We start from the raw sequence: 60,948 nt of genomic DNA on the forward strand, positions 1-60,948 counted from the left end.
TTAATTAATTTTTATATATATTTTAATTTGGTAAACATTTATCAGGTGATATAACTGTATATGGTCATGTTGACCTGCCCCGCCCCATTCCCAAATTGACCAATGATGGGCCTGGAGGGGGTGGGAAGGGGAGGGGCTCTGGGTGGGCATGGACACAGCTATGCTTCCCAACCATATTCTGCACCATCTCACCACTTCTAGGGTTCCTCAAAGCCTGAAGAATGTTTCAGGGGGTTCTCAATGGCAGAACAGTTGAGAAAGGCTGATCTACTGACCCAGCATGACAGCCAAGGTGGTGCAGAAGTTAGAGTGTGGAGTTGGAAGCTGGGAGACCCAGGTTCAGACCTCTCTCTGCCATGGAAGCTTGCTGGGTAACATAAGACCAGCCATACGCACTTAGCTTATCTACATTACAGGATGGTTGTGAAGATGAAATGAAGAACACTGTGAGTCACTTCGGGTCCCCATTGTAGAGAATAGTTTTTTTTAATTTATATTTATAAAACAGCCTGGTTCTTTATCGATCCACTGGTGGTTGGGTGAGGGATGCAAGTCTCACGTGCCTCTGACACTTAATGCTTTGCTGCTGGCAAGTATTTAGTCTCCCTGGGCATGGTCTCCTGGTGAGCCCAGGTTGAAACCTTGACTGGCATTCCCTGAGGACTTGCAGACTCTGTGGTTTTAGCTCTCAATTAATTAGGGCTGCCAACCTCCAGATGGGGTGTGGAGAACTCTCAGAATTTAAATAGGCAGAGTTTAAATAGGCAAATGAGGCTGCTTAAAGACTAAATAGCTTGATTGAGAAGAGACACAACAGTGCAAAGCCAAGCATTAGGGATTCTCTGCTGTGTTACCGGCCACTGTGAAAAATGGGAAAGAGTCACATGATCTCGTAACATGGGGTAATGTGTTGAGAGTGCACAATGCATGGTAGAACCCACAGTTGGCTGCAACTCCACCATGCTCTGGAGAGCTTTTCCAGTCTTGTATCACTAAGTTGGGGGGGGGGGAGATGGGTGTGTATTTTTGCCGATGTCCTAGCACAACTGCATAGAGCAGCCACAAGTCAATGGGAGGCCGCAGTTGATGCAGTGAATGGGTGGGGCCAGGCGAGATGCGGCTGCGTCAGCCCATGCAAGTTTGGGCACGCCTGGAGGCATGCACAGGTGGCGGCATAAGGGATGGGCCCTAGGGTGCCTATATAAGGCGCCACATGTGGGAGCCCAGCTGCTTTGCTGCTGCAAGCCACCAAGACAGCTTCCCTCCCAACCACCCTGTGTATTATGGTGTTGGTTCAGTTGTGTTAATAGTCCCAACTGCGGAATAAGGGGGGGGGCATGGTGTAGAGTTTTGGTCCGGGACCAGTTTGCATGCTGGGACCCTGGGGATGGTGGTTTCAGTAAGGGACCAACTAACACCAAGCGTGACCTTACACAGCTGGGAAGGCCAGCTTGGAGCCAGCAGGAAGGGATGGTTGGATGAGGTGGATGGCTGGCAACCATTTAACCTTCCTCTTCCCTGTGGAAGGATCAAGGGGCAAGGGACCCACCCTCCTGGCTGGGAGGGAGGGGGACCCAGGGCACCCCTTGTATCCATGTCAGCAGCTGGACAGCTGTGCGGAGATGACTCTCAACTTGTGCCAGGCCAACCCGCAGTTATGTTGGTTAATAAAGCTGTGGCCATTATAATGCCAAAAGAAATTGACTCGCATTTTGATTGGCCCCAATACCACCCTGCCGGTCAACACCAATTTCCTGCCCTTCCTTGCCGATTTGCATGGTTCCTCTTTGCGATTCTCTCATCTGATCCTGCACACTGGCAGTTTTTAAAAGGCAGTCCTGTATGGATGGCACTTTGTCCTCCCAATGGATCGATGCCAAGCAATTCTTAAGTTCTGTGGTTTGCAGAAGGTCTACATCAGAGGTAGTCAACCTGTGGTCCTCCAGATGTTCATGGACTACAATTCCGATGAGCCCCTGCCAGCAGGTCTGGCATTTGCTGGCAGGGGCTCATCGGAATTGTAGTCCATGAACATCTGGAGGACCACAGGTTGACTACCCCTGGTCTACATGACTCAGCCACCATTTTAATGTAGGGATTCCGGAGATTGACAAAATTGCTCTCCCCACACCCAAAAAATCTTTATTCACTAGATTGTTCCCTCCTTGCTTTGTTAGCATGTAGTACTGAAATCCTTTTCTTTTGACCAGAGGATCCTGTCATTTGCTTCCTTTATGATCTCCCTTTCAAGTTAATACCAGCAAGGACTAAACCTTCTGCAGCTCCTTTTAAACTTTCCCCTCGTTGATTTGATTCTTATTGAGTGATCTCAGACTAGCCATCGTCTCCTATCACTAGACTCCTGTCACTTGTGAAAAATAATATTTTAAAACAAAAAGAAAATTGAGCTTGTACACTGATGAAGGGGGGAGGCTGGCAGAAGGTGCAGAGTGGACAAAACAACCTGAATGCAGTGGGAGAGTGACTTTCAAGAGGTGACAAAAAAGTGGGGGGAAATCCGGGGGAATCTGTACACTTTTGAATTACCTTCCACTTGGAAGTGAAACAAAGGGGAAATCAGCACAAAAGCACTCTCAGAAAACCTGGGGCAACAGTGACCAGAAAGCGAACTGAGGACTAAAGTGATGAAAACCAATGAAGAATGACAGAAAGAAACCTGACAGACATGCACAACAAGCAAGGGGAAACACACATGCATAAAAGGCCACAGATATAAACAGCTTTAATCCCTATTTCTTTGCACTTTTGACCCCCTGCTTGGGTTTATTATTCTCCCTTTAGCCACATCAAGGTACAACACTCCAACAAAATCATTCAAGCACTTTGTTCATTTAACAGGATTTTTTTCATGTTTTCTTTGTTCTGCTCTCTGCAGTTTTGTTTTTTAGTCCATAGTGTTATTTTTAAAGGGGAAAGAATCCATACAGGATTGCTAGCAAGGGCAAGTCTGTGTGTATTTTTTCCCCTAGTTTGCATTCCTAGATCAATAAGCCTTACTGTATTAATCATAGAAACATAGAGTTGGAAGGGGCCATGCAGGCCATCTAGTCCAACCCCCTGCTCAACGCAGGATCAGCCCTAAGCATCCTCAAGCATCCAAGAAAAGGTGTGTATCCAACCTTTGCTTGAAGACTGCCAGTGAAGGGGAGCTCACCACCTCCTTAGGCAGCCTATTCCTATTAAGGCATGCTGTAGTAAGGGATACTGTAGTAAGGCATCAGTAAGGCTGCATGCCTTCTTCATGGAAATGATAAATATACTCGGGTTCTATGTATCACTTGGTATTCTGTGTTTTCTGTTTATTTATCTGGTTAAAAAGGAATTCCAGGTTCCTGCATAGCCTCCATGAACAGTTAACACTTGACTGCTAGCCCTGAGCTGGCAACTCCCGGGAGGTTTTAGGGACAGGGCTAGGTGTTGCACAGTGTCACATGGCGCAGTGATGTCATTTCCTGTCACATAACCAGAAGTGACACCACATGTCATCACAATGCTATGGTTTTGCCAAAGAAGAAGAAGAAGAGTTGGTTCTTATATGCTGCTTTTCTCTGCCTAAAGGAGTCTCAAAGCAGCTTAGATTCGCCTTCCCTTCCTCTCCCCACAGAATTGAGATTGGCTTGACTTTCACAGACTGCTGCAAAGGGGCAGCCATCTTAGTCTGTCGCAGCAGAAGAAAACAAACATCTAGAAGCGCCTTGATGTTTTTAGACTGCCTCCAGAACAGCCTGGCTGAGCAAATTTGGGACTGACTAGCAAAAGCCAGAAATGCAATTCTTTCCAGTCGGCACATGAACGCCAGAGCTCAGAGCAAAAGGCTTTTTCTGGATTTGTCTGTCTTTCCAGAGGGGCACATAACATAATCGTGCGTTTTTGTATTACACCTTTCCCTGGTTATGAAAGAAACGTTTTCCTTCCAGGGTCAAAGCACAAGCGCTGCAGCTTAAGGCAGGAGCATACTTGCAAAAGCTCATTGTTCGGGTTTAATCTGTTAAATGCTAGAGTGCTTGATCAGGAGATTATTAAGCATTCTGAAGAGGTGCTGGAGCTCAACACTGAACCGGTGTTTTTGTTGCCTGAACTGCAAGTGAAACCCACAAGGGCATTAAGCATTTAATACCTAAACAATGTACAATGTTATTAGAGTAATCCAGCGGGAGGGGACAAATGTGAGGATCTTGGCATTTTCCAGAGTGCCCTTAAAGAGTCTTCCAGGCTGTCGACTTTGCAGCTAAGCAGCCTAGAAACTATTTCATCGACACAAAAGGACCTGCCACAAGTCTCTGGAAAAGTGGGTCAATTAATACGTACATTCCAGCCAGCACTATTGATTTTAACTCTCATTCATTATTAGTATACTATATTTTTTGTACTGTGCTAGAGGTTGGGCTGCATAGCCTGTAAGACCCTTCAACGCCTGTGATCTATCATTGATGCGATCTATCATTTTAATGTTTTGATTGACTAATATCCAGATCTGCACTCACCACTGCATACCCTACTGAAAACGTTTGAACTGCACACAACCAGGCGGGGAAATACCTGGAGATTTGGGGCCGGGGTTGGGGAAGGGGGTCTTCGAGGAATGGGGCTTGTGGAAGGGGGTCTTCGAGGAGTGGGGCTTGGGGAAGAACACAGACTGGTTATGAAGCCTTTTCAAAAATATGTTCTTCAGTGGCAAACTACAAGAGGGACACAATAAACAACAATTTTTCAAAAGCCAGTGATTTCAAAAATCCACAGGGCAAATAAAGTAAAAGAAAAAATATAACAAGTATTTATTTAATTGTTACAAATATTTTTTTTAAGTTTTCATACAGGACCGGTATTAATAACCATCTTCTATAATAAATATAAAAGAGTCGCTAGCTAACAGGCATAGGAAGACTGAAAAATCACTACCAACAAGTCTGACATTCCACAGGGAGCTGGACTAGCTGACCCTGGAGGTCCCTTCCAACTCTATGATTCTGTCATTTTCTCAGTTAGCACCTGGAGGTTAGCAACCCTAACATGGCCTTGCCCTGACTCTGCAATCATCTATTGTATAACTTTATGTCTCTTTGCCCTGGCCATTATTTCAAAACGATACAGATGGATGGATGTACTGAAACGATATCTTCATCAGGAACTTGATCGCAAATGAATTCTAGGGTCATCAGCTCTTCAGAAGAAACCATTCCACGCCTTCTGAAAACTTCAGTGTGCTTGCTTAGAAAGGGAACGGAGAGACCTTTAAAATGATCACAGTCAATTCGCGCTTGGGGGAGAGAGGAAGTTCTTTGGGCACCATTGTCCTCTTGAGGCCCTGTCATCACTTGGTCGTCTTGTTAATGGCAGATAATTTCATTTGATTGTCGTAGCCGAGGATCAATCCCTGTAAGGTTTTTGATGTAAAATATTCTGGGCAGACCGCACTGTTATTAAATGGAAAGGGGGATGCACAAAGCCAAGAGGACTTCATCACTGACAGATGCACCATTTTGGGGGGGGAGGGGAATATAGGCCCCCTCCCTGATGTCTCGGAAAAGCAGGGCATAAAAACCCAACTTTTCTTCTTCTCCTATCTAGTTATTTATGTCACGGAATTTATATCCTGCCTTTCAGCCCACATGAGCTGTTTAACACACTAAAACATACATACTGGCATCACTTTTTGGACACTGAAAGCTGCCCGTGAAGTCCAACATGGTGATTCCATCGCCTCTGATGGGAGTTCAGAAAAAGAGCTGATCCACAGAGATATGCTTTCATCGGCCATATTCTGCTCTCAGGGAGACGAGGGAAGCCATCACCTCACAGAAGAGAATATTGCTCACATTTTTATCCCGATGAAAAGGGTGAGGAAGAACAGCCAGAATTCAGCCAGTAAAATCGAGGGACTGTCACTCCAAATATGTTGCCCAAAGAGCCCTACGACTAGCAAATTCTAACTTGCTTGAGATCCCAGGCCCCAAAGCAGCATGCTCAGCCTCAACCGGAGCCTGGGCTTCCTTGGCCTGGTAGAATGAGCTGTCAACAGAGATCAGGGGCCTTTCGGAGCTGTCAAGGTTCCAAAAGGCCTGAAAACAGCACTTTTCCACCAGGCCTTTGGTTGATGCCAATATAGCACACACAGAAACATTAACGGGGCCCTCCCTCCCCACCTGATCACTTCCCCCCTCCCCCCACCCCTGTAAGCACCATCACGCATATTTGAGACTTTAGTTTAGTGGGAATAAGCAAAAGCATTTTGAATAGAAATCAATTTTTAGATATTTATGGTTTTATGGTTTTAGCTAGGGACAAAGCCCGTTGCATTCAGGAATACAACAGGCGCTAGATTGTGGGGGTGGGGTGGAAGAACTCTGCGGATGACCTCTCCCTACCCCAGGACCAGGAAAGGTTGCAGGATGGAGGCCCCCGGGAAGGGAACTCACCAGCAAGGGCAGCTCTCACACAGCAGAGATCTGCAGCCTCTGAGCCTCGGAGAGAAGTGGAAGGAGGAGGGGGTGGTCAGGAGTGGGGGTGGAAGGTGATTGGCTGGCCGCTGGACAGGCAGGCAAGCCGGTTGGAGGAGGAGGCACTTAGAGGCGGGACAGCCCCCTGAGTGGGTGTTAAGCGCCGAGTGGCACTTAAGCCATGAGACATACTCCTCCTCCAATCCTTTAGCAGAAATATATAGTGGAACAGATATTTATATATTTATTGGATTGTCTGACTGTTGTTAGCCGCCCCGCAACTTTGCAACAGAGGGATGGCCTATAACCCAATAAATAAGTAACAAGTAAATAACGCCCACATCTACAGATGGATTCCCCAAATCCAGGATCTGTCTGGTTCCAAATGGATGAACATATACGAACTGCCTGATCACGGAGAGGGTCAAGAGGATTTCCAGTGATCAAGGCTGTGGGGAAAAGTGAGACTTGCTGCTAGCTGCACCCACATACCCCTTACCTGGGGAGAATAGAGAGTATTCTGTTATGAATGAATTCAGATGTCAGCCATGCTTATGTACTGCATGTTAAAGCTGCTTTTCTCCCCTTTATTCATGAATGAGGAAAAGACGTACAGAGTGTTTCCAGCTAGACAGCAGACTAACATCTGGTGAATGCATGCATGCACATCAGTTGCTACCAGTCACATGATGACAGAACTTGCACATCATGTCAAAGCACAATGCTTGTCCAAGGGGGGGCGGTTTACTCGTGCCTCCAGCAGTCAGCCACCGAGAGGTCAGGTGTGAAGAAGTCAAGCCTCGTTCATGTCTGTCTGAACCAGCCTCTGCAAGAAACTTAGGAAAGCTTAAATCCATGTCTTTCTTTTCTGAAAATGCAATGGGAAAAACAGCCGTGCTGAAGTTATGCATTTGATTTTAAAATGGCTTTCTTCCATTTTTTGTTCCCGATATAAAAACATTCCTAATGGACTTATTGTGGACTCAAAGGCATGCTTAAGATTGCTTATGAAAAAGCCATAGGAGGAAATTTCATCTTAGCTTGCTTCCTGAATCTTAATGCAGGAGCAGTCCCCAAAACAGTGATTATGGCTCCCTGGTTTATTTCAAAAACTTTGGAAGTGTTACTACTCACGCTAATTTCTGTGAAGACGTTTTCCAGTGTCCAAGAGTTTTGTTAGTGAATGATGGATCTCAATTGTCATCTTTTTTCCTCAAGGCATCACCACCTCTGTGGATTATTTATATTTATATTTATATTTATATTTATATTTATATTTATATTTATATTTATATTTATATTTATATTTATATTTATATTTATATTTATATTTATATTTATATTTATATTTATATTTATATTTTGAAGAGCCTCTTGTGGCGCAGGGTGGTAAGGCAGCCGACATGCTGTCTGAAGCTCTGACCATGAGTCTGGGAGTTTGATCCCAGCAGCCGGCTCAAGGTTGACTCAGCCTTCCATCCTTCCGAGGTCGGTAAAATGAGTACCCAGCTTGCTGGGGGGTAAACGGCAATGACTGGGGAAGGCACTGGCAAACCACCCCGTATTGAGTCTGCCATGAAAACGCTAGAGGGCGTCACCACAAGGGTCAGACATGACCCGTTGCTTGCACAGGGGATACCTTTACCTTTACCTTTACCTTTACCTATACCTATACCTATACCTATACCTATACCTATACCTATACCTATACCTATACCTATACCTATACCTATACCTATACCTATACCTATACCTATACACTGCCCTCCCCGAAGGCTCAGGACGGTTCACATAGAACAGAAACAGTACAGATAACTTAGATTAACAAGAATGAATGAAATGAAACAACAAGCAACATGGAACAGTAGAAAGTTAATGAAGGGAGTTGTTTTTGCCTCCTTATCTCAAACTTCACTGGAAATCACTGCCTTTAGACGCCACTGTTGTTCAGTATATCAGGGGAAGGGGGAGGTAGAGACCACACTGCTCACAGTTCACATCGCTCTGGCTCTATTCAAAGGCCATTCCAATGACCCAACCTTCACAGCAACTATAGCCAAATTTACCAGTATACAGGTATGCATGTGTGTGTGTGTGTGTGTGTGTGTGTGTATCAAGTATGCAAAAAGGAAATTATTTCTTGAAAAATGGCTTTCTTTCATCAGTTTCTGCAATAGCAAAGCGGCAGTCACAAAAGACACACTATGGGCTGAGGCCAGGGCAAAGAAGATCTAGGGCCCTTCCCCGAGGTAGCTGGTAGAGCAGGCTGCTCCTCACTGGAGAGCCAGTTTGGTGTAGTGGTTAGGAGTGCGGACTTCTATTCTGGCACGCTGGGTTCGATTCTGCGCTCTCCCACATGCAGCCAGCTGGGTGACCTTGGGCTCGCCACTGTTCTGACCGGGCAGGAATATCAGGGCTCTCTCAGTCTCACCCACTCCACAGGGTGTCTGTTGTGGGGAGAGGAATGGGAAGGCGACTGTAAGCCGCTTTGAGCCTCCTTCGGGTAGGGAAAAGCGGCATATAAGAACCAACTCTTCTTCTTCTTCTTCTAATCTCCGAGTGGATTGTGGCCTGTCGAGCTGGAAGGGGAGGAGGAATAAGTCCACTGCCGGGAGGGGTTAAGGCAATTGGTTTTACTGTTTTTATTGTTTAATGCAGGGGTAGTCAACCTGTGGTCCTCCAGATGTTCATGGCCTACAATTCCCATGAGCCTCTGCCAGCAAACACTGGCAAGGGCTCATGGGAATTGTAGGCCATGAACATCTGGAGGACCACAGGTTGACTAATGTTTAACGTTTACTGATATTTATTTTGGGGTTTATGTTTGTCACCTGTACGGGAGTAGCGGGCTGCAAATCAAATTATGAATGAATGAATGAATGAATGAATGAATGAATGAATGAATGAATGAATGAATGAATGAATTTGAGATAATATTTTCAATTTGAGATAATATCTTCAATTTAATTTTCCTGTTTAACTTCCAGCAGCATTTGCTGTTAAACATCCGGAAGCACTATCATCAGTAAATCTGGTACTGCTTTTAGAGTCAAGGTTTCATATATATTTATATATTTGGGGGGGAGAAATGGGCATAAATGTTTTCCATGTGTTACGTTGTTCCAGTTAGTATTTTACTATGCTGTACTGCTTATCCCAGCATGTAAGGAGACCATAAGCAGCTGACCGAGAGAGACGGAGAGGTGTCATTTGATAAGATGCATCACCAGTATGGAGACATATCCCAGGCTTCTTCCCCCCACTCTTGGTCTCCATTTGTCCTTTCCAAGCAGATGGTTCTTAGCTATTTATTCAGAATGCTTTATCCAGAAGGAGGGGGAAAAGCAACCCTGGAATTCGAGCACTAGAAAAAATAATAAGGGGCACAAAAAAAAGAAGCGATAATTTCTCAATTGATTTTATTGAGGCTATGGTAAAAGTTTCTAGCTTGATTAAACACTGGTACTATATTTTTAAAATTGTGTCCCATCCTGTCTAGGCTTATATTCATTTCCCTTGTGTTGACCTTTTAAGGTTCCCAGCCAAGCATTTTATGGTGGTGGAGAGTGTCATCCGATCACAGCTGACTTGTGGCAAGAGACCTTCAGAGTATTTTGTCATTGCCTGCCTCCCCATCAAGACCCTGTCATTCCTTGGAGGTCTTCCATCCAAATACTACGTAAGCCAGTTGACCCTGCTTAGCTACTGAGATCTGATGAGGTTAGGCTAGGCCTGAGTTATCCGGAACAGGGCATTAGTTTATAAACAGCCAGAATAACACTAACTGTACTATTTCTAATAAGCTCACGGGTCTCTAATGAAAATATTTTGCAAATTCCCCCTTTGCTCAAGCACAGAAAGATTGTATCTCATAAAAATCTAGCATTCTACCCCTCTTTTTGCTCTCTCTCTCTCTCTCTCTCTCTCTCTCTCTCTCTTCATCTTCTGTTCCTCCTGTCGCTTCCCCGCTGTCTTGCTTGTCAGTAGTTATACTTCCCTCTTAAGTTCCAGGTCCTCTTTTTATTTTCCTCCTCTTCGTGTTCAGTGTCTGGGAAGGCTGCAGGCAGACGGCCAGTTCTGCCTCTGGTATATATTTGTGGAGCCAGCAGCATGAAATGCAAATGGGCTTGTAAGAAGAAAAGGAGGTTTCATTGACCATCCCGACTGTCTGGACTCCAAAATATGCCCCCAGACAGCTCCTTCGTTCCAGTAGATGGGATGCATTTTGTTCATTTGAAACAGCAACGTGGTGAATTTGATAATCCGTTTTAAATTCTTTGCCCTCTATATCTTGGAAAAGGGCCCCAAAATAACCTTTCCTTCAAAGCTGCTGGCAAGAAAGCTTGGAGTCCAAACCAGCCATTTTGGTAAGGGCTCTAAAAAGACCAGGCCAGATGTTACGCGAGTGATGTGGCTGCTGCTTCCCCACCCCCTCCCATGGCTCACTTCCATGTCAAGAAGATAATTATGAAAATGTCATCTCATGCATCACACATTTTCTTCTCACGCCAGTGCTGAGCTTCCAAAGGTGTTTCAGCAGACATAGGCTGGGGTCATGGCCAACGGTTATCTACAGCAGGGGTAGTCAGCCTGTGGTCCCCCAGATGTCAGTGGACTACAATTCCCATGAACCCCTGCCAGCAAATGCTGGCAGAGGCTCATGGGAATTGTAGTCCACGGACATCTGAAGGACCACAGGCTGACTACCCCTGATCTACAGGAATACAAAACATGCCTTAGTCAGTTACTTGGATTTCTTGCTGGAGCTGTGACCACTGAGCCTTAGAGAAATGGTATGACTGGTGGTTAGGGTCACCCATGCTGTCATAAACACTCTGGTTGATTTTGGGCCTATCATTCTCAGTCTAACCTAGCTCATAGAGACGCCGTGAGAATCACAGAATCATAGAATTATAGAATCATAGAATCATAGAGTTGGAAGGCACCTCATGGGTCATCTAGTCCGACCCACTGCACTATGCAGGACACTCACATCTCAATCGCTCATCTACTGTAACCTGCCACCCCTTTGCCTTCACAGAATCAGCCTCTCCGTCAGATGGCTATCTAGTCTCTGTTAAAAAATTTCCAAAGATGGAGAACCCACCACCTCCCAAGGAAGCCTGTTCCACTGAGGAACCCCTCTAACTGTCAGGAACTTCTTCCAGATCTTTAGATGGAATTTCTTTCGAATTAATTTCATCCCATTGGTTCTGGTCTGTCCCTCTGGGGCAAGAGAGAACAACTCTGCTCCATCCTCTATATGGCACCCTTTTAAATACTTGAAGATGGTTATCAGATCCCCTTTCAGCCGTCTCCTCTCCAGGCTAAACAGACCAAGCTCCCCCAACCTTTCATCATATGTCTTGGTCTCCAAACCCCTCACCATCTTTGTGAGGAATAAGGGAAGAGAGGAGAACTGCGTATGTATCCCTGAGGTTCTTGGAGGAAAAGTGGGATGAAATAATATATTAGATATTGTTAGGTCCTTACTTTTTAATGTAAACTGTCCATGGCATAAAACTGGGCTCGCCTCGTACTGCAGACAAAGCCGGTTCTCTTTCAGAAGGAGCTCCTACGGCCGGCTGAGTGCAAAACATACCCACATAAAAGATGCATGAGAAGGGGTCATTAGGAAGCTGCCCTCTCCCTCCAGGGCCTGGGCTCAATCTGGGCTTGAGTGGAGCATTAGGAGATCCTCCTCTCCGAAGCAGAAGAACCTTTCAAGACGCCATAGATTAATAATGGCTGCCCTTTGCTTAAACTGGAGAGGCAGACAAAGTGTCTCCGGGAGGACCGTGTTTGTGAGTGACAGGCCCTCCTGAGTCCAAGCCAAGTCGGTTCTCACTGTCATTTGTGTTCCTGGGTGGAGTCAAGGCCCGCATGTCAGCTTGAGTGAGAGACCCAGCCTGGCTGGAGCTTGTGTTGCCTGTCCCTGGAGCCGAGGCAAGGCTATGATTTGCATCTGGTCTGCTGATGCTTTTATATTTGAGGGGCAAACATATTCAAAGCACTCTCTCTCTCGTCCACAAACAGATGGGAGGACGGCATGGGATGGATTGCGCCTTTTGAGCAATCGCTGGCATCGAGGGGCAGCCCCTTCTCTGTTGCTGTGTGGCTTAAGTGCTGCAACAGCAACAACCACCACAGGGCTGGCCTCAGTTAACTAGGGCCTGGCAGCATGTAGCACAGCCCACTTGCACAACCTAAAAAGCAAGTCAGTGCCTGGATGGGAGATCCCTTGGGAAATCTAGGGAAGCCAACTTGATGGAAGAAAGATTGAGGCAAAATGAAATCAACATTCAAATGATGTTCCTCTATCCACCAGTAAGGGCATGAGTGCTTGGCCTTTCCCTCAAAGGAGCCATGGAAGCATTATTTGTGTGTCACCGTGGCAACATGGCAAATTGGCTAATCTGCAGGCAGTTGGAGATAATGGAAGAAGAGTTGGTTCTTCTGTGCTGCTTTTCTCTACCCAAAGGAGTCTCAAAGTGGCTTAAAGTCGCCTTCCCTTTCCTCTCCCCACAACAGACACCCTGTGAGGCAGGTGAGGCTGAGAGAGCCCTGAGATTACTGCTCGGTCAGAACAGCTGTGGCGAGCCCAAGGTCACCCAGCTGGCTGCACTGACTGGAGACCTAGACGAAAACCTTGCCCTAGTTTCTCTTGGATGAAAGAGATTTGTAAAGAGGTGAGAGAACTGAAACTGAAACAGCAAGTAGAAGGTGATGAGAGCCAGACAGGCGTCGTGGTTGGATCAAGGTCTGGGAAACCCCAGAATCAAATCTTCTCTCTACCATCATATTCATTGGGCCATTCATTCTTCCTTTCAGTCTAAACTACCTCAAGGAGCTCTTGTGAGGATGAAGTGGACAATGGGAAAGCAATGTACTCTGTCCTGGGTTTGTTGGAGGATGGGTGGGATTATGGCTCAATGATACAGCATCTGCTTGGTCATGCAGAAGGTACCTGGGTTCAATCCCTGGCATCTCCAGTTGGGGAAAGATCTGGCCATAAGTGACATGAAATCCTTTGCCTGAGACCCTGGAGAGCTGCTGCCAGTCTGAGTAGGAAATTCTGATCTTGATGGACCAAGGGTTGGATTCAGTAGAAGGTGGCTTTATGGGTGAGAGAGGGAAATATAATAGACAGAGAATTTGCAAAGGGCTAAATAAGTGGCCAGGAAGAATTAGGATTAGCAGATGCCTGGAAACTTTGGGGATGGAGCTGGGAGTGGCTGAGATTTGGGGGCAGGGAGGGACCTCAGTGGAGTTGAACACCATGGATCCCACCCTCCAGAACAGCCGTTTCCTCCAGGGGAACTGATCTCTTTAGTCTGGAGACCAGCAATATTTCCAGAGGATCCCCAGGTGATTCCTAGGAAGAATTGCCCCATAGTAGTCTGGCTGCAGATGGACACCACTTTCCTAGATTAGCAGTTGGTGTTAGGAAACATGATGAATAGTAAACATGAGATTCCAAAGCTCATGCTTCCAATGTGCTGGGAAAGAAAGTACCAGCGACAGATGGAGGAGGATATTCATCCCCAAGTCACTTTCTCCTGACCCTAATCTTGCATGCCGCTGGAATTCCCAAGGCTACAGATATGGCTGATGCTACAGATGCATCATTCTTATATTACATTACGCCTGCCCTTCGAGTTTAGGGAGGAATATTTTACTTGCGAATGATATGAATATGAATATTTATGAATAGGAATATTTGATTTCTATACTGTCCTTCCCCCTATGGGCTCGGTGTGGTTCATGATCCAGGGGTAGTCAAACTGTGGCCCTCCAGAAGTCCATGGACTACAATTCCCATGAGCCTCTGCCAGCGTTCGCTGAATTGTAATCCATGGACCTCTGGAGGGCTGCAGTTTGACTACCCCTGGTCTACTCCTCCAGAGAACCTCTAGAGCTTCAGGTTGGGACTTTATGATTCCCCATGACCTGATCTTTCCAACTGAGAAGCTAGGGATTGAACCTGAGATCCTCTGTGTGCAAAGATATATTCTGTCTCTGGGCCCTGGCCCAATTCCTAGAAGAATGCTGGGTAGGAGACACCCCAATCTCTATGTAGAATCAGTAGCTGATTCTTCTTTGAAGCTTTTGTTGGAAGAGATGTGATTATCAGTGATCCTGATAGAAAACATTTCAGGAGACACACACACAGGCATTGAGTGTCTGGCCACACAAGTTTGCCTTTAGTAACCTCAGTAACACAAGCGGAACAGAATTACAGAAGGTGCATAAACAAGGAGGTCACAAGGTTAATGTCTACTTAGCCATTTCTTAACTACTCACGGAGCAGGAGAGCTGACACTTCCATATTAGCACAATCAAGACAAACACTCCAAGGATTTGGTCCTCTTTTTTTAGAACAGTGGTTCTCAACCTTCCTAATGCTGCGACCCTTTAATAGTTCCTCATGTTGTGGTGACCCCCAGCCATAAAATTATACAAGTGTTCTTTTGCAGAAATTAAACCAAAACTGACCAATGGCATGAAGATCCATTGTTCACGATTGTATATAAATTGGGTTTTTTTTCCAGGGTTTCTCAATTCAGTTCTGCCTCTTGCCCCACCATGCCGATCTCGGTCTCGATCTACCGTGTAAGGCTGTTGTGTGGATGGTGCGCTTCCCCTGGCCAAGCTGCTTGCCCTGCTGTGACCCCTGTGAAAGGGTTGTTCGACCCCCAAAGGGGTCCCGACCCCCCAGGTTGAGAACCACTGGTTTAAAGCCTTCACAGACTCTTGATACATCTATTAGAAGTATAAGGTTGAGGACCCAGCCTTCAACTAAAGTCTACCAAAAAAAATGCTTCTGGTACAGAAGAAGGAGAGAAAGAAGAGGCAGGACTCTAAAAAAGAGAAAAAGTTCTGAGAAATGTTTTGCTGTCAGTTTACTTGGTAGCCTCTTTACACAGGTGTTCTTTGGTTTTCTAGCCTTCCAGTGGTAACTGAAGACCTCCTGTTATTACAGCATCTCCAGGTAACACAGACCGGGAGAAAACGGCCACTTTGGAAGGTGGGTATTATACCCAATTGAAGCCCTCCCTCCCCAAAGCTCACCCTCCTTGGGCTCCACCCTCCAAATCTCCAAATATTTCCCCAACCGGAGCAGGCAACCCTGCATATCGACCCACCTAGCCATACTGACACCTACACCTCCTCCTTCTGCTTTACCTTCTTTCCCCTTTAAACCCGCAGAAGAAAAACTCTAAAGAAAACTGTTTTACCCCTAACACAGCCTACCCTAAATTGACCCGCAACCCAGGCCTTGGTCCTGGCAGACCAGTTGAAGATGGGTACTCTAGAAAGAGAAAGAATAGCAGAGATGCTGCATGCAGCCCTAGAATGTGTGGCTTATATGAGACACTAGTGCCAAGGTTAAAAAGCTCCAGTAATTCTCCTGGTTTCTCCTACAGATAAATATAAACTCTTATCAAAAAGCTGCTAATGTCTGGCTGCCTGGCTATTTCAGCCCGGTTTACTTTGGCAGCTCCCTTGGTTTTGCCTCTGTAATTAAATGATGAGATCATAGGAAACTCCATCTTATCGCTCTGCCTTTTATTTACATTGTTTGGAATGCTTTGGCCGCCCTCCTGCACTCTTCTCCCCCCCCCTTCCCCTCTGAAAGGAGGAGGGGGATATAACAAACACATCCCCGACCTGACAGTTCACTCGGGAAGCTCTAGCTCAGCATTTCCTTGGTAATCAGCCCTACTGTGACGGAGGAACCTCCAAGGGAAGGCTGCATTTGCATGCTGTCCGCCTGCCTAGCGACCGGGCCAACGCTAGTTCTCCTACCTGGTTCTGGATTTCACACCCTTGAATCTCTCTGGTTTTTGCGGGTGGCAAAGTTAGCCCTGTTTTTCACCCCTTCTGGTCACAGAGAAAAGCTTGCAGAAATACGTAGGTTTTGAAATTGAAAGTTGTGCACAACTTTTTAAAAATATCAGATGCTGGATCAGACTGAAGATCCTCTAGTCCAAGGGTGGCCAAACTGTGGTTCTCTAGATGTCCGTGGACTACAATTACCATGGGGCTGGCAGGGGCTTGGGGTAATTGTAGTCCATGGACTTCCAGAGAGCCACTGTTTGGCCACCCCTGGTCTTGTACAGCCTTCTTCTGTTTCTCACAGTGGCTAACCAGATGCCCACAGAAGGCCTCCATGCAGGGAAATAGATCCCCTGTTGATTTCTCCCCATCACACACACACACATCTGGCAGATCTGCAGGATCCACTCCATTGTTTAAACAGGATTGTCAGTTCCAGACTGGGAAATACCTAGAAGTTGGGAGGGGATGAAGCCCAGGGAGGGAAGGTTTCGAATAATAGAGTTGGAAGGGGCCACACAGGCCATTTAGTTCAACCCCCTGCTCAACGCGGGATCAGTCCAAAGCATCCTAAAGACTGCCAGTGAGGGGAACATGGGAAGGAAAGTCCCTCAGCGGGATGTAAGGGCACAGAGTCCCCCTTCCAAAGCAGCCATTTTCCCAGGGGAACTGATTTCTGTAATCCTGAAGCCCAGTTGTCATTCCAGAAGATCTGCAGCCACGCTTGAATCCGGGCCACTGTAGTTATCACACCAGTGTTGGAAGCATTTATATCCTAGCAGACACAGATGCTACAAGTGGGATGGTTGAGGGAGAAGGTGAAGGTTTAGTCCCCTTCATCCCATGTCCTACATAAAAGGGCAGACACATGCCTGAAGAGATGTAGATGCTCCCTCAGTGCTAGTTTGGCCTTGAGAGTGTGACTTGCTAGGAAATCTATCATTCAAAACCATGATCTTCTCAAGCCACAGACTCTCAGCCTGACATACCTGTTCTGGAGTGGGGCTGAAGTTGTCTTACACCAAGTCAGATTACTCCTCTATCTAAGCCGGTATTGAGGACTAGCAGCAAGGTCTTCAGGGTCTCAGGTAGAGGCCTTTCACATCACCTGCTACCTGTTCCCTTTAATTGGAGACGTCAGCAATTGAACCAGGGACCTTCTGCATGCAAAGCAGGTGCTCTTTCACTGAGCCACGGCCCCTCCCTGGCCTAATTCACTGGGCTGTGGAAAGGATTATGCAAATAATTAATGCAAAACGAACACTTAAAAAAAAAAGCATAGTTACATAAATATTAGTATTAGTAGTATTGACATTACTATAAAACATTAATGATGTAGAAATGGGGAATAGAGGGCAGATTTTTAACTATTCCCTAAATCGCTATTGCAGTAACAATATCGCTCTGTGATATCATATGTGGCAGCTCCAATTTCTCCTTAATGGACACTGGTTTTCTAAGTAAATCAAATTGTTTTGAGTAGAGCCCAAGGTTTTGGTTCCTTTCTTCTGTTTATGAGCGCATGCAAATGTTTGTTTACATTTACAATAGAGAAGTCCTTTCAAGTATGTGTGTCTTGGCCGGGGTTATGTTTTCTTCGATGCAACTTCTCTTGCCCCAGCTGTAAAGTCACACAATGGAAATCTTTGAACTCTGCGATTTGCAAAGTGGGGCTTATCGCAGGCACCAGGGAATCAACTGGACACTGCTGGTCAGTTTGTGCTTTTCTAATGTCACCATTTAAACAGTTTTTTTAAAAAAAATGTTAACAGAGCTCATATAACTAACTTCCCTTCCCAAATAATAGAAACCTGTGCCACAGAAATATAACTTGTGGATGGGTGAGTGGATAATAATTAAGTGCGCATACTTCCGATGATGTGTTGAATGCACAAAAGCCTACAGAACAAGCCCCATCCCTTTAAAGCAGGGGTAGTCAAACTGCTGCCCTCCAGATGTCCATGGACTACAATTCCCAGGAGCCCCTGCCAGCATTCGCTGGCAGGGGCTCCTGGGAATTGTAGTCCGTGGACATCTGGAGGGCCGCAGTTTGACTACCCCTGCTTTAAAGGCTCCCAGCCTTGGCTGAGAGACTTTAAAGGTAGGCACTCCCCACCACCACGTCACAGTGGATCATGACAGCTGTGGGGCATGATCCATCCATCTATGGTCCCTTTAAATGCTCCCCCCTACCTTTGGAGGCTGGGGATGAGTATTGAAAGGGAACCCAGGCGGCCTAGAGCGTTGTGGTTATTGTACAATGGCCTATACTGCTAGTATACATATACACACAGCATATTGTACAAATCAGGGTATCAGCATATTGCTCATGTGCCTTTTTTTCCTAACGGTGAACATTTTGAACACAGTTGCAATACTTAACAACACAGTGTTCAGAGAATTTGTAAAGCAGATTTTATTGGTGTTGCAGTAAAATGTGACATTTAGAAGCAGACCATTAGATTATATACAGTTCCATTAAGTTTTAGAAAAGGAGCCATGGAACAGATATAATAGTATATTGGCTGGCTGCTGGGTAGATCATCGAAAGCCGCACAAGGGGACCACCCACGGGCAAGGTGGGAGCTGTTCCATATTTGAGGGACTTCCCAGGTATATAGGAAAAATTGACTAAGAAAGAAAGAAAGAAAGAAAGAAAGAAAGAAAGAAAGAAAGAAAGAAAGAAAGAAAGAAAGAAAGAAAGAAAGAAAGAAAGAAAGAAAGCCTGATAAGGATTAATAGGTATCAGAAGGGACAGGATTTTGGGAGCAAATGAGAACAAAAGAGATGGAAGAGAAAACACTCTACTCCTGCCCTTGAGAGGGGGAAATTTTGAAGGGGGGATTCCAAGGTGGTTCCCCCACAGAAGGCCCCCAGTTTCTATAGTTATTTCTCTATTAACTGCTGGAGCCTTAACATCTATCTGTCTGTCTGTCTGTCTGTCTGTCTGTCTGTCTGTCTATCTATCTATTTGATCTGTATCCCTCCCCTCTCGGACTACTCATCTCGGGGTGGTGAAACTCCCAAAATTACATGGTATTTAAACAAAATAAAGTAAAACATTAGCATCAAATTGTCCTAGCATTATTTTCTTTTCCAGAGATCTTGTCTTCTCCAAAACTGACCACAGTACGATTAATTTACAAAATCTTCACAGATTGACATTTCATAATCGTTTAGTCAATAACCTGAGTAAAACACATTTAGCCAGCTTGTACCTGGCTAATTGTTATACAAATACAAATTAAATTGGCTCCTCGCCCCACAGAGACAGAAAAGGGAGGGATGACAAAGCGCCTCTGAGAGTATATGAAAAGCACATTTTCCGTGTGAAAGAAATTGGCTCCTGTTTTTTTAACACTGACGTGAAGTAGCCTTTTATTTATTTATTTATTTATTTTTAATGTAAGGCTGAAGTACCTCTGACAATTTGTGGAGTGTCCCAGGAAAGGTCATTAAAAAAAAAATACAGACAACTGCTGCTTTATAAACTTACCCTAACATTCACTTCCTCCAGCTTCACATTCTAAGACAGGCTTAATTGTACTCTGGTAAGGAAGAGCCACAGTGTTGGGTGGGTTCCGCCTTAGGAAAATGGCGGGCAACAAGTCTGGCTCTTGGCTCTCGTACCTTAGAATTAGATGGCTATAAATACATGTGATTGTAGCCCCGGACCAATGCGGCCCTTCAGCATTTTCTTCATAAAATGTAATTTGAAAAGCATGGAGGATGGTAAAGAATTTTTTGGGGGGGTTGTTTCCCCTCCTCCTTTGGTAAGAGGAAGTTATTATCTGCGATAAAAGCAGTTGTTGACATTAGAAATACAGACTCAAGGACCCAGACGGGAAATTTAATAAAAAGAAAACAAATGTTGAAGGGAAAAGGGAGGTTAACAGTAAGGCAAAGCAAAGCCAGATGCAGCAGTAAATATCTGCCCAGAGGCAACCGGCAGGCTACTACCTCTTAGGCTGGGCTGGCTGTCTCGGTTACTCATTACGAAGGACATGGATGACAGTCAGACAAAGAGGGGGTGGGGGGAGACACAGGCCCTTCGGTTGGAGAAAAGCAAGGTTAATTACATATCTTATTTTGACATACGTCAGTCCGAGAGAGGGAACGGCTGTTAAAAGGTGAATCGAGGAGGTTTTCAGCTTGGGTGGCTGGCATCTTCTGAGCCTCTCCCTTCACAAATAGTAATTTCTTCCCTTCTGGAGGCCCTCTTCATGAAGAACTTCTGAAGAAAGTGTTATTAGAGGCAGATTCCTACTAACACAAGCACCTTGGATCCAGAGCAGCCTCCACATAAGGCACAGCTTAGTTTCCTCTCAAGAGCCCAGGGGAAATTAATAACAATGATTATCATTTATATGTTCAGTAGATCAGGAGTCCTTCCTACTTTTGTTGGGTCTGTGAGCATTTTGGGGATTTTGAGAATGAGGTGTGGGTGACACCTAAGGTGACCAGATTTTAACATTGGTAAAGCGGGACACCAGTGACCGGGGGGGGGGGGGGTTCTTGATTAAAAATTTGGTCTATATGAAGCAACAAAAAGTTTCGTAGAACGCAGTGAATGCAAAAATAGTATTGTAATATATATTTTTTAATTTAAACATTACAATTTGCCAGGTACCTGTACTTACGTTGAACTTAAAAAATATATATTACAATACAATTTTTGCGTTCTATGCGTTCTATGAAACTTTTTGTTGCTCCATATAGACCAAATTTTAAATCAAGGACCCCCCCCCCCCCCCGGTCAATGGTGTCCCGCTTTACCAATGTTAAAATCTGGTCACCTTAAATTGAGAGGAAAGTGAATTCAACCCCCCCCCTGTAACGATTTGTGCAGTTGTGTGCCTCAGTATCTTACAGAACTAGACATGCCATGGATTTCATGAATATGATAGACAGTCAAATTTGCCTCGGTCGGCTAGTCATTGAATCTGTTTGGTTTGAAAATGAGCCACTCAGTGCCTGCCATACAGGTTTGCATCAGTTCCCCCCTCCCCTGAACTGTGCATGCATGAGAATGCTGCTGATCTAAACAAACTGGTAGCCATTCACATCTTTCAGAACTACTTAGAGCAGGGGTAGTCAACCTGTGGTCCTCCAGATGTCCATGGACTACAATTCCCATGAGCCTCTGCCAGCTAATGCTGGCATCTGGAGGACCACAGGTTGACTACCCCTGACTTAGAGGAACGACCAGTTATCCATGAATAGTCCATTTAAAAAAATGAAGTTCCTTGTTTGCCACTAGTAAACGGTCAATGAGTCAAACCAGCAGGTTCTCAAGCATACTGTCAACTGGGTACAAAGGAAGATGCTGTTCTGCTGGAAGGCGAAAAGATACTTTCCTGTCAGAACTGGAGCATGTGGGGGTAACTCTCTCTAGAGAGAGAGAGAACATGCCCCGCACCACTCTAGTGAGGTGACAGGCCTCCCCTAGGATTGTCAGCTCTGGTTTGAGAAACACCTGGAGCCTCTGGGGGTGGAGCCAGAAGCGGGCGGGATTTGGAGGCGGGAAGGGACCTCAAAGGAGTCTAATGCTATGGAGGCCATTCTCCACAGCAGCCATTTTCTCCAGGGGAACTGATCTCTGTTGCCTGAACTGTAAAAACAGGGGATTCCTGGATCCCACAGGAGGACGGGCATCTTATAACCTAATAAGACATGACACAGAAGGCGATTTCTGGATTTGAGTTAGGATTGCCAGCTTTTGGTTGGGAAATATCTGGAGACTTTGGGGGTGCGGCCAGGAGTGGGAGGGATTTGGTGCAGGGAGGGACTTCAGCGGAGTTTAATGTTATGGAGTCCACCTCCAAGCAGCCATTTTCTACAGGGGAACTGATCTGTCACCTAAAGTGAGCTGTAAAAGCAGGGGATTCCTGGAGCCCTCCTGGGGACTGGCATCCCTAATTTGAGTCCAGCACCAGCTTAGAGGCTAACAAGCTTTTGGAGGTGTGAGCTTTCAAGAGTCAAAGCTCCCTTGGTCAGGTAAAAAAAAAATGGGTGGCCCTTGTTTGCTCAGGATGCTAGCTAGCCACGGCCCTCAGGACTGCACAATTGCCTCCAACTTTGGGCATGGCGGGTGCCTCTTCAATGGTGCCATCCAACGCAGATGCCCAGGTAGCCTGAAGAATAAAGCTGAGCTCAGAATCTGGGCTTTATAGAAGTAGATAATGTCACAGGAGGGGAGGGGAAGCCTAGCTAGGAAGGCCATTATTCACTGCGCAAGCCTCCGTTTCATTTGACAGTTCCACGCAGTTTCCATTACTTATCAAAGTTACCCACCACTCTGTGAGAGGCCTAAAACACTTAAGATTTCCCATTCCAGAATGTTTCAGCAACCTCAGATAAAGAAAACCAGATTCCTTCTTGCAAGTGAGAGCACCACATCCCGGATACGCAGAAAGGTTTGAATTATCCGGCATAAATTGCCCTATCCAAGTCCATCAAGGGGTTCCTTTGCTTTGCTTCGTAGTTCAAACAGACGTTATGAAGAGCAGCTGCCGATTCAGGTAGTGCCATCTGGAGCGGGAGGTTGCTATGGCTCGCACCGGTGCATCCTGGGAGTTGGGCTGCTGTTTTCAGAGGGTCTGGGCATCAGATAAAGCCTGCGGAGTTGACGCACATCTGGTTGAGGCCAACGCATCCAGGTTGTTTGTCACCTGGTGCGCAGACTAGTTCGCCATCTCCAAGTGACTCATGCAGTCATGGAGTGCGAAGTCAGCATGGTGGGCCCACTGGGAAGAGAAGAGAGGATTGGCTTGTGGCCGCAATTGCCTCCCGGATCAAGCCCAAGGTGGGATGCAGAGGAGTCTGGTTGTAGCCCAGCTTGGAGCAACATGAGAGCAAAACTCCCTCCCTACTGATCCCCCTGCCACTTCAGAAGCCCCCATTCCCTGCAAGCCATGGTCCTGATCCAAATCCCCCATGCGTCTGAGAACGTAAGTTCCAGCAGGGAATTCTCAGCATGTATCTGATGACGGGACACAGGGCAGATCAGAGAATAACATAGATGGGAATTATGCAATGGGGAAAACCTCTCACAAACTCTGCAAAAGACGTCTTTTTTCGGTTTCTGTATGTGGCACCATTTTCCCGCACGGAAGCCCCACTGTTGTATTTCCAGTTCTGCATGGTACTCATGCCTTCTGGCGGTGAGTGTGGCTTTTCCACGTTCTTCCCTCGTCCTGAGCCAACAAAGGGGTTCTCCCGTGTGCTCCCGAGGCATTACATAGCGTGGATATCATGCTATGTAATGGTTTTCCACTAGGAGGTAAAGGGTTACAGTACCACAGTACCCAATGGTGGGGGTCTTTCCAGCTTCTCATTCATATCTTCACAGCTGTGCGGTCACTGTTTACATGGGGAAGAAAGCAAAGATGAGCCATCTTTTCTTCAAATCTGATATCCTTTCTAGCCAGAGCAGAATTTATGCTTTCGTAGCAGATTTGGAAAATTCAAAAGCTAATAAGCAGTGTTTGAAAATGACAGGTGTGGGTTTTTTTGGGTGGGAGACGACATTACATTAAAACTGACCAGGTTTTATCTATGGGCTACATTTCTCCTCTTTTATTTATTTATTTTATTGTTAAATTTTTATACCGTCGCTCCCAGAAACCGGCTCGCGGCGGTTCACAGAACAAGAACAAAAATACAGCAATATCAGATAAAAGATATCCCCTGAAAACAATCCTGAGCACGTAAAAGATGACGGTATACTACCTATCCTAAACAGGTCTATTCCCCATACTCCGGGCATCGGTCTCAACACAATGGAATATATAACTGGCTGGGAAAGGTAGAATTGCGCTCCTGGCACAGTCTAGCACTGCAATCTTCTCTGTATGATATCAGTTTTAGTATATGCACCGCTATGGGCTACATTTCCGGAAGATTTCCATTTACATAAATACCCAGTCCTTCATGTACACAAACCCATTCAGATCCAATGCTCAGAAATACTTGACAGATGGACAGGGCAATGTGTGTGCGTGAGAGCCTGCAAGTCGCAACTCTTCTGCTTGAGTCTTTCCCCCCCCTAAGGACAACGCCCATCTCCCTTTGTCTCCAAGATAGATTCCGAGTGACCACTTAAAAAGCTCTCTTTCCAAGGTTCCTGGGCTTTCAGCTCGGCAAATGGCCTGGCAGTTGCAAATCTCAGCGTATCCATTTAAGATGATCAGAGGAAACAACCTGACAAGGAGCTGATTAGAAAGCTCTTAGAGATTCCTGCGCCAAGTAGGGAAAAGGGGGTATTACTTTCTTTATGTGCTGACTGACTAGAGGGCTCAGGAGCCCTGTTAAGACAGATTTGATATCTTCTCGGGGAGTTTGCATGCTTGTGCAGAGACACTAAAGAGGGCAATGCGAAAGGCAGGATAACCCAATCAAGCCACGGCCAGCCTCTGGCCAGCCTTCCTCTGGTTGTCACTTTCTACTTGGAGAAGAATGTTTGAAGATAACAAGGAAAGAAGTAATGAAACAGTATGGTAAAGGTTAGTGGGATTTGAAGAGACAGCTACAAGCTGTTCCTTTGACTCTGTCTTATCTGACAGCTTCCAGAATATGATTGTTCAATTCTTTTTTTTTCTTCTTCCCTTCTCTCTCCCCCTTCATCCAATTTTCTATAAATAGAAATGTCAGGAGGAGAGTAAAGATACCAGGAGCCCTTGAATATCCATCTTGTTTGACAAAGATAAGGCAGGTTTCTGACTCCCTATCACTCTGGGACAATGGATTTTGTTCTGGTTATTTTTTAATGGCCTCTTATAGATTTGTACACATATTGTGCCAATGGCAAATTATTTAATGTTTACAGAGTAAGGCAGGGAAGAGAGTTATAGGAGGGAACCATGCCCAAAGGGAATGATCCCATGAATGAAGTAAAGGGCATTTCAAAGGGATCACAAGCCTACAGATGAATTAAAGTGGGTTTTGTTTACACTTCACGTACAAATGAGGCACGTCTGCCTTTCCTCTTACTGCTGTGTCATATCTTTGTGACTTTAGATATAATTTGCTTCAGTGTAGTGCAGAATGGGAGTTTCTTCAGCGATTGTTTTACAACAGAAATATATAAGACAGGGGTGGCCAAACTGTGGCTCTCCAGAGGTCTGTGGACTACAATTCCCATGAGGCCCTGCCAGTTTGGACACCCATGATACAGGAGAAGATAAGATTCACTGGAAGAGTAAATATGCGTGTGTAAATAAGATGGCACCCAGTGGCAGCCGATTCTCTGCAGCACTGTTGGGTTCTCAAGGCAAGTCATTAAGCAGAGTAGGTTTGCCGCTGCCTTCCTTTGCGAAGTACTCCTTGGTGGTCTTCCATCCAGATGTCAACCTCGATTAGCTTCTGAGGTCTGAGGGAAACACAATACCATTCCACATCCCAGAACATGAGACAGGAAATGTTGGAGGCAGCAGAAAAAGAGGAAGGCCCAACATGAAATGCTCGACCAAGACAGCTACAGGCTACAAGTTTGCAAGACCTGAGCAAGGCTGTTAACAACTGGGCATTCTGGACAGACACTTATCATGGATGCTTCAGGCTTATCCTGCATTGGGCAACTTAATATAGCTGGGGGTGGAGAGCACTTTCTTCATCCTCCCTTTAGCCCAGACATTTCTTTGATTCAGGAGATCTGGTCACATGGATCCATGTCAAAGTCACATTGAGACTAGACTACTGCAATGCACTCTACTTGGGTCTGCCTTTGAAGTTGACTCCGAAATTCTACTTGTCACAGAATGCCACCATTTACTTAATATCTGCGGCTAGGCAAAGTAGGCATATCTCTCCCACTCTGCACTTATGCCATTAGCTCCTGGGTTCAGTTCAGGCTTTCTCAACCAAGGTTTCATTAAACCCGGAAGGGGGGGGGTTGATGACCCTGGTAGGGGTTTGTGAACGGGTGAGAGTTAATTAATTTTTATATAATTTTTAAGTTCATTAAATATTTATCGTGTAATACAACCATATATGGTCATGTCAAACCCCCCCCCCCATGATAGGCCTGGAGGGTTTGGGAAGGGGAGGGTCCCCAGGTGGGTGTATGCTCAGCTCTACTTCCCCATCATATTCTGCACAATTGCACCACTTCCAGGTTTCTTGCTGCCTGAAGAATGTTTCAGGGGTTCCTCAATGGTGAAATGTTGAGAAAGGCTGGACCATCATATGTGCCAGACCACTATATTCCACAGTGACCACTTCATTCACCTGAGCAAATCTTTCTGAAGGTGCCACCTTACATATGATTGACAGTTGTCTGTGTCCTGCCTTCTCTGTTGCAACCTCCACCTTTTGGAATGTCCTACCTGAAGCCAAGAAGGCTCCAACAGTTCTGGTATCCTGAAAATTATTTAAAACAGAGTTGCTCAGGAGGGCCCTTTTATAAAGGTGTGGCAGAATGGGCCTGCTTCAGCTTGCAGACTCTATCTAGGGGTTATGAACGTTCAAGGGCCAAAGCTCCCTTTGTCAAATACCTGAGTCTTGAAAGCTTTTACCTGAAAATCTTGTGGCTCTCTGATCTAGTTCTCCTTCTGGTCCAGAGACCTTTAATAGTGTTGCATTCATTTTTTAAAAAACCCTGCCTGTTTAAAACATGCAGAAACGGTAAAACTTACACTAAAACAAATGCAAGCGGTAGCTCTTCTTTATTTCTGATGGATCAAATAATTTACACCACATCAAGTTATCCCCTTTCTTAAAAAAAAAAACCCTGCTTCCTTCCATAGGAAACTGTATAAGGCAGATTTTGCTATTCTGCATCTCATGTATTTATTTATTTATTTAGATTTTTTATGTATGTACTATAGCTTTATCTGTGTGTGAGTGAGAGAGAGAGAGAGTGAGAGAGCATATAACAGATATAAACAGCATACAGAAACAGCGTTGAGTGCAGACTTAACTTTCCTGGTCATTTTCCAAATTGAAACTACCATCCAGGCTGCAATTAATCCTCACAGGGGGGAAAGACAAGCATCCTGCTATTGTCTGTCTTTCTGCCCTCCGTTTCAATCCACAAAGTACAGTTACAATCAGACAAATGGGGAGGGGAAACAGGATGGTTAGAGTCCATCCTTGCACAGCACCATAGCCTGGATCTGACCTTTGTTGCAGTCGTGTGTGTGTGTGTGTGTGTGTGTGTGTGTGCGTGTGCATTTGGAGATCCAGTCATACATTTCCATTATAATATACAGTCTGGCCTTCAGATACTCGTAAATCCAATCTTGCTAGTTAAAGGGTTTTTCTGCTTTGTTGTTTTGTGTATTGGAGGAACATTGTAAACCCCCCAACATACTCATAAAGCCTTTCACTGGCTTGTCAGAGTCCAGGAGCCATCAGAGATGGGGGGGGGAGAGGGGGTAACAGATACAAAGGACATATCAACCTACGTGAACCGTTTACACTTTTAGCCCAAGGCAAATAAAGAAATGGTCCATTAAAAGAGCTGAAAGAATGCCAGTGTTGCTGCCTCACATCCGGCAGCCATCTGAGATAATAAGCAATTGTGTATTCGTTGCGGAATTCCTTGATTAATGGCCGTGACTAGAACTGAGTCCATCTCATCTCCACACACACACACACACATACGCACGTTCACACATGTTTGTGTGGGCCTGAACTTGCACGTTTGGCCGAATGAAAAAGAAGTCTGTTCCTAGCAGCCCCAAATTATATGGATAAATATACATGTATAAATATATAAATATATAATGGCAGAAAGTGAAGAGGAACTAAAGAGCCTGTTGATGCGGGTGAAGGAGGAGAGTGCAAAAGTTGGCTTGAAACTCAACATCAAGAAAACAAAGATCATGGCATCCGGCCCTCTCAATTCCTGGCAAATAGATGGGGAAGAAATGGAGATAGTGACAGATTTTATTTTCTCCCTGGAGAAGAGCCTAATGTTGGGAGCGATCGAGGGCAAAAGAAGAAGGGGACGACAGAGAATGAGGTGGCTGGATGGAGTCACTGAAGCAGTAGGTGCAAACTTAAATGGACTCCGGGGAATGGTAGAGGACAGGAAGGCCTGGAGGATCATTGTCCATGGGGTCGCGATGGGTCGGACACGACTTCGCACATAACAACAACAATAAATATATAAAATTCTCTTCAATATGGTCCACCTAATTGTACATCAGAATAGGTAAGGCACATCTAGTCTTGGCAGAAAGCTGGACTCTATAATGGGATGTTAGAAAGGAAATGCATCCTGGGTTCAAAGAACGTGAAACAGCGTTTTTCTGCATCTGGTAGCATTTCTGTGCCACAGGTTGCCCTTCTGTGACTTGCCTGTTGCTCTGTGGAGCTGCATCGCTCGAATTTAAAACCACCCGCAACACACACGGCAGCAAACAGAGTCGGAGATGGCCTATGAAGCCTCCGTATTTATGTAAGTCATGCAAAGATCTGTCCTGCAGGTTAAAAGTCCCTCGCTCTCTCAAGTATACACCGCTCCAAGACGTCATAGTGAAGTGTATACATTGAACTGAATCAATAAATACTTTTGTGTTTTCCTAACCGTCTTCATCATGTGAAATAAGATCTAAAATAGCTTTGCTTGCGCTTCCCGAGCTTAAATCCAAGTATTATGTCTTAATCAGACAAAGGAGAAAAAAACACACTAGCATTACTGCTGAGCATTCCTCCCGCTTTTTGCAGAGTGGAGTCTACTAGTAAAAAACCCTTCCAGAATATTCTGTTTCCCACCCAGGCTTGATATGTTCCCAGGTTTAGCTTCCTATAAAAATGCTGCAGCACATCTTTGATCTCAGGATACATTTCCTTTATAAAAAGAGGTTAACATAACTGAGGTCAAGTGGAAGATGTCATGCATCTAGTAAAACAGTGGTCAGGCTTTGAGGCACTGAGCCAAAGATTGGAGATTTATTCCCTTTCATCTGTCATGAGATCCTTTAAAAAAAAAAAAAGCAAGGAAGGTAAAAAAAAAATACTTGCAGAGATGCCTATTCAAGTTACGTTCCATCCGATTTAATTCGAGATGCCTTAAATGTTCTTTTTCAACAAATTCTACTGAACTTAAATAATGAATCTAATAAGTCATTTAAGGCAGAAGGAAACCCTACCATGAGCCAAGTCATAAGCTATACAATCTACTGCGAAGATTGCCAACTTTTTTGTGCTGGCTCTGTTCCTGTACCTTTAAACAACAAAATTTAGTGAGTGAAACCTTTCCTGGCATGGAGAGAAGTGGTGGGAAAAACTTCAGCTAGCTTTTCTCGGATAGACAAGTATTAGTGGACTGTGGGGGGGGGGAGTGTTAACAATCCTATCTAAAATCAATTCTACACTGGGGCAATTCTCCACTAACCAGGTGAGGCTGTTTTGTCATTCACTGCAAGTGGCATCCTAGTGGAATTCCAATCTACATCCAAGGAACAGATTAATTGAAGATCATGGAGTCGCTTGGGATATTTCTGTCCGTAAAGAGGGTAGTTTTGTTCTGATCATGATTTCACTCCCTCCCACTGATCCCTGACACCATCAGAGGGAACTCTGCTTATAACACACGCACCCTTTTTTTTAGCTGAACAAATTTGCCCCGTTGATTCATGGCACCGTATCATTACTGTCCTATTTCCACACTGTTATTAAGCCATAAATCCCCATGCCTGGCTGTCAAGAAGCAGTTTTGCAATCCTCCCCACATAATGGTGCACCCCAAGCCCCTTCCAGATGTTACACCCATGAATACCAGAAGCCCAGCGACCAAGCACAGGCTACCCACAGCCCTCCCACATACACACACTAGTATGTTGTCTGAATAGGAGCCATATTTGTATTCCACGTGGCTTTGGTATACATTCACCAGAACCCTAAAAAATCCAGCAGACAGATCTATACGTGCATGCAAAATACATCTTCGGACAGCATGGTGACTTCTCGTATTAGTAGCGTTGCCAGACTTCAGGTCGCAACTGGAGATCTCCCTCAATTACAATTGATCTCCAGGCAATCCAGAGCGTTCTATTAAGCCTGCGGGTTCAGTAGACACAGACACAGCTCTCGGAAAACAACCGGCTCTTTATTAACTCCAAACTCCAACCAGAAACACCAAACATTGAACATAGGAGCAGCACTAATATATAGTCAAACCAGCCCACCAAGAGCCCTGACTGGTCCTTAATGGACAGTTCCCATTGGTCCATAAGCCTTCTGCCAAAAGAGTCTCTGATAGGGTGGATTACAATAATTCCTTTGCATGAGTCCCTGTAGCACCATGTTGACTACATAAATAACAAGTTCCCCTGGGGAAATGGCTGCTTGGGAGGGTAGATTCTATAGCCTGCTGAAATCCTTCCCCTTCCCAAACCCTCCCCAAATCCTCTCCTCCCCAGGCTTTGCCTCCAAAATCGCCAGATATATCCCAATCCACTCCTGGCAACACTACCCAACAAGAGAAGCTCTACACACGGTTGTAGGACTCCAGGTACATGTGGATATAATCCAGTGGGTAGCCATGTTGGTCTGAAGCATCACAACAAAACTTGAGTCCAATGGCACCTTTAAGACCAACAAAGATTTGTTCAAGGCATGAGCTTTCATGTGTGACGTGTGCCTTGAATAAATCCTTGTTGGTCTTAAAGGTGCCCATTGGACTCAAATTTTGATGTGCATATAATGTCTGTAAAGACTTCCCTTTTTTGCAGAACGGCCAATGAAGGATTTGAGCCCAGCCAACACTTTCCTGACCACATTACACAATGAGATTTGTCTACACCCAGGCCGCAGTGGATGACAATGAGGACAACAGCTACTGAAACCTTCAGGATCGCCTCTGGTGGGGGGGGATTTGTCAGGCTGAAAGGGACAGGAAGGGGAAACAGGAGGCTCCCTTGACGTGGCAGCTTTGTTGTTGTGCAGAGATGCCTTTGTTTCTACAGCGGCAAAAAGTCCATATTGTGGAACCATCCCCACAAGGAAGTCGTCTCAGTCAAGCACTTCCAGGAGGGTTTTTCCTTTTTAAATGAGAGAAAAATCACTGACTTTCTATCTAGGCCACTAACGACGGAAAAGCTTTTGGCTCCTTCCACCCCAAACAAATCTTTATGGGAAAAGTTACTTTGATTTATTCCATGCGAACTTGCGAGATTCATTCTAGATCCTATCTTTCACAGTAACACACACAGAGAGGGGAGAATTCCGAGTGCATGCAGATGGAGCCGTTCCAACAGCGGCACTAAATAACTTACGAAAATGGTTCGTTATGTTTTCGCTGGAACTAAAACTAAATCTGGAGGTGAAAAGACAATCAACAAAGCCACAATGTTGAGACTCCTGCAATAGAAAACAGCTGTCTCCCGAGGAAGCAAGGGCCGGCTCCGGGCTGGGAGACAGTCCACAGAAGCGACTACTCCAGCTCAATTTCTCAAACAAAAACCGTAAAAGCATTGAACCTCAAAAGAGTTATGCAGCTAGAAAAGCTGCCCAGGGGCGATTCATAGGGAGAAACCATCTTTCCAGTTGTGCCAGTTTGGTTGTGCCAATGAAAGGATGTGTGCCACAGTAAACCCTCCCTCCCAAATCCTCATTCAGGCAAAAGGGTTGGGGGGGACAGCCCAAATGCCTGGCCAGGAAAGAGGATTTGCATGTGCCCATAAAGCACCAAGGTCCCATTTTAGTATTGCCAGTTTGGGTTTGCTCTGTAGGCCTGGTCTGAAGAGGCCTGCTTAAAGGAACAAGGAGGTAGAAGAAAAGGAAGAGCGATACATCTTCTTAACAGCTTCACCTCAGATTGGCCTTGAAGGTCGAGAAATGGTTTTGTTCAATGGACCATCAGGGGTGAAAGGGATAAGCTTCCCCCTGGCAGGAAGAAGGGACTGCTGAGTCCCTCTGAGTGAAAAAGGTAATGCAGCGCTGGCTAGGAAGAGAAAAGCTGGCAGAGTTGATTGAAACCTTGGAGGAACATCAGATCCCCCCTCTTCTCTGGAGGTGTTATACAAAGAGGCAGCTCTGTGCCCTGCAGGGATGCCTCCATCTACAGCCTAACTGTACATTTGTTTGTTTGTTTGTTTGTTTGTTTGTTTGTTTGTTTGTCTGTTTGTTTATTAAATTTCTTACCCACCATTCCCATATGGCTCGTGGCAGGTTACAAACGTCTGTTTATAAACCCAATAAAATATCCACTAAAAACCATAGACAGAAATACAACAGTAAAGCACAAAATGCGGCAGCCATTAAATTCTCGGATCTGTCCAATAGAGGTGGTAGAACCATTAAAATCCCCATTCAAGTTATTTATCCCTTAGAGGGGGCAAGGAAGGGCCTATGACTCCCAAGTGCGCCAATACTGAAAAATATCCTAAGCCTCTAGTGTTCCCTCTTCCATTTTTCCATGTGTGTTCTCTCAGCCCAAGATTCATTGCCACCCTGCGCCAATGGGGACCTCAGGTGACTTACAATGTTCTCCTCCCATTCATTTCATCCTCACAGCAACCATATCAGAAAGGGTAGGCTGAGAATGTAAAGCCAGCCCAAGGTTACCCAGAAAGATTTCATACTAGACCGGGGATTCAGAGGTTTTGACCCTCTGCCACTGCGTGACTCAACCTATCACGACAAGAATTGTAACAAAACAGACCTTTCAGACCTGCCTTTGAATCTCCATTGTGCCCTAGAAGTCTTATTTGCTTTGTGTATAAGAGTAGATGCTGTGAGAGCCTCCTTGGATCATTGGCATGATGTGTATCTTCAAAAGACAGGACTGCCCCATAGCATCACGTTAATCTCTTTGCCCCAGTTGTTTGCCATTGGTGAGAGAACTGGGTATAAATGAAAATAAATAAAAACCATGTCACCTACAAAGCAAAAGTGGGCACTATGGGGGAAAGGTGCTTGCAGGCCCAAACCCTTGGTTATTTCCTGAAAAACGTCATAAAAGCACTCCAAATTAATTCAAACAACATGATCCAGAAAAAGTTAAGCATATTTAAGTCCTGTTCATGCCACGCAGTTAGCACTCCAGATTTGCAACTTACCTTCTCGTAAAGAGTTTAACCCCTTAATTGTCATCCCCAAATCTCGTAACTATCTTGAACTGCTCTGTCACTCTTGCTGCCTTTTTCTTCCCACCCTGCCCTACCCCCTGTGGCCTTTCTCTTTGCTTACTTTAGAACTGTGAGTTCTTCAAGGGCAGGGGTTGGATTAATTTTTGTTTCTGAAACTCTATACGGCACCAGTGCTACATTGATAAGGATCATAAAAGATAAGCGCTTCACTTTGGCCGGATCGTCCCCCATGTGTATTGGACCTAACGAAGCACACATTGTCAAATATATACAGAATAGTAATGCTGTATTTTTAATTCTGCTGTACCTTTCCTCCATGAAATATGGATGAGCCCTGTATAAACTAGAGAGCAGGAAGAACAAGTGAATCACGCAGACCATGTCGGTGTACCTACACAATGTCCCAGTGTGCAGAGCTGGAACATTTGGAATCTTTTATGCAGTGGCTCTTAAATGCAAGTGATGGTTCATGCTAGGGTGTAAAGGTTTTCTTGGGATATTACGGTCAGCTAAGGAAACTGTTGAGCTAAAATCCATAGCCCCTCCATGGGAGTGTAGAAAATTCAGGAGCTGATCATTTAGCAATGCCCCCCCCCCAAAAAAAAAACAGAGACAGAAAAAAGTCATGAAAGAATGAAGAAACCAGGAATATTTTCTACCTAAGTATCCATTTCTCAGGTGTGTCCCCTCTCGGTGGATCTCTAAATCTATGTATTGGGGTTTTATTCTTATTGTAACCCGCCAGGAGACAATTCTGGGAGCAGCAGGTAAGAAATCTAATGAATCATCATCATCATCATAAATCTGCAGATCAAGGGCACATACCTTTGAGGACCCTGGCTGCTCCTTCAGCAGCAGAACCCAGGAGCTGCCCTGGGACCCAGCACAACTGGAGTCATGCCAGGAGAACCACCAAACTGGGGTGGGGGGGAGCCTCAACAGGCCTGCTCAGAGAGGCTGATGAAGTGGTCAGGTGAGATGCAGAAATTATAAAGAGACCGAGAGAGGACCAGCAGAGCCACTGGCGCAGTGAAGGAGGGAGGCAAACAGTAGCCACCATGGCAGGAAACAGACTAAGCAGTCACACAAGCTGCCCAGGTGGTGAAGCTGCAAGGAAGGGGTTGAGTAATCTGCCACCAATGCCACCGAGGACGCAAGGCTGGGGAGGGGCAGGTGAGGGGTAACCACCTCAGCAGAGTGTCTAGGCTCTCAGCCAGCAGAGCCACCAGGGCGGTGAAGTTGGTGGGAGGCATAGACCAGGGGTAATCAAACTGCGGTCCTCCAGATGTCCATGGACTACAATTCCCATGAGCCCCTGGCAGGGGCTCATGGGAATTGTAGTCCATGGACATCTGGAGGGCCGCAGTTTGACTACCCCTGGCATAGACAAACAGCAGCTACTACGGCAAGGAACAGGCCGACAGGACAGACTAACTGCACAGGTGGTGAAGCCGCAGGGTGGGAGTGTTGAGCAAACCACTTCTAGTGCCACTGAGGCCGTGAGGCAAGGGGGGACAGGCAAGGGGGGACAGGTCAATCTGTAGCCACTTACTGCTGTTCATGCAGCTGAGCCTGGGGGGGGGGCAGGTGAGCGACCGCCATTGCAGTAAGGAAGAGGCCAAGCAGCCAAACGGAAAAAGAGAGGAGAGTGATGGGGAGGGAAGAGACTGATGGGGTGGAGGAGGCAGAAAGAGAAAATGAGTTACAGTAGGTATAGAAAGAGAGAGGGGGACACTGAGAGAAGCAGAGGGAGAAAGGAAGAATCAAAGATGGGGGGAATAGGATGGGCACTCTAGGATTGCTGTCTCTGGGTTGGGAAATACCTGAGACTTTAGGGGTGGAGCTGGGAGTGGGCGGGATTTGGGGCAGGGAGGGTCCTCAGTGGAGTTTAATGCCATGGAGTATTTAACATTCTGCCTCCGGTCTGTATGATGTTCAAGTGATACAACAAGAAGAAAAGAGACACTGTCAAAACCGAATGATCACTCGGATCAATATGTCTGTTTTACCCAAAATGTATTTGTAAGACATTCAAATACTATTCTTACAAAGCACCTTCATTACAATTATACTGTATACAATAAAACCAAGGATTTGTTAATGCTACACGCCATGCTTGCCTATATTGTGCAATCTTGATACACACAGGCTAGAATTGAAATTAATACACAGTTCATACACTGGAGTTTTTATAGCAATGGAGCACATTATGAGCAACCTGCACAATAATTATCTGATTAACTCCAGCCAGTAACATTCTGAGAATTTTGTACCCCTTAAAAAAGGGGTTTTTTTTTGTTGTTCCCATAATTGGTTCCAATGTTTATGATATAATGTGATACATACTTATAAACAAGTCCCACTGGAACTAATTCCTAAGACTGTGCTTTTACTTTAACTCATGAAAACACTCCAATGCTCCAATTGAGCCTTCATACACTTACTTGGGAGTAAACCCTTGAACTTTGTGAGACTTAACTCCCCCAAAAATGTTCACATGATTAGGAGAAAGATCAGTTCCTCAGTTCTGAAAGAAGTATCATAAAAGGAGAGGTATATATAAAGGCTTGAAGCCAATTTCTCTTTAGGTGGTCAGATGGAACATTCTGGAAGGACTGATTTGGCAAAGAAACCACGAAATTTAGATTTCCTGAATGTTTAAAGGCCAAACGCTGCCCTACTATTTGCATAACCTATAGCAGGGGTAGTCAACCTGTGGTCCTCCAGATGTCCATGGACTACAATTCCCATGAGCCCCTGCCAGCGTTTTCTGGCAGCGTTTTCTGGCAGGGGCTCATGGGAATTGTAGTCCATGGACATATGGAGGACCACAGGTTGACTACCCCTGACCTATCGAGTTATAATTATCTGTGAGTAGACAATACTCTAGCACCCACCTTGACAGGTTCTTTGAATGTCTTCCAGTAGGATTGCCAAAACCTTGGAGAAAAAGTGCCCTGCCCCCTTAATAGAATAATAATGGGATGTTATTTACCTGGTAATGTTTACCTCTTTGCTATGAAAAACTCTGTCTGCCCATTTCTACAGATTAAGACTCTATTAAAGAGTCAGCCATCCCAACCTCCCCCCCCCCAACCTTGGTACAAGCAGCATGGAAAAGAGTAGAAATCCTGAATGTGTACATGCCCAGAGCCACAGGCTCAAACTGCTTCAGCTAAATGGCTGCCTCCCAAGGGACTATGGGGAATTATAGCCTGCGAGGAATGACATGTACTCACTGTAACCTTGTAAAAGAAGTGGGTTGCGTTGAGTCACTTCCCACCAAATGCCACCACCTCCTTCTTCACGGGTGGAAACACTGCACCATTAACAGCTAGGGACAGAAATCATAAGGGTCAGCTGAAATGGAAACACAGGCATGAAAAGCTTCTCTTTCTTATTCCAGTGTATTTGAAGAAAGCAAGGTTATTTCTACAAGGAAAATGGTCCCCTAACTGCTAAAGGCAAAGAGATTCATGCTTCTTTATGTGATCCTGAAGGGCCAAGGATACCCCCCCCCCTACACACAGCAGGAGCATATCTCTTATGAAGAAGGAATGCACATGGTCCTCTTCAAGTCTGACTTTGTAAGTGCATAAAAGCAAGAGGGTGAATTACATCTGCTTTTCAGTACTTCCCATAATGTGCGAAACCACTTGCAGTATGAATCAAGAATCTGCATCTGGGTCACCCACAGGATCCAAACTTTAGGTTTCTCAAAAGCCCGAGGCTGTGGTTCTCAACCTTTTTCAAGTGGAACTTGTTTTCATGTTTACTTTGAGGTGGGTTTTTTTTTTAGAGGAGGCCCTACTTGCCATAGTATCTCAGGTAGGCACCAATCAGACCCAGCTTCTGCTAGTGTAAATTCAAGACATAATTGATAGAGGGCATGCCACCAACAGGGTGGAGACCAAGGCCCTGTAGTTCCAGGCCACGATTCCAGCCACTGACAGTAGAGATGCCAGACCCCCCCCTTGGGTCAGGGGTCCCCTGGATTCAGGTGCACCTCTCCCCCATGGGCCAGCAGGGGGTATTACCCCCCCCCCCCAATAGGCAAGAAGCCAGAAAGAAATGTGGCTAGTCGGTGACATTGGGGGGATGATGTTCTGCTTTGTGGGCAAAACTCTATGGTAGAAGCTAATTCTACCATAGAGGTTTTGCCAAGAAACCATAGCATTGCCCCCCCCCCAAAAAAAAACATGCCTATCTCACTTCCAGGGGACATAGGCATGTTGTGTTTACCTTCCCTCCTGCTCCTGGTCAGTTCACCCCATCCCCTACCAAACCTAGCAATTAGGCGCCTCAGCCTACCATGCTGGGGGCCTGAACAAGACACAGTCCTTTCTAGTCCAGCTGTCACCAGCCCTCCTAAGGAAGCGGCTTTGCTCTTCTTGTTTTCTCTTCCTTCTCAGAAGACTTGACCCTCGCCATCTACCCCGTGACCCACAGTCTGAGACCTCCTGTCCTCAGTCCTAACGCCAGCCAGGTCTAGAAGACCAGCCCATGAAGCTGAACCAGGAAATAACCTGGGGATAAAGATGGCTTTCTGTGAAACAAATTCTCTCTCCTCTGGGTTTTGGTAGAATGCAGCCAAATAAGATGCATGTGTTTTGCTACACCAAAGGACTGCGGAAACCATAGGAAGGGAGAAAAACGCAGGAAGATTATATGTTGTATATGGAGGCTAAGAGGCATTCAGGATGAACATTAAAAGGAAAAACTGAATGCAGCGCTAGAATGTCTAAATAACTCTTGGCCAAAATGTCTGGTTTACCATTAAAATAGTATAATTATAAAGTTAGTGTGGAGCAGACCTCGGATCTTGTTACTCATACTATACTAGCAATAGCAGCAAAACATTCTCTCTCTCTCTCTCTCTCTCTCTGCCAGTAGCCAGGCCATTGACAGAAACCTTGTGCCTCACGTATGATGTCACCGATGGGCAAAACTGTTTTCAATCAGCCCAATCTCTTACTGGTATGCAGTTGCGGTCTTTCTTCTTAGATGTCAGGCGGAACTGAGGAAGGGAGGGGGACAAAATCAGCCATGTAAAATTTATTTTCAGATATCACTTTAAATATCCCCTTGCATCATTGGTGAAATTTTGCAGTTTTTTACTTTTTAAAAAAAATATGCAACAGCATAACAGTAAAGAAACTGAGTGGGATGTTATCTTGAAGTGTTTGTTCTAGAGGCCACGGAGGTGAGCAAAAGGGTCTTCTCCATGTGTCGTTCTCTGTTCTTCTTCTGTTTTGAAATTGCAAAGTGACTTATAGAAGACCTACAGTGAAGTCTTAGTACAGGCGTTCTCAATCAGAGTTTTGTGAAACCCTTGACAGCCCTGGAAGGGTTTCCCGAATGGGTGGGAATTCATTCATTTTTCATGTATTTTTAAATGGCATGTCAACCCACCCACTCCCTCCCAAAATGGCCAGAGATGGGCCTGGAGGGTGGGAAGGGGAGGGGCCCCATGTGGGCATGGACACAGCTATGCTTCCCAACCATATTCTGCACGATCGTGCCACTGCTGGGGTTTCTCAAAGCCTGAAGAATGTTTCAGGGAGTTCTCAATGATCAAAAAGTTTAGAAAGGCTGCCTTAGTAAATGCTTAGTGTCTGCATAGTTGAGTTATTTTGTTCAGACGCAGGGCTGTTCTGTTGTTCAAAATCTCTCTCTCTCTCTCTCTCCTTTCCGCGCTTCAATCCTTTATTTAGGCCACACTTGGACATCACATAGCAAACCTCTCTCTGATGGACACGTACACCTCTTGTTCTCATGGTGGCCCAATACACCCACTCACCTTCCCACATCCTGGTGCAGAGAGAGTGCTAGCAGGCTGTCTGTTTTGGGATGCCTTGAATCAAACTCCAACCCGTGGCAACATCTCAATGGAAGTTCCTGGGCAAACTGGAATTTGCTTCCTCCCCACAAACTATGATTAACCAAAGGTTTAGATTCCCGGCTTGTGGGGAGAAAGTAAACTCCAGGCATCTGTGATTGGACATCACAGCAAATTGGATTCTGCATCAAGGCTTCCCTGCTAAGAAGGCTTCAGTTGCATTCCCCATCAAGGGGGGGGGAGGGGGGAAGAATTCGCAAACGTCACTAATAGCTGCGTTGATCACAGGAAAAATGTTGTTTGTCATAACATCCAGGCAAGGCCACAGACTGGTCATTTTGTAGTGTGTTTGTAGCCCACCCCTGGATTCATATTATCTGTGGTGGGAGGGTGGGCCTGGGGAGATGCAGTCACTTAACCATACCGACTTGTAGGGAACTGAAAGCCTCAGCCTTGGAGGCCCTCAAAATAGAGTCGTTGAGAGAAAGGGGCAACGGCCATGATGGCACTGAAACAGCCTGGTACATTGACAACCAATGTCAGAGTAAGATCTGAAATGCTGGGATGAAAATCGTTCCCCTCCCTGAGAAATTTGCTTGGAGATGGGCACGAACTGGCTCAGAGACCGGTCCGTGATGAATTTTGTGCAGTTTATTTATGCTTCATTAAGTCAAGCTCATGACAGGTCCACGGGCACAAACTTTCCATGCTTTTTGAAGCTGTTCTTGGAGGTTTGTTGCGATTCGTGGATGGATATATTTCCAAGTTATTTTTTCTCAACCTAACTTACTTCAGAGGGCTGTTGTGAAGATAAAAATGAGACAATTTAGGCAGTCCTGACTGAGCTCCTTGGTGGAAAAGCAGGAATTAAAAGGTAATAAATACATATATTTATTTATTTTATTTTTTATTATTTGATTTATTCCCCACCACTCCTGGAACTGGCTCGTGGTGGGTTACAAACATCTGATAAAATCCCATTAAACCCCCCATTAAAAGGACAGGAAATCCCAAGACATAAAATCACATTAGAACAGAGAACATGCCAGAATACCACCCCTACCCATCCCTACCGGTAGAGGGTGGAAGAAGGAGGGTCAAGATGACTCAAGTTGTTGCTTAACACTTGCAATCGAAATGGGACATTCGGGGGAGAGTTTCATGGATGGCCCAAAAGAAGAATCGGTGGGTTCTATATCAGATTAAGTCTGAATTCTCCCTAGAAGCTAAGATGACTAAACTTTGAAAGTCAAGACCAACACCTTGCATTGCGCCTGGAAATAAACTGGGACCCAATTTAAACGGAGCAAGACTGGAGAGATATGGGCTCTATGACCCACTCTACTCCACATCCTGGCTCCAGCATTCTGCACCAAGTGAAGTTTCTGAACATTTCTCAAGGGTAGTCCTACATAGAGCACATCGCGGTGATCTCAGCTGGATATATATAACCATAGTTGCCGGATCTTATCTAGAAGCCATAGCCCTCAGCTTGCAAGACCTGAGCAAGGCTGTTTACGATAGGACATTTTGGAGGGCATGAATTCACCTCGAGTCAGAAACAATACTACTTACTCGCCAGGTGGGGACGTGGAATGGTTTATTATACAGCCGGATATCAGAAGCTAAGCAGTGTCAGGACTTGGATGGGAGACTAGCAAGGAATATTTTGCAGAAGAAGGCAACGGCAAGCCACCTTGCTTGCCGTTTTGCAGAACGGCAAGCCACCTTTGCAGAAGAAGGCAACGGCAAGCCACCTTGGCTTAATTATTTGCCTTAAAAACCCTATGGGGCTGCCCTAAATCACCTGCCCTAAATCACCTGCGACACCATGCACACACACTTGCTAAACAGGATCATGATAGCGTAAAACTGCCTGGGAGGAAGCAGATTTCTTTGACAAGGTGCCATGTGAAACCAGCATTTCTTGTGTGGAACCTGGAAAAGCAACCAGTTCTTGGTGATGATATTCCTTGGACTCATCCTTACCTTACAAGAGTGTTCTAATGGGAACTCTCTGTGACCCTGTCTTCGGTCACATGAGAATGCAGAAACAGCCATGTGAATAAAACAATGCTGATTCCCACCACCCCTCCAACCTGGCCTCTGCTACTATGGTTCCTTGACTCTCATCCTTTCCCAGGTGGGCTCTTCCGTTCTTGGAGCAGCAGGAGCTGGAGTCATGAAAATGGCGTCCATAGTCCTTCCATTGTCCATAGTCCTTGGACTGCAAGGCGAACAAACCGGTCAGTCCTAGAGGAGATCAGCCCGGACTGCTCCTTAGAAGGCCGGATCCTGAAGATGAAACTCAAATACTTTGGCCACCTCATGAGGAGGAAGGACTCCCTGAAGAAGAGCCTAATGCTGGGAGCGATCGAGGGCAAAAGAAGAAGGGGACGACAGAGAATGAGGTGGCTGGAGGGAGTCACTGAAGCAGTCGGTGCAAACTTAAATGGACTCAGGGGAATAGTAGAGGACAGGGAGGCCTGGAGGATCATTGTCCATGGGTTGGATACGACTTCGCACCTAACAACAACAAAGTCCTTCCATTACATAAGAACTGGGGCCCAGTCAATCCCCATGAGGGGGAGGGATACTTAAGCCCATACCAAAAACAAATATTTGTCTCTGCAGGTCGCAGACCTCTTAACAGACTTCTTAGTGTGATCCTTACAAAGCACCGCCTTTCCCACCTCGCTTTTATTTCATACATAAATTAAGAGGGAAGCAGAAATATTTGGCCGAGTTCTTGTGACGAATAAGTGCTTGGCATCCGTCCTTTTAGCACAGGTCGAAGAATAAATTGTATCAATTAAGGCAGGGGTAGTCAAACTGCGGCCCTCCAGATGTCCATGGACTACAATTCCCAGGAGCCCCTGCCAGCGAATGCTGGCAGGGGCTCCTGGGAATTGTAGTTCATGGACATCTGGAGGGCCGCAGTTTGACTACCCCTGAATTAAGGCATTCTTCCTTCTTGTTATTCTTGACTGGCGCTGAGGCCCTCTGATATATAAAGCAGTCGCTCTTAGCACAATGCATAACTGTATTTGTTCACAAGGTCTGCTCCGGGTTTTCTTTGGGCCTTTTCTTCCCACTTCCTAACGGTGGGTGCACAGAAGTCAGTCTTTTGAAAAATGACCCGACATACACGGTGTTTAATGAATACATTTGAACATGCTTTCCCTACAAATCTTATCAGTTGATTACTTAACCTTTGGGGGATAGGTTAAATATTTTCTACAGCGTTTCAATAAGTATGATACTTACATTTTCAGAAGACAAAAATCTCGACATGGTTTCCCCCCCCCTCGCATTTCAATGGCCACGTTGCATTGATTTATCTTTGCTGTAATGATCAAAGAAAAATCACATCGCAGGAAAGTTGCAAGATGTATTAGGTACTATGTTATGAATTCTTCAGCAGTTTAGCTGGTAGAGTTCCGTGTCTGCCAAAATCAGGGGAAGTTCTCTTTTCGAACAGTCGACCGCAAAGATTCCCAAGCTGGGGTTCATAGCCTCCTGCAGGTCCACAGGAGCTGTGGAGGGGCTGCCTTAACGGACTTAGCCACAAGCTAGAGAACTAGCCACTTTCATTGCTCCGCCCCCAAGCATGACTTCTCTTGTGGTCACTGTGTCTGAATTCCTTGTTTCTCCTAAGATCTAGTCCATCCAGAGAAGCACCCTTCTTTGGAATGACCTGTGAAGCCACTTATCCAATTCCAGAAGTACCCTAACGAGGCAAGCCATGGCGTCCGCCCCTTTTCTCCAACTCTTCCTCAAACCTAAGGTGCTTTTAATCGCCACGGCTGAACTCTGCGTATCCGGTAACTGCCGCTTCCTGCCGCCTGCTTGACTTTTCAGAGAAAACAGACCCAAAAGAGGTTGAGTGACCTTCATCTTAGCAGACTCGTCCCCCCTCGGTGATCCGAGCCTGCTGCACTGCCAGAAGTTTGCTTTTTTTTTTCATTTCCTGGAGGCAACATCCAACCAGCGCCCCACCCTTGACGTGGGACGGAGGTCTCCTCCGTGGCAACAAGATGGGGAGTTGTCATGCCAACAGCTGCCCACTGATCTTAGAGAACAAATAGGTGTTTGTTACAAAGATTAAACAAGTGTCGCCATTCAGCGGCATGCCAGCCATGGGATAGAAAGCTTACGCACACTGCCCTGCCTCTGACATTTGCCTGACCTGGAATGACCAAAGTTTTCATAAAAGTAGCATTCTCGTCTTCTCCTGGGCCACAGCTGCTGGTGCTGACCAAGTCAAACTAACTTTTCCCTCTCTCTCCCCTAAAGCCACAGGCTCTTCTACTTCTGAACAGGGTTGTTCTCCGAACCCAATTGCTGTGCTGCGTCACTCATAGTCCACACCCAACAAATGTGTAGAGAGCAACATGTTTAGAGGGGGAGTTAAGGACACAGAGCATCAATGAACAGAACCTGCATGGGTTTGTAGGCTCCAGGGCAGTATCAGGGCAGTAATTAATTCCCAAGGAAAAGGGCACAGGGGTACAGGATTCCCAAAACTTTAAGGGCCAGAGCTTTGCCAGCCAGGCTGTTCATTCCGGCAGGAGCGAAAGGCGGTGGGGAGAACAATGCTACATGAGATCACTTTTGGCTGTACCCAGAAGGGACATTGTGATGCTCTACAAATTCACCGTTCCCTATGGCGGTAATCATAGAGATTTGGGGAATTCCTAGAGCATCATGATACAATGTTTTTTCCTACTACCCACTTGTGTTCCTGCTTGAAAGAAGAGCGGCATGGAGAGGTAAGGGCAGGTAATTGCCCGTGGTGGGAACGCTATTTTCACACTGTTACCATGAGACTTTTGTCCTCTGGTTCCCAGCAAAACCTTTTTGAAGGTCAATGGTGACCCCTCTTCCCTCTTTCACCAGGGGAAAAAGAGGATAGGATCCAGCATACAGTGTTCAAGTGCATGAACCTGGGGGAACGGGGAGGAATAGGGTTCAAATTCCACTTGCCATTTGGGAGAAATTCTTTTCCTGATTCCCCAGAATGGTAACTTAGTAGACCCAATACAAAATTAAAATATTAGATCAATGGTTTGGAGACCAGGGCACTGGGAGTTAATTTCAGCTCTTTATTGTGACCCCAACATGATGGTTCAAGAGGAAAAAACTGGACCGGAGAATCCCACAACTAACCCCAATTTATATACAAAAGCCCCACAATAGATCTTCCCACCAATTTGCACTAAGTGACTGGATCCAGCAGAAGAGATCTAGCCACTCATTGGTCAACTACAGTGCAGGCTTACAACCGTGCCTCGGCAGACAACAGAAAACCTGCCCACTCCCCACCCCCTTGAACAGAGAAAAAAATAGTGTGTGCCACCTTGGGGACATCCCCCTCCCCCGAGGCAGGGTATAAATATTTAAAATATTTTAAATAAAAACATACATCATCACAGTCCTCTTGCACAAATCCATTTCTGGCTGAATGACAAAACCCTTATGAGTCTATGAAGGGACTTAAGTCAGCCCATTGGTTCGTCTGCACTTCCCTCTCGCCCAAAATGTTGGCCACAGCCCTCCAGATGCCTTTCCCAGCTAAGCTGCCCAAGATGCTTTGAGCTGACTATGTTAGGGACTTCATGCATATCCGATCGCGGTCCCCCTGAAGGATCACTCACCGGCTCCGTTGGTCTCTTGGCCACAAGTGAAGGAGCAGATTGGTTATGTGAGCAGGCAGCCTGGGGCTTCGTTGCTCGAATAAAGAAGGCTTCTGATGCTTTAGGAGCCAATGCTTAGATGAAGAAAAGGAACTCGGTTTTTATGAGGGGCAAATATGATTAAAGCTCATAATGCAGTACCAGTCTTAAGTTTCTGCGTGCCAGGTTTAAGACAACCAAAGATTTCGGTTCCCACGACTGCTCTGTGAAAAAGCAAACTGTATTCAGCCTCGTTTTTCTGATGAAAATCTGACCCACAAAAAAAAAAAAAAAACGTTAGTTGACATTTCCAAAGTTGCAGAGATATAATCTCTTAAATAGAGCTGGGAACTGCAAGGCTAATCCGTGGGTGGTTTTTATTGTGGACATGGGGGGATTAAGCAGTACACTGGAGGAATGTGCCAAGGGATTGGGGGGGGGGACAATTAATGTTGGAGGTGTCTTTGCTCAGAGCAAAACACCTACTGGAGCAGCCCCACCCCATAAATTGCATAAGCACATAAAAAGAACCCTACTGGTTAGGACCAAATGCCTATCCAGTTAACCACCTTGTTTTTCACCATGGCCAATGAGATAAGCCAAAAGGCCCAGAAACAGGAGCTTGTAGGCCAAGTCTTCTCCTCTTGTGGCTCCCCAAAAAGTGGTACTTAAAGCGATCTGGCCTCTGAAGAGGGAGACAGCATATCCTCCTAGCTTCTTTAACCACAATGGTTCATCAACCTCATAGTATACTTCCCAAGTTCTAGCAATTTGGGTGTGGAGGTTCTTCTATCCATTCTGAAGGCATCATTATGTAAACCCCTCCCTGCCTCTCTCTACTCATCTTTTCTCTCAGCTGCAAAGTAAAGCACAAGGCAAGGAGCACAGACTCCGGCCATTTTGGGTAGCCTCACAGAAGGCTACCCCTGATAATCTCCTTCCTCTTGAGTCTGTGACATACACCCACATCTAAATGAACAAGTTTCCTCCGTTTGCCAAGACGGGTTGTGATTTCCCTGACCTAGGTGGCCCCTGTTCAGTGACAGAGCAATTGGTTTTCATTTAGAAGACTCCAGGTATCCCCTGTGCATGTCTGACCCTTGGGGTGACGCCCTCTAGCGTTTTCATGGCAGACTCAATATGGGGTGGTTTGCCATTCCCTTCCCCAGTAATTACCGTTTACCCCCCGGCAAGCTGGGTACTCATTTTACCGACCTCGGAAGGATGGAAGGCTGAGTCGACCTTGAGCCAGCTGCTGGGACAGAACTCCCAGCCTCATGGGCAGAGCTTCAGACTGCATGTCTGCTGCCTTACCACTCTGCGCCACAAGAGGCTCTTCAGTCCCTGGTATCTCCAGGTAAAAAGATCAAGTTGTGCATGATGTCAAAAAACCCTGCTTGGGACCTTAGAACTTTTGACCATGGAGGAGCCCCTGATATATTTTTCAGACTTCGAGGAACCTCAGAAGTGGTGACAGGCCCCTTCAGAGATGTGGGTGCAGAAGTAAGATGCAGGAGCCAGCCAATCGATCGATTGATCATTTTCCGTTTCCCTTGTGGAGAAAGACGAGGCCTGTAGAGCAACAGGGGAAAGTGGGATCCAGGGATGTCTAGTGATCTCAGCGGCCATCTGAACTCCTGGGAAAGGTCATGAACCCCCAGGTTGGGGAATCCCTGCCATAGAGAGCTGCTGCTAATTCAAGTAGACAATGTTGCCTTGATAGATCGATAGTCAGTATTCAGCGGTTTCATTCATGCATCCTCTTCTTAAACAATCCCTGGCCTATGAGTTGTTGAACTGCTGCATTCTAGAGTCCCTCAGATTAGGTCTGATAACTGGTATTCTCAGGCCCTTTTCTCTTACATGGTTCTTAACCCCCTCCTCACACAAACACACACACACACAAACATCTGTTTTCTCACAGTCATAATAATATAATTATTAGGGATCCCCTCTCTACTTACACCCCCTCCCCTCCAAAGAGCCTTATGCTCCAGCACTCCCAACTTTCTGGTGATCCCTAGCCCCAGGGAAGCTCACTTGACCTCAACCAGGGCCAGAGCTTTCTCTATCCTGGCCCCCACCTAGTGGAACGAGCTCCCAGAGGAGATCAGGGCCCCGATGAAACTTGAACGAAAGGGAGCTCCTCCACCAGGTTGACCCGAAAAACCACTTTCCAAGGGCCCTCCCCCTGAGCCTCCCTCCTATGGCACCCACTACAATTCCGCCCGTGAGTTCATTTCATGTTTTCCATATTTTTCTACTGTTCCATGTTGCTTGTTGTTATCACTTCATTATTGTTAAACCAAGTGATCTGTATCGTTTCTGTTTTATGTGAGCCACCCTGAGCCTTCGGGGAGGGCGGTATAAAAATATAATAAATAAGTAAAGAAATAACTGGAGTGACATGGAGTAGGAGAAACCCTCTGTCCAAGTCACAACGTGTCTAGGTGAGCCTCCAGAAGTCATGTCATCTCTTCAGAGTTATTTTGGATTGTCTTTACTTATGTAATGTTTTCTTTTCAGTCTGGAATAATTCCAAGGTGGCAGATGAAAAGCCAGATCTCCTTTGCTCGGAGGGAGGTTTAGTGAGGGAAGCTGCCCACACACCTCAACTGACAACCTAATTCCACCGCCGCGCCTGTCAGAGCTGCCATGGCACCTCCTCATGAACAAAGGTGAGGTGCGCTAATTCCTTCCTTTCACTTTGTCCTGACACCATCATGGGAAAGCAGAGGAGGGCTGTTTTTGAGAACTGAGAGAGGTCCTGAACCCGTTACCTAGAAAGGCATCTCACTGTCTTAATCTCCTCCGTACAAATCATGCACACAGAGAGAGGAAGAGACAGGGAGGCATTTTAGCACCAAAACAGTATTCTAGCAGATAGATGGAGTAGTTTCTCTCAGAGCTCTCAGCCCCATCTCCCTCACCATTCCACACACCCTGGATAATGCACTTTCAATGTGATTTGGCAGCTGGATTTTCCTGTGCAGAACAGGATAATCTACTTCTAAAGTGCATTGAAAGTGCATTATCTATTGTGTGCAGATGGTGTCTTGTGGGGAAAGGAAGGGAAGGTGATTGTAAGCCACTTTGAGACTCCTCCTTCTAAGCGGAGTTACACCGTTCTAACCCTGTTGACTTCAATGAGCGTTAAATGGTGTACGTCAGTTTAAAATGACCCTCTGCGATGATTACGCTGGAATTTCAGGTGGGTAGCCAGGTTAGTCTGTAGCAGCAGAACAGCATTCCAGCCCAGCAGGCTTAAGACTCAAATTTTACTCCACTGTATCTCAGTGGTTCTTTATCTTCTCTGCTCATATTCATAGCTGATCATCACACACACAGGAACATCACGAGACAACTATCCTTGTAGCAGACTATTCAGTTTTAAGGTGTGTGCAGGGGTTACAAGGCTGAATATTCCAGTTTTTTTTTAAGCTGTGAAGACAAAATTAGCAGAACTCTGATCACACGTACCTTGTCTGCTGCGTACCTCCCCAGCCACAATCACATGGCTGGGCTTGTTAGTATCCCCTATGCTACTAGAGGAAAATTCATAGAATCATAGAATCATAGAATCATAGAGTTGGAAGGGGCCATACAGGCCATCTAGTCCAACCCCCTGCTCAACACAGGATCAGCCCTAAGCATCCTAAAGCATCCAAGAAAAGTGTGTATCCAACCTTTGCTTGAAGACTGCCAGTGAGGGGGAGCTCACCACCTCCTTAGGCAGCCTATTCCACTGCTGAACTACTCTGACTGTGAAATTTTTTTTCCTGATATCTAGCCTATATCGTTGTACTTGAGGTTTAAACCCATTACTGCGTGTCCTCCCCTCTGCAGCCAACAGAAACAGCATCCTGCCCTCCTCCAAGTGACAACCTTTCAAATACTTAAAGAGGGCTATCATGAAATTAGCCACATGAATGCAGTGACAACTTATTTGGGCGATCAGTGCTCCTTTACTGCACAGGAAAATGCTTCCAGGAGGACACAAGTGTTGCCGAGTGTCAAATAAAGGCCCTGCCTGGAGTTTCCAAAGGGAGAGGGGCAGGGTTCTCCAGTGAAGACCATCAGACTCCGGAGCAATACGGGACGTTGAGGCAGGAGGGAAGCAGAGAGAAGAAGCACCTGTCTCCAAGGCCAAAGGTTCCCTTGGCAACAGGAAGGCGCTTTTGATCTTGAGATGCTTCTTGTCTGAAGCCTCTTGCAGATCAATTAGCTACTAAGTCTGTCCTGCTAATCATTCCAGCCGGCTGCCGGTTGTACATTCTCCTGTCCCCGTCTTCCCTTATGCAGGCTCTTTTCTAACTTGGAACAACAATTATTAAACCACTCCAGGGCCTTTCATAGTTAATGATTTCCCTTCTTTGCTCCATGTGGCTTTCCTGATATCTTGTGCTCCCATTTCCCAGGGTTTCTAATCCCAAATGGTCAAAAAGTCAAGCGCTAGCCTTCCCCCAATCAAAGCCAGTCCCAGGGCTACCTATAAGAATTTCGCCTCCTCTCCCCCACTGGCATTAAAACAACTTTTGCCATGTTGAAGTTGAGTTCTGGTCGCAGCAGGTGTCTCCGTGCTATGTGTTTCTTGGAAGTTTTTGGATGCACCAACCAGACTATGGAGGTGCCAAAATTGTCAACCAGAAAGCAAAAGTCTAAAGGAGGACAGTGGGATGGTGCTTCACAGAAACTGTGGGGAACTGCTGGTTTCTTTAAAAGTATGTGATGGGCTCAACCAGGGAGAAATTGCATCTGAGAATTTCCCCTTTAGGAGTTGCTATAAAGAAAGGTTTTGTCCAGCCGTTTGTGGAGCTGTGGTTAAAGCTATGGTTTAAAACTCTTTCCCCCTGACTGAGTCAGCCCGGCCTGCGGCAGGAGGAAGAAGGGCCAGAGGCTGGCTGAGGGAAATTACTGATTTCTATGCAGGCCGAAGCCAAAGAAAGCATCCAGCACAGCAGCACCAAACACCCTTGAAGAGCACACAGGAGAGAAGAAGCCCTGCATTTCTTTAAGTGAATCTTTTGGACATTCTGTTTTTTCTCTTGTCAGAGGAAGCATGTGAGCACACGAAAGCTCACACCTGGAAGAAAACTTTGTTGGTCCGAAAGGTGACCCTGGACTCAAACGGCTACTTCGGACTGACACAGCTACCCACTTGAATCTACGTTGTGTTTTGTTTGCTCAAATCTGGCTTTGTTTTGAGTGTTCTTCCTGAAGGGCTCGGAAGATCCTGTCGCTTCAAACGTAGCTATGTTTACAGCCATTATGACTCCATGTACCGCCTTCAGTTGTAAAGCTGTTAGGTTTATGATAAATATTTGTTACATTGGAAACCATAACACCTTGATTTTTTTTTAATTAAGCCATTTCACATTTGTTTGCCAAGCCCCAAGGAGGCTGTCAGAAACTGAGAGGATTCCCCCTCTCCCACTCCACTCTCCTATTAGAAAAAAAGTAATTTCGGAGAGGGATCTATGGAACCATGGTTCTGTTGGGTGACATTAAGCCCCCAACAAGTAACAGAAGGGAGTCAACCGCGTTGGCTGTGTTCCTTCCAAAGCTCTACAGTAGGGGTAGTCAAACTGCGGCCCTCCAGATGTCCATGGACTACAATTCCCATGAGCCACTGGACTACAATCCCCATGAGCGTTTGCTGGCAGGGGCTCATGGGAATTGTAGTCCATGGACATCTGGAGGACCGCAGTTTGACTACCACTGATCTACAGGGACATAATGATGTTATTTACCATTTCTATAATGCTTTTCCAAAGTGCATTGTCAATGTTATTATTTATACTAAATGCTCTAGCCAGGACTTCTCGGATATGAGCCTGTGTTATTGAGGGTCTGCTGAGACTTTATTGCAGAATGTGCCTGGGATCTTTAAGAGCAGCCCTGTAGGATCAGATTGGCGGTCCCGCTAGGGCTGCATCCTGGTTCATGCAGTGGCCAACCAATTCCCCAGGAGAGCCAATCAACAAGGCATAGAGACTATTAAATGGTGGGTTCAGAACAACACAAATGCAACCCTTTTCTTTAGCAACTAGCGAACACTGAGCATCGAACAAAAAGTGAGAACTCAAAAGCTGTTTGAGACGTCCCACCAAGGCCACTGATTGGCCCTTAATGCCTGCCTTGGTGTTGTGTTTGTTTGTTCCTATTCAGAGGCTGCAATTTATTGCTGTAACACTATCTAGGGATTATGCAATGCCGCAACACAAGGGAACAGGGGAAAAAGAAGCCGAGCAATCAGTTACTCAGAAACACTACTTCACTATAATCCCAAAGGGTTAAAAAATAAAGGTGGCTGCTACAGAAAAACATGGCGCCATGAAATACGCAGTATTACTACTGATGCAATACCATGTTCTGTGCTGAACTGTGTGCCCTCCCACAGGCCATTTCCAGTCAGGCATGGGAAGGGGTGTAAGTCTAAGTACCTGACCCTGCAGAAACCATCAATTGTGGTTAGGGCCTAGACCAGGGGTAGTCAAACTGCGGCCCTCCAGATGTCCATGGACTTCAATTCCCAGAAGCCCCTGCCAGCATTCGCTGGCAGGGGCTTCTGGGAATTGTAGTCCATGGACATCTGGAGGGCCGCAGTTTGACTACCCCTGGCCTAGACAATGCCTTGCACGTGTGAATAAGCCATCATCGTACATCAAACACCCACAGAAAGAGCTTTTCTATTTCTCCACAGGCGAGGAGACGGTTCACACCACATTCAGTGTAAGCCATCAGCAGATGAGGAGTTCAGCAACACGTGCAGGTGTGAACTGGTTGGATCCACCTCACAGTTCTCCAAGAAAAATGGCCGCTGACAAGACCCTGCTGTTGTTTTTCTCCCCCTCGTGTTCCAGAACACTGCTGGGAACCGCGCAAATCTCTCCTCCTGTAAATGAGCCATGCGATCAGGTATTTCTCCGGCTGGGCTGGCTGCCACCCGCTCATTCATACCGCGCGGGCCGTAAGATGACATCATTCAGCAGCTCTAACATTTCAAAGCAACAGAAGTTCAAAATGGGATCCGGTTTGCCAGAGGGGGTGTTTGCGTTTAAAGGGGAGCTGGGTTTTGTCTCTCCTCTGAGACGCTCTTCGGAAAAAGCGGGGCTTTTCTGGAGCATGATTGGTCATCTTAACTGTTAACGGGCTGAAGCCTGAAATCCTTTCAAGAGCTGCGATTTCTGACTCAGGAAGCTATGTTTGTCTTCATCACCCAGAGTTATTGCCGAGTCATGGTGGAGTCAGAACCAAAAGTTTAACACTAACAGCGGGATTATCATGTCAACATCTCAAGAACTAATTTAAAAAAAAAAAAACCTAGGTGAATTATGTCCGCGTTGTGACATTTGGGGGAGCTGTACAATTTGAGTAAAGCAAACCATTCCAGTTGTGAATTCATTTATGTTTTCAGCACTGAGTCTGAATGACAGAACAATGCTAATAAATGGAAAGTACTACGGGACTAAACAGATACTGCTGTGAGAATGTTTGGAAACCCAGAATCATGTTGGTGGATCGATTTGCGTTAGGGTGGCCGGTTTCGAGGTGATGCAGCTGCAGTTTGCAGCTGGTCTCTGAAGCAGGGGTAGTCAACCTATGGTCCTCCAGATGTCCATGGACTACAATTCCCATGAGCCCCTGCCAGCAAATGCTGGCAGGGGCTCATGGGAATTGTAGTCCATGGACTTCTGGAAGACCACAGGTTGACTACCCCTGCAAAGTACAGAGAGTAGTTCCACTGAAGAAAATGGTACTTTCCAAAGAAGGAGTCTGTGGCATCACATCATGACTGAGTTTCGTCCCTTCTGGAAATTCGGCCTTTCTCCAAGAATTTCCAAGCCAGGTTTAACAAACCTAATTTGACTGGGTCTCTCCCATCCTGTCCCTTCCAAGGGGTGGGGGAGCACTGATCATGTGGGAAGCATCAACGCAACATAGAAGAAGCCACATTATGCAGTCGTAATTTATGAAAGGACCCTAAATCAGTCCACGATCTTCCAAATATTAGTAGCAGGTTGTATACAAACAATCTCTCCCCCATCCCGCCCTGTCCTGCCCTGTACAGCCCAAATGCCTCTTGTGGAAGTCACCTCAGTACAGCTGCCAAAGCCAAAGAGTCAAACAGGGGATTGGAAAGCACCCGTAAGATCCAGTTTTAAAGACTCACTAAAACCAAAATCCTCTGCAAAAACTAATAAACTGCATAGCCAGAAATTGTTGGAACAACTTAACTAGAGAAAGTACTTCCAAACTTTTAAGGACACATCACAAAATCTTGAATACTTAAGCTTTTTTGGCTGTGTGTGTGTTTGTTGTTGAAAATGTTTTTTTTTTTTTAATTTCCCACTTGGTTAAGATGGGGTGGACTTCTAAAAAGCAATTTCACTTATTTAAAAGTATGTTTGTTAGCAGTTCCACCCCCCCCCCCCCCACTTCCCCAACTTAATAAGAGCCTGGAACGGCAACATTGCCAAGAATGTTCAGCCCTTTAGGCTGTTGCTAATTGGTTGTTAGGAGACTGGAGAAGGGTTGTGGGGGGGAGATGAGAGAGAGAATTATTGCTATTATAAACCAAAGCATGTAAAGGACAAGAAAATCGTATAAATATGGAATTCCTGTGCTAGGGAAACGAAGGACCTCAAAGCTCTGTCTTACAAAAAGAACAATTTGTGAAGATTTGGTACAAGCTTGAAAATATATAGTTGGCCAGGAATGTGTCTTTTTCTAATTTAAAAAAGAAAACAAGAAAAGCTAGGTTCACAAAAACTTCTCTCCCTTCCTCTTTCTTCTTCTTCTTCTTCTTCTTCTTCGCTTTCTGTTAAAAGACTAAGCCAGGGGTAGTCAAACTGCGGCCCTCCAGATGTCCATGGACTACAATTCCCAGAAGCCCCTGCCAGCGTTCGCTGGCAGGGGCTTCTGGGAATTGTAGTCCATGGACATCTGGAGGGCCGCAGTTTGACTACCCCTGGACTAAGCCATTAAAAGTAAGAACACAGTGGCACAATGGAGTGACTCTGATTTGACTTTCCCCGTACAATACCAAAGGGAAAAGCCAACATCTAAAGATCTGGGAAACTGGTTCTAAATCTGCATTTGAGTTTAATGTATAGATAGCGATGTGGCAAAGACTGATGCATTTATAAGACTTCATCTTAATCTCTTGCACGTGTCCATCAAAAAGGACAAAAATGTCCCCACTGACCTAGTTCCTAGCCTGTACCTTGGATATACATCCAAACAGTACCCAGACAACCGTTCCTCAAGCAGGATGGGTAGGGCTGCCAACTCCAGGTGGTGGCTGGATATCTCCTGGGATTATAACTAAACGCCAAACTCCCACCAGTAGAACGACTGGAAGGTTGGCCCCTGGCTGGACGAGGGGGTGAGATATTTAGTGTACTTTTGCCTGCCGCCTTAGCAATAGTAGTATTTGGTTGTAATAAGGGAAGTTTTGGGGGTTTTAATGTGTTTTATCCTTTTATTATTGTAAACTGCTGTGAACTCACCAGGGAACAGCGGTATATAAATAAACAAACAAACAAAGTGACAGAGATCTGTTCACCTGGAGCAAATGGCCACTTTGGAAGGTGGACTCTATAGAATTAAAGCCCATTCAAGTCCCTTCGCTCCCCAAATCCTTCCCTCCTCAGGATCCACCTCCCCAATCAAGTATTTAGCAGCTGAGACCCGGCATCCCTAAATATGAACAAAAACCCTTTCCCAAAATACTAAATTTTCTCAGCAAAGGGTTACTTGTGCCTTGCTTTCCACATTTCTTGTCTAGTTTGGCTTGGCCACTGCGATGTTTATTGTAGATTCTTTTTCTTTCCCTGCACCGTCTTTGTAATCCACTCTCAGTATTGTTCGTGCCTTTGGCAGTTTTCTGTTTGCACTGTTTTCTAAGTCCTGTCAGCCTAGTCCTATTGCATTGTTTGATGTTTTATGCTCTCTGATCTGTTGCCTCCATCTTATAATCTGCCTTGACACTCAGTGAGAAAAGTGGGCTCTATATTAAGCAAACAGATAAATACATTTGGTGTGTGTTTTCAGACAAGCATTGTCAAGACTGCAGATTTCTGATGGCAAATTCCCAACGTCATTTTTAAACAATGCATTCAAGAGACATGGGTATACAAAGTAAATATTAGGGAGGAAATGACTTAACATTATTTATTTCAATAGTAGGTTTTCAGGACATCTCCTTGGATTTTAGACTCTCTGGTTGGCCTGGTCCAGTACATTTCCTACCCATCATCATGGTCTCTTGCAAAAGATGGGTGCTACAGCTTTGGAGGCATATGCTAGGGATGACCATCTTCTGCATTCCTGAGGGCCATGCAGTAATCTGCTCTGCAGACAGTGGCCTGGGGCTCCTGACCTGCTATTCATTTGTTAGGCTAATAGCCCAGAATGGTTGGCTTACAGCTAATGGTTAGGAGATTGTTCCCTGATAGGTTGGGAATCTGAGTAGTTAAAGGATTCTCAGAGCCCTGAAGAAACGAGAGCAGGTGTGTGCATTTGCATATATGAAAAACAGATTGTAGCTCAATAAAATCAGAGACAGTGGCACCTTTAAGACCAACAAAGATTTATTCAAGGCGTGAGCTTTCAAGTGCAAGCACCCTTCAAAATCTTTGTTAGTCTTAAAGGTGCTACTGTCTCTAATTTCATTGTGCTACTTCAGACCAACACGGCTACTCATTTGAATCTATCCTGATTGTAGCTCAGGCTTTGACTTGTAGGATAACACTGAGGCCGAAAGAAGACAGGACTCTTGATTGTTTGGCGTTAAATATAGGCCACAGCTTTATTTGAAACTGGAGGGTTGGCCTGGCACTGGGATTTGAGCCTGACCTTCAGCCATCCGCCTGCTCAAGTCCGGTTCCCTGAAGCACCCTGGAACCCGCAGCATTCCCAGCTGGGAGAGCGTGTCCCTTGCATCACGAGAATCCTTCCCATGGGGAAGTGGCTTTTAAGAGGGGGGGCAACAGGGAAGCCAAACCTCGTTTGGCTTCCCCTCAGCTGCCCAGCCAGCGACCCCTTGTGGGGTCAGCCAAACTTCCCAAGCTCTTATTCCCCAATACGCCAGGGAGTCCGGTATGCAAACCAGACTCCTTGCCAACAGGCTCTTCCCTGTGCCCTAAACCGCAGCTGTGACAATAAACCTTAATTACATAACTTGCCATGAAAACCAGCTAACATCCAGTACAATAATACAGGGCAGGCGGGAGGGAAAGCTGTCCCTGGTGGCTGCTCAGACGGAGAGGCGGGCTGGAGCCACGTGGCGGCTTAGATAGCCGCTCAAGCCCCACCTCCTGGCCCCCAACGCAGACACATGCTGGCATGCCAAAGCCTCGCCAGTGCCTGTCATGTCCCTTCCAGCCCGTTCTCCATCGTGTCAGTCAATGGGTGTCCCTGGTGAGTCACAGTCGCTATTTCTCAACCACGGTTTTGTGAATCCCTGGCATTTCTTGGCAGACCAGGAAGGGTTTCTCGAATGAGTGGGAGTTAATTTTTATATTTTTAAAAATTTACTAAACATTTATCAGGTGATATGATCATATATGGTCATGCCGACCCACCCACTCCCAAAATGGCCAATGATGCACATGGAGGGGGTGGGAATAAGGTAAAGGTAAAGGTATCCCCTGTGCAAGCACCGGGTCATGTCTGACCCTTGGGGTGACGCCCTCTAGCGTTTTCTTGGCAGACTCAATACAGGGTGGTTTGCCAGTGCTTTCCCCAGTCATTACCGTTTACCCCCCAGCAAGCTGGGTACTCATTTTACCGACCTCGGAAGGATGGAAGGCTGAGTCGACCTTGAGCCGGCTGCTGGGATCGAACTCCCAGCCTCATGGGCAGAGCTTTCAGACTGCATGTCTGCTGCCTTACCACTCTGCGCCACAAGAGGCTCTATTGGGGGTGGGAATACCCGACTGCAATACCCAACTGCCTGTGTGTTTCCTCTTTTGGCCTGCCTGTAACTAAAGCAAATATTATTAAAACGCCATCCGTCTTGAGTATTCCCTCCCCCACAGGAAATACATAAACAGCAGGTAGTGTGGCCTCTGGAACTTTGCACGGCTGGTCTGTGGTGCGGTTTTATTTGCCCTGCACACCAGTCGCCTTACCAGGGGATAGTCTTCATTCTCAAGTTAGTATCATCAAAGCATAATGGAATAAATCCATTCAGGAACAGCATCACATATGAATATGTCCATTTCCATTGTACACAAAGAAGCCAAATGCAGATGTTCGCATTGCTATGCTGAGTATCTTGCCCTTTTTTCCTCCCGAGGGAGTAAAACCTTTCATCTTAAGTTCATTAACATAGATTTGGAAGGCCCATCAGGCTCCAGAGCAAGGGCTTGAGAGGCCAGTCCTTGGCCTATAAGGAAGGCAAGATTTGCCTCTAGGGAATTATTTCGATAGACTGCAATGGTGAAAATCCCATCCTCTTCATTCTAGAGGCCTAACAAGAGCCTTTGAAGGGTTTAAATTAAAACGTTGCACTAAAAAAATTTCTGCCACTCACCTTCCTCCAATTTATATCTGCCTTGTTGGGATTTCTTTTTTTTTTGGAAAATTAACCCAATACTTCTTTCTACAGGTTTTCACAAGGAAGATTCTACCCTAATTAACTGTAATCTTCCGAGATTGCATTTTCCTTTGAGTTTTAAAAGCTAGCAGGGGGTTGTGTCTGGGCAGAAAAGGAGATTATTAAAACTTTAATAACACGAGCCTTTGAACCTTCTCGAATTCCTTACAGTTTTTCTCACATCCCTAACCCAGATGTCTGCATTTTTTAAAAGAAAAGGCCAACTGTGCCAGCATCATTAAACTATTTGTTTACACTTTTTAGATCTTTTAGTGCGCAGCCTGTTTTAGAAATGATAGGAAACAGAATTGCCTGCAGTTTGCAAGAACACTACCAAGCACCGGGTGAAAAATGCAACACAAGCAGCTACCACAATCCCATCTTGACCATACGGCAGTGGTAAATCTCTGCAATGCCAAGGAGAGGCAAGAAAATATATCTTATGTGGACATCTAATCAATCACCACTTCGATTTGCCTCCTTTTCTACATAATTCTGACGTTTTAGAGCGAATTATTAGATTTCCCAAACTTGGGGCAAAATGGTATTGTGAACCTGGCACAATTACAGTCTAATCAAAAACAGCACCAGGGAAAGGGGTCCTGATAAGCCTCACAGATGGGGCGTATGCCACAATCACCACAGGACGTTGGGGGGGGCCTGAGGTGAAAAATCTAGATGGCAACTGGTAGCCAGAAGTTAGCATTTCCCAGGGTGCACCACGAGGAGGCAAGCTGGAATTGCGCCCCTTTACGGCATTCATGACAATGGAACAGTCTGTTCACGCCCTCGTATTTGTGTTTAGCCTCATGCGGTGGAATTTCTGCACAACTAGTTCTAGTTGGGAGCTAAACATAGGGACAGCCTGGGCTCCCTTGGTTTGCTCTCATTCCCATATGTCTTTGTGGATAAATAGATGCTCTACTGCAGGGGTAGTCAAACTGAGGCCCTCCAGATGTCCATGGACTACAATTCCCATGAGCCCCTGCCAGCGAATGCATTTGCTGGCAGAGGCTCATGGGAATTGTAGTCCATGGACATCTGGAGGACCACAGGTTGACTACCCCTGCCCTATCTGACTGCCATACAGTCCTTGGATCTCCTGGATACACAATTCACACTCTGTACACTCAATCAATAACCTCTAGTAAAAGGAATGGAGAGCACAGTTTTGCTACACGACACCCTGGGGAGCCTGTGCTCCTCACCCTTGCCCACCTCTATCCCCACCCCACTCACTGCTGCCGCCCCAGCATGGGGGTGTGGAAACAGCTCCATCCTGAGATTGCTTTCCTGGGCGTCAGTCCCTCCCAGTAGACCTGAGCGGGATTCTAGGCAGCGCTGCCTCGGACGGCTTCCCCTCCAAGGGATGCTGGCTGTGGGCTGAGAAACATCTGGAGATTTTGAAGGAGGAGCCTGGAGAAGGCAGGGTTTGGGGACAGGATGGAGGGAACAGCAGGGCATGATGGCATATCCTCCAAAGCAGCCATGGCTCCTGATTGTCTGGAGAGCATTTGTAAAAGTGGGAGTTCTCCGAGTGCCGTCTGGAGGCTGACAGCATCCCCCGCTTCATACCAAAGTTTGCCATTGACTGTCCTGTGGGCTTCACCAGGGTATATTCCAGACTTCCTGTTGCTTTCGCAGTAGGATTTTCCTCTGCAAAACGGGGAAATCTGCTTCTAACGTGCAGCGAGACTGCATTATCCAACGTGTGCGGAAAGCTAGACTTGATTTGACACCGTGCACCATTCCTAATGTCCAAGTTAAAGCAAGGACTTGGATTGTGAACTGTGGGCTCCAGCACAAATCGTTCTTTGGGGTAGCTGGCCTAGTCCTGGAGCTTCGTCTTGTGACTTTGGGATCCTGAGGCTCGTGGTCGCCTGTTTTAGCAGAAGAACCTTTTCCAAAGCAATTGCAATCGTTATTACGCCTTCAGTGTGCAAAGGAACCCCGGTGATAAACTGTCTGCCAATCATGCCCACATAGTTCCCTTGGAGAGCTTTGCAGTGTTTCTTTCAGGAGTTAACCTTATTAAATCAATCTCAAGCCCTCCCCAAATAAAAAGGGAACCTTTGGAGTGACCCTTTGCTTTCAAATGTTTGACTTTTTCCTGGAAAAGGTCTACAGCGACCCTCTGGAGCCCGTGAGTCTCGCAAAACTGATTGGCGAAACAATGGCCTGTGTTTTCGGCTACGGTGCGGAGAGGATAGTAAAACATGGATGGTTCGGTCAGGAGCCCTGGAAGATGCTTCTGAGTTAATCTTGTTTAGTTAAGAGCTTTCGCAGGACCTTCTTGCCGTCTTTTCTGCCAAGCGCTATATCCTTGCCCTCTGTTGAAGGAAAGACCTTTGCAGCTCGTATAACTACAGATTTACTAGCAAAGGCAGGAGTTCAAGGAGAACGTCTTGTGTAACATAACAGGGAGCGTATGCTAGTAAAAGTGGGCAAGTTTGACTAGCATGATGAGCAGCAGGCTCATCCCTTACAGATTTGTTCAATTCTCAATAAACACCATTCATGCTAGGTAAAGGTATCCCTTGTGCAAGCACCGGGTCATGTCTGACCCTTGGGGTGACGCCCTCTAGCGTTTTCTTGGCAGACTCAATACAGGGTGGTTTGCCAGTGCCTTCCCCAGTCATTACCGTTTACCTCCCAGCAAGCAAGCTGGGTACTCATTTTACCGACCTCGTAAGGATGGAAGGCTGAGTCAACCTTGAGCCGGCTGCTGGGATTGAACTCCCAGCCTCATGGGCAAAGCTTTCAGACTGTATGTCTGCTGCCTTACCACCCTGCGCCACAAGAGGCTCTTACCATTCAAGCTAACTGCAGTCAAAACCATCTTGTGGCACTTGAGTTGACCAGGTACATTAAGCATCTTTCCTTTAAACCTACCAGTCAGTGTTTGTGTTGCCGATACTAAAGCTGATATTATTATTAGTAGTAGTCATAGTGGTGATAAGGTTTCTTTACCACCCTATCCAGGAAATCGGCTCAGGGCAGTGAACAACATTAAACAACAATAAAATTAAAATTAATCAAGACGAATCACAAATTAAATAATCGAACCATATCAAAACAGTATCAAAACACTGTCAGCATCTTCAAATGGGCCATGTATCGTGTGCAGATCTCCCAGACCTAGACTCCAATAGGATGGCTTTTTCGGGGGGGGGGGCAGTAGATGTCATTTGGAAGTCACTGGCCCCAATCAATAGCCTGGCGGAAGACTTCCATCTTGCAGGGCCTGGATCTGCTTTGGGAGCTCATTCCACCAAGTGGGGGCCAGGATGGAAAATGCTCTGGCCCTGGTGGAGGCCAGGTGTACTTCCTTGGGGCCAGGACCCACCAAGTGACTGGAATTTGAAGAGCGAAGTGCTCGTCACATTAGACAGAAAGGCGGCATCTCAGATACACAGGGCCCAGGCCGCGAATGGCAGTAAGTGTAGGCTTCCTTACTCAAGCTTCCTTCATTTCAGCCACCCAGCAACCTTGT

The 60,948-nt window shown here is 45.9% G+C and overlaps 1 long non-coding RNA gene across 2 annotated transcripts; it reads left to right on the forward strand.

The window, feature by feature from the left end:
* Positions 1-24,477: 24,477 nt before the first annotated feature.
* Positions 24,478-52,303, forward strand: LOC143820632 (uncharacterized). 2 transcript variants are annotated; one of them, XR_013225426.1, is made up of 3 exons: positions 24,478-24,802; positions 47,378-47,529; positions 51,555-52,303. It is a non-coding gene; the product is annotated as an uncharacterized LOC143820632 (long non-coding RNA). The 2 variants fall into 2 exon arrangements; XR_013225425.1 differs by lacking the exon at positions 51,555-52,303 and adding an exon at positions 48,698-50,116.
* The last annotated feature ends 8,645 nt before the right edge of the window (positions 52,304-60,948 follow it).

This window comes from Paroedura picta, chromosome 11 (assembly GCF_049243985.1).
Source record: "Paroedura picta isolate Pp20150507F chromosome 11, Ppicta_v3.0, whole genome shotgun sequence".
NCBI classification, from domain to species: domain Eukaryota; kingdom Metazoa; phylum Chordata; class Lepidosauria; order Squamata; family Gekkonidae; genus Paroedura; species Paroedura picta.